Here is a 72,089-nt window from a genome sequence, read left to right as displayed (position 1 = left end):
TATCGCGATGATACCGAAGACTTTTTCCCTCAATTGGAATATAATATATAGCTAGAGCTCTAGTTGTAAAGATTAGTATTTAGTAATGAAGTTTTTGCAATATAGAGCTTCAACTGAAATTTAGTTTGGCAAATTATTGTGAACAATAAATTGTAAATCTTTTTCGTGATATTTTTTATTACAAAAATTGTAAATATTTTTCTTGAAAAATTCTCAATATTTCAATTTTTCCCCAAAAAATTACAAAATAAATTTAACGAAATTTATTTATTACAATTATTATTTTTATTAATAAAAAAATGAAAACTATCAATCTAGAATTGGGTCTATCTTGACAGCCAAAAAATAAAGTTGGGTACAAGAAAAATTAATACAAGAAATGTCATTAATTAAGAACAAAGCCAAGAAAGACTACATTGAGAATAAATGAGTTAGAAAAATATATACTTATTCTGAGAGAGAGAGAGAGAGAGAGAGAGAGATTGCTTCGTAGGGAAGAGTAGGGACTTTACTTAAATTTATATAAGTTAATGAATAACAATTACATCCCTTTTATAAAAAAATAATTATTTTTTATTTTAAAGAGAGGGTCATTCTACTATACACCTCTGTTTTTTTGAGTACGATACCCACTCCAATCTTAGCCTTTCATATTACTTCCCTTTAATCCTGGTCGTTAATTAATTTTAGTGTGGATACAAGTTACCGGCTAATCTGGTTAGCGTATAAAAACAAAAAATAAAAAATCGAAGAGGTCTCAAGTTCTGTTGAGAGAGAACCTTGAGAGGCGATGTGCCATAGCTGATGCCTATCACTACTACACAGCAGCCGCCACCGCAAACCTTCCGCCGTTACTATCAGTAAGAATTTTTATGGGCAATTGAGAAATTGTGTTTCTTTTTATTTGATTTGGGTTTTACATTTGGTTAGATTTGATTCGGTATTTCATATTCTAGGTTTTGTTTAAGATTTGTGCGTTTATTTTTAATTTTTGGGCTAATTTGTTTTGGGTATTTCGCCTTTCAATTTCCTCGTATGCCCTCACTACCTATTCCTTCATCGAGCTTGCTGAAAATTTTGTTCCCAGAAACCATGTCTCAAGGAGAGAGACTTGAAAGGCGACTGTTTTGACAAATTAGTCTTATTCCTCTTGTACTGGTTTCGTATTTCGGTGCCAAATATGTAAGTATCATCAACTTAAAGCATTTTAGTTTCAAATTTCTAATTTTGGATTTGATTTTATTTTTTAAGGCACGCTTGGTGAGAAATTCGTCCTGAAGGTATGTTTCACCATTGCTAGTTATCTTGTCTATCTGTCCTATCTTTTGTTTTCCTCTCATATATGTGGTTTCAACATCTTGTACTGTAATCTATATAATATTAAATCTTCAAGCTATAAATTACATACAATGATGAGTCTTTATAATAACTTGGGGCTCTATTCAATAGATTAAGAGCTTCTAATATGAGAGATAAGCAAATCTAAAATATAATTCAAGTTCTTCTTTCTACCTATCAAAAATTAAATGCTTCTTTCTATGACAATGTGGCAACTATGTTTTAGCTTGGACATGCCATACACAATTACAAATTAAGCATACAGTTCAACTTGCTCTTAAGCAAATTTGAAAGATGCCCACCTTTATAGTTTGTACATTTATCCCTGCACACACAAATGTAATAGCCCGCAAATCAAATACTTTGGAAGTCCGGGAGAGTCAAACTTAAGTTTTGGTTTTTAAGCAAAGTCACCCAACAGTTCTACCTTTGTGGGCTTTTAAATGGAGCATAATCATGATCTTGTACCTCATGAACAAGCTCACATGTTGCCCTCACAAAGAAAAGTAACTGCTACCCAAGCCATTGAAGTGGATATGGCCTATAAGTATGGGATTCAACAGAAACTTTATGAGTAGTCAAGTAGAGGTTCGTGAAAATTTGGGTTATCTTTTATTAGATTATAACAACTATTTGTGTTCAAGGAGGAGAAATGCTATGACAGAGGAAAATGCAGGAGGCTTGCTGATTTATTTTCAGAAGCAACAAGCTAAGAACCCTTCATTCCTTTATTCGATGGAAAGGATATTGAAGATGCAAATGTACTTAAAGATAAAGATGGCAATAATGAATTAATTATTGTAGATAATTTGAACAACCTAATTTAAATGGGCTGAAGAAAAAGGATTATGATCCTGGTGGTAAACATCAGATCAAGAGTTGTCATGAGAAAAGTTCAAAGAAAGAAAAAGGTGGAAGTAACCAGTTGTCTACCCCAAATACTGTTCCTGGCAGCTAGGTTTTGCTTTAGCCATCCCTAAATACCTTTCCTCTTGCCTATATAGTTAGTTGTTCATGTAGTGGCTGCATTAATTTTTTTTTTTTTTTTTTACTTTAACGTGCAGAGTTCAAGTTCCCAGCCATCAAACTTGGTTCATTCCTTGTCATATCAGCATCCACTATATGACCATTGGCAAGCACCCTTCCTTAACCCACAAATGGAAGTATGGTAGAAAGGATTTAGTCCCATTATGGTTATTTTAAATTATATCCGAAATTCACTTGCTTTGTTTCTCTTTTGACATAATGTTTACAAGTTCTCGAGAGAGTACTAACTTACTAATGCTAGTTATTCATTAGCACCTGGCCTAATTATAGGTCCAAAAACAATTTTCCATGCCAAAACAATCATCAAGCTTTTGTATGAGCAACAGATCCAACCAATTTTTTTCCTTTTAGGTTTGCATTATTAGTTTACTCTGTTCGTATTTATTATTTATTTTTATTTATTTCCTCTCAATGTTATAATTTATAATTTCTTGTGATTTCTACATTCTTGTCGTAGTTCTGTGTATATATATGGTTAAATTAGAGGAAATTAGTTAAGTTTGTTCCCATGGAATGCAAATAGAGGATTAAAATGTCTTGGTGCTTGATTTTGATGCACAGGGTTATGTGTCATTGGCAGTTGTAAGATGAGACATTGTAGGCTATTTTATTTTTTATTGTAGAAATTGTGTAATGTGGGAAGTAGATTAGGTATATTCTGCGAATTTCAAAGAATCATCCCAAAGGAGTAGGAACTCACTTTCCATTTTGTAGGAATGCATTTTTTTGGCAAAGAATGTATGCCCTTGTGGTGACATATATAATTGAAGTCATCAAATTCCATTTCATTGAATTTAATTTCCAAAAACCAAACCATTCTTGGACCTAAAAATTTGAACAATCTTCATTTCATCACATTATTGCTGTTATTTTTTAATAAATTTCCTTCCTAGACTTCCAGGTTGGCTTCTCAAAAAAAAGAAGTTTGCAACGTTATAGTTCTGTCAACTTTAGGATCCCAATTATGATCTGTCTTCCCATAGATATGTGTGTGTATATTTATATATTCTCAAGCTTTGTGTCTAAGTTTCCCCAACTTGGCAGGTAGTTTGACAGTAAATTGTGCTTTAGTCGTTGAAGTTTTGATTCAAAGTTTAATAACTTGGGTTTTGCTTTGTGAAGGATCTTCTTTGTCATCATATTCCTGGTGATAACCAATTGATTTTCTTAGTGTGAAAATTGATTTGTTAATATGTTCCTTGGTTTAAACTTGGAGTGTGTATAATCTTAACATTGATCTATACATATTAGATTTTTAAATATATTTTATTTTAGTTTTAATTTTGGAAATGCATAGGAGATATTTCTAAATTATCTGTTAGAAACTTTAAAGTGATGTTAAGCTATTTTATATGCATGTTATGCAGTCTTGAAGGTGATTCCTCAGATTGAGAAATGCACCAGATTGCAGGAGCTCTCAAAAGTTTACTATGCTCCTATTAGACCCTTGGAATGGTAAGTCAGGGAAATCTTGGACTGCCCTGCCAAAACCTCGTACACCATGTCTAATTAATAACTCTTTTTTTATTCCAACTAGTCAATTGCAGTTTTGGCCTTAGGGAATGCAAGAATTAGGTTTGGCCGCCTTAGGGAATGCAAGAATTAGGTTTGGCCCTAGGAAAAAAAATGTTGAAGTATGGACTATGGAATAGACTTGTCATGAGTCATGACTATGACATTATTTTTGCCTTATATTGTTGCTATTGTATAATCAAATCACAGAGCAAGTTGTTGCATCTTTATGTCGGAGTTAATCTTGTCTTGATGAATATATAAAATGTATTTGTTTTTTTTGTTTTTTTTTTTTTTTTTGCAGATAACATATTGTGAATAAGTTCTATATATGAATCACTAGAACTCGATCCTGTACTCAAGTCTTAAAGGCTTGAGTTCCTTAAGCAATCTCGAGTCTTTAAGACTCAGACTTGGAATGCTAGTTTGCAAATATGTTTTGAAAACATGCCAACTAAAAAAATTGTTTCAAAAATCATGTTAAATGGAAAAAAAAATTGTACATCAAAACATGCAGGGTTATTTGATCTAGTTTTATAAGATGATACAGATGCAAAAGAAGTGTCATTGAAACCATCAGTAGGGAAAATTGTTGTTCCCAACAATTTTGTTAAAGATGGTATAAATATAATCTTAGTGCTTAACAAACATGTATCTATTTGAACATTGAAATTTCTTTTTGTGCAATGCAAGTCTGATTGGAGTTCAAATTGGCAAATTCAATGGTTGTGAACATGGGATTTAATGTTGGCTTCAAAATAATTTCGTTTATTACATTAAATATTAGGGGTGTCAAAAGTTGTTGATGGAGTTAGTAGAAGAGTGAAAAAAAAAATTTAATTAGTAGAAGTAAATAATCAAACTTTTATTAGATATTTTAAAAAATTTATTAATACTGTTAACTGAAAGATAATTTTTAATTAAGTGAAAAGTTTAGTATTGATGTTTCATTTAAAGCTAACTATCTTAGTAATTTCATTTAGCGTTAAAAAAAACAAGAAGAAGAAAGGGAAACCATCAATGTAACATTGAACTTTTACATAAAATTATTTTGAAATTATGAGCTCACACCAAACTTATTGAAAACCGTACATGCTAGATAGCTTTTTTAGATAACTTATCATCTTTTAAGTTTCAATAAGTATACAAAAAGTACAACTTATTCTGGTAATTTTAGAGAGTTTTTTGGGGTAATTTTGGTTGTATTCAAGTTTTAGGGGAGTATTTTTGGTCATTTTTTAAGTTTTGAGGGTATTTTTGTCATTTTTATGGTTTTATGGTTTTAGGGGTATTTTGTGTCACCAATAAGTCTTCAACAATGAAAACATTTCATTGCTATTAGGGTTCTCTCATACTTAGCTAGTGGAGGTTCTGCTGACTCAAATGAGGCTCACACCTATCATTGTGGTCAATATGCTAAACTCTCAATGACAAAATTATTTTGATAATTTTTTTACAAAGGACTAAGTTGTTTGTTTTTCATAAAATCGGTCAATTGTGCTTAATTGTTTTTAGCTTTTCTATTGGTATTTTTTATTATTGTGGACATTTTTTGGGATGTTTATTTTGTTTTAGATGGGTCTAAATGTAATAATAATTTTATGAAACAAAATTGCATAGACACTTTAGATGGGTGGTTATACCCGTGTCGGACACAGTCATTTGACACTTCTACACACGTGGATCTAATGAAAATGCCTAAAAAATATAAAACTGGTGAGTGGCCTTGATTGATGACTATTTTATACTGGATCTATATATATATATATATATATATATATATATATATATATATATATATATATATATATATATATATATACATATATATATATATATTTTTTTTTTTTTTTTGAGAATTGGATATGTAGTTTCAATTCAAATGTTTACTGAAAATTTTAAAATTGTTAACAATCTTTGTATTGGATTTTTTTTGCATAACTTGCTAATTGTATAGTCACCCTATTTCCAACCTTAGACACCACAATAAACACGCAACTGTGATTAAGTTGCAGATGTTGCATAAGAACAATTAGAGAGCACATAAGGTTATACATCTTCGGTTTTATAGTATATATTGATGATGCACAGAAAATTAGTAAGCTAAATGCTCCGGACTTCAATGGGCTTGAGATTAATTGGAATGTCTGAAAAGAAAGAAGCATAAGATCAAAGGTGATGACCGGGGTGAACTGGTCAAGAACGCTCCGATGCTTAAGTTAGTTTTCTCTCTTGAACTCAGGAATTCCAACTCTATAAGTGGTGAAAAACTTACTTTGATTTCATATGGCTGAGTCTTTTTATAGTGAGCTTTGGAGTGGTTACTTGTTTAGTAACTTCTTTAACATGGATGGAAGTTAGAAGGTTTAGACTTAATTTCTACAACTGCCATCAGAAGTTATGAACTTAGTGGGAAGTTAGAGCGATGAATAAGGATTTTGCTCCTACTTCAGAATAGTAGAACGTGGTTTAAATCATAAGCTTTTGGATATAGATTTACTCTGAAAATTTCTAAGTGTTTGGCGGTCGTCCAAGTGACTCCATGCTGGACGACCTTCTTGCACATGGATGACCTTAATGGTCTTAGAGTTGGACAACACTATGGACGAATTGGAGATAGTCAAATTTTTGGTTCACCATCATATAAAAATAATAAAAATAATAAAAATATAAACATCAAGAAAGTAACCTCAACTATGTTATTTTATAGGGAGGTATGCCCCTGAATGTGATGGAAGTTACCAAGAGAGATATGTAAGAAGTTAATTGGTATATTCAAATATTTGTGGAAGAAACCAAGATAATTCCAGTTGATTTTTTTTTTTTTTTTTTGTGAACAAGAGTAATTATTGTGGTTGGGCTAATTTCATGGGATGCTTTTTTTTTTTTGGTTTTCGATTTAAGATCTAAAATTTTTAATAACTTTTAAAAAATTACTATTGTGAAGAGCAATTATTAGTAACTGTCACATGTGATATTGGAACTGTACAATGTGAGGATGAAACTGTCAAATATGAGAAAAAAATAAGGAAACCACCAAATGTAAGAAAAGAATTGTCACATGTGACAAAAATAGAATAGAAGCAATGTTGGTACTACTTAATATTACAATGAAACCATCAAATTTGGGGGAAAAAAAAAGAAACCACTATATGCGACAAAAGAATTATCAAATATGATATTAGAACTACACAATATGATAATTGAACCGTTAAATGTGAGAAAAAAAATAAGGAAACCACCAAATGTCAAAAAAGAACTGTCAAATGTGATGTTGGAACTACACAATGTGTGGATAGAACCGTCAAATGTGAGGAAAAAAAAAAAGAGAACCACTAAATGTGACCAAAGAACTGTCAAATGTGATGTTGGAACTGCACAATGTGAGGATGAAACCGTCAAATGTAAGAAAAAAAAAAGGGAACCACCAAATGTGAGAAAAGAACTGACACGTGTGACGTTAGAACTGCACAATATGAGGATGAAACCATCAAATGTGAGAAAAAAAGTAAGAGAACCATCAAATGTGAGACAAGAACTGTCACATGTGATGTTGGAACTGCACAATGTGTGGATGGAATCATCAAGTGTGAGAAAAAAGTAAGGGAACCACCCAATGTGACAAAAGAATTGTCATATGTGATGTTGGAACCGCACAATGTGAGGATGAAACCATCAAATGTGGAAAAAAAAAAAAAAGTAAGGGAACCACCAAATATGAGAAAAGAACTGTCACATATGATGTTAGAACTGCACAATATGAGGATGGAACCGTTAAATGTGAGAAAAAAACTGTCACATGTGATGTTGGAACTGCGTAAGGGAACCACTAAATGTGAAAAAAGAACTGTCACATGTGATGTTGGAACTGCACAATGTAAGGATGGAACCATTAAATGTGAGAAAAAAAAGTAAGGGAATCACTAAATGTGAGAAAAACAAGGTCACATGTGATATTGGAGCTGCACAATGTGAGGATGGAACCGTCAAATGTGAGAAAAAAAAAGAACCACTAAATGTGACAAAAGAACTGACACATGATGTTGGAACTGCACAATGTGAGGATGGAACCGTCAAATGTAAGAAAAAAAAAGGGAACCACCAAATGTGACAAAAAGAACTGACACGTATGACGTTAGAACTGCACAATATGAGGATGAAACCATCAAATGTGAGAAAAAAAGTAAGAGAACCATCAAATTTGAGACAAGAACTGTCACATGTGATGTTAGAACTGCACAATGTGTGGATGGAATCATCAAGTGTGAGAAAAAAGTAAGGGAACCACCCAATGTGACAAAAGAATTGTCATATGTGATGTTGGAACCGCACAATGTGAGGATGAAACCATCAAATGTGGAAAAAAAAAGTAAGGGAACTACCAAATGTGAGAAAAGAACTGTCACATATGATATTAGAACTGCACAATATGAGGATGGAACCATCAAATGTGAGAAAAAAAAAGTAAGCGAACCACCAAATGTGAGAAAAAAACTGTCACATGTGATGTTGGAACTGCGTAAGGGAACCACTAAATATGAAAAAAGAACTGTCACATGTGATGTTGGAACTGCACAATGTAAGGATTGAACCATTAAATGTGAGAAAAAAAAAGTAAGGGAATCACCAAATGTGAGAAAAACAAGGTCACATGTGATGTTGGAGCTGTACAATGTGAGGATGGAACCGTCAAATGTGAGAAAAAAAAACCACTAAATGTGACAAAAGAACTGACACGTGATGTTGGAACTGCACAATGTGAGGATGAAAGTAAGGGAACTACCAAATGTGAGAAAAGAACTATCACATGTGATGTTGGAACTGCACAATGTGAGAATGGAACCGTCAAATGTGAGAAAAAAGTAAGGGAACCACCAAATGTGAGAAAAGAACTGTCACATGTGATGTTGAAACTGCACAATGTGATGATGGAACTGTCAAATGTGAGAAAAAAAGTAAGGGAACTATCAAATGTGAGAAAAGAACTGTCATATGTGATGTTGAAACTACACAATGTGAGGATGAAACCCTCAAATATGAGAAAAAAGTAAGGGAAACATCCAATGTGACAAAAGAACTGTCATATGTGATGTTGGAACCGCATAATGTGAGGATGAAACCATCAAGTGTGAGAAAAAAAAAAGGGAACCACAAAATGTGAGAAAAGAACTATCACATGTGATGTTAGAACTGCACAATGTGAGGATGGAACCATCAAGTGTGAGAAAAAAGTAAGAAAACCACCTAATGTGACAAAAGAACTGTCATATGTGATGTTGGAACCGCATAATGTGAGGACAAAATCGTCAATTGTGAGAAAAAAGTAAGGGAACCACCAAATAAGAAAAGAACTGTCATATGTAATGTTGGAATTGCACAATGTAAGGATGGAACCATCAAATATGAGGAAAAAAAAAAGTAAGGAAACCACCAAATGTGAGAAAAAATGGTCACATGTAATGTTGGAACTGCACAATGTAAGGATGGAACCGTCAAATGTTAGAAAAAAAAATAAGGGAGCTACTAAATATGACAAAAGAACTGACACGTGATGTTAGAACAACACAATGTGAGGATGAAACCGTCAAATGTGAGAAAAAAGTAAGGGAACCACCAAATGTGAGAAAAGAACTATCACATGTGATTTTGGAACTGCACAATGTGAGGATGAAATCGTCAAATGTGAGAAAAAAGTAAGGGAACCACCAAATGTGAGAAAATAATTGTCATATGTAATGTTGGAACTGCATAATATGAGGATGAAACCGTGAAATATGAGAAAAAAGTAAGGGAACCATCCAATGTGACAAAAGAACTGTCATATATGATGTTGGAACTGCACAATGTGAGGATGGAACCATCAAATGTGAGAAAAAATAAGGGAATCACCAAATGTGAGAAAAGAATTGTCACATGTGATATTGGAACTACACAATGTGAGGATGGAACCGTCAAGTGTGAGAAAAAAGTAAGGGAACCACCCAATGTGACAAAAGAACTGTCATATGTGATGTTGGAACCGCATAATGTGAGAATGGAATCGTCAAATGTGAGAAAAAAAAAAGTAAGAAAACTACCAAATGTGAGAAAAGAACTGTCACATGTGATGTTGAAACTGCACAATGTGATGATGGAATCGTCAAATGTGAGAAAAAAGTAAGGGAACCACCAAATGTAAGAAAAGAACTGTCACATGTGATATTAGAACTACACAATGTGAAGATGGAACCGTCAAATGTGAGAAAAATGTAACCTGGTGTAGCAGGTTACCTATTAGTGGGTACCGTACCCTCCCTTTTTTTGGGGGGTACTGTAGAATTACTCTTTTAAAGAATAGTTATTCCAATGTATTAGAACTCCTTTAACTTTCCATTGTGTGTGTGTGTGTATTTGTTTCTAAAAAAAAATATATATTCCTAATCATTGGAATAAAAAAAAAAATCAAACAATTGAACAACTATTCTTAAGGAATAGCCACTCTATTACGGTATCTATTACAAGTTACCAAATATACCTTTAATGTGACCGATTTGATTATAGATATTATAAATACATACCTAATTTTCATATTTACTTAGATTTATTAAATATTTTTGCATAAATGATGATAAAACAAATTAGTATTATTAACTGAAAATTTTACAAGTTTGTAACAAACATTCCTTATATATGCTTTTGAACTCTTTCGTTAAATAAAAATAAAAAAAATATTAAGGATGTACCCAAATATATGATACATAAAATAAAAAATCAATTCACAATACGATTTAGATTTTGACAATTTTATTTTTAATGAATACTTTAAACATTCTATTAATTTAATTGTAATTTGTGGAAATTAAATTCTTTGACTTGAATGGTTGTCACTTATCGTGGTTGTCACTTGTCACCGTTGTCAGTTATATTGAGCTTACAATTCGTTTTTTTTCTTTTCCTTTTTTTCTTTTTTTTTTTGAAAATATCTTACAGTAGTTTCTCTAAAAAAAATTCTTACAATAAACCACCTATTAATTTGGATGCTTAATTTTTTTTTTTTTATCACTTTCATTTTATTTGTTTTAATATTTTTGACTTGGTTCATCACAAGTCCAAAGGTATTAACCCTATTTCCGGGTAATTTCGATTAGAACCCAATTATAGCCCGAACCTAAGTGGATTAGTGGATCAAAATCAAACTTGAACATAATCTTTTTTTCTTTTTCTTTTTTTCTTTTTTGAGAAGATGATCTAAATAACCAATTGCCAAGTTTACAAAATTAAGTTCATACTCACTGCACCATTATCCTCATCTTCCCTCATATCTAAATGACAAAGTTATCAAGTAGCGATTGAGATTCTTTGACGACTTCTGTTGCCTTTCTTTTTTCTTTTTCGTTTTCATTTTATTTTACTTGTTTCAGATGTGTTTTGGTTTCAAAGGATATTTAGATGTCTTTACGGTTTGGTATGTTTATCTAGCTAAGCTGTAAGGGCGTGGTTTGTTTTTGGTGGATGAGGTTGCAATTTATTGCCTATTGAGTAGTTTGAAGTGGTAATGCATCAAATTCTATCATTTTTTCTATAAAAAGAAAAAGAAAAAGAAAAGGTAATAGTGAATTACTAATTATTGAATAATAATTATATTAATCTCATCAATGTACAGTTCAAATTCTCAACACACTCAATTATGTTCTCATGCATTAGTCAAAAGTTAATCTTTCAACACTAGCAACACTAAATTCTTCTCTGACTTTTCGTTTTACCTTTAAAATAGTCAAAATAAAAATCAAACTTTTTCCCCCTCCCAGTCTCATTCATCTTTAGTTGTTTACAAAATTAAATATAAACCTGAGTCCACCAGTACATCATGAGTAGTTAAATTTTTAGAGGTTTCTCTATTAATTTTAGAATGTTTTACTATTTACTAGAAGAATAATAAGAAGTTACAGTAATTTATATTTTAAAATGGTAATGCCATGGGAATCCAATATATATATTGTGTGAGCTTTTTTTGCAAATGTTGGGTTGGGCCGCCTGCTGCTACACTAGGCCTAAAGATTTCTGGATCTGGAAGTTGGGACTGGTCCAAGAGCAACCCTCCTTGGTCCGGCTTATGCGCAAACGATGTCCCTATTAATTAGGCTTTTATTACATGCCCATGGCAAGCAAAACTGTTAAATTAATTACGGCAGGCAAATACAATAAAAACAATAATGAAAATTCCTTTACAATTCAGACAGAAGTGAGTAATGGGCTTTGATAAGGGATGCCCGCTTTATGAAATAATAACAAAAGGGTAGGTATTGAATGAAAAAAAAATAAGCTTTAAAAGAAACAAATGTCAGACTGCCGCATAAGCCACATTGCTAAGTCTAAGTCAAGAAGGGGAATCACCTCTTCAACGTGATTAACCTCTCTAATAGAGAAATTAACTGCTTTAAAGGGGCGGGCCTGAATGACTTATGTTTAGTGAGGTCCTTCTCTGTTACTAGAGAACATGGGTTGGAGAGGGAGATCGACCCATTCGGTGCATGCCTACCATTCTGTTCTCTCTGTATTTTTACTCTTCTTTCTATTCCTTAATTCTTTCCTTTCTTTTTCTTCGTTTACTCTTTTTACTATTCTCTCCAATTCTTTCTTTCTTTTTCCATTGGCCTTTACTCTTACTGTCTTTTTAACTCTAGCGATTATTCTCCCAGAGGTTGCTCTCCCCCGCTGTGCACAACAAAGGCTCCTTATAAAGTGCCAGCCGTGCTTGGCTTTTACCATCTTAGCCTTTAACCATTTTTGTCTAGTGTGGATGTCCTTGCTGGCCATTACTGACTGGTCAGTCACCCGGCCAGCGCCACTTACCTATGCTGGCCGCGCCACTCCACCTCACTAGACAAAGAAGGCTATTTTGTTTGTTTGCTTGTCGTGGCATTCTTACCTACCACGGTGTTACTCTCATTCTCTCCATCTCTCATGGCATGCACCTAGTGGTTCCAACTCAGCTTTGCCTCTTTTGGGTGATATGTCATCCCAGTAGGACATTACCTCCAAAAGAGCTTGAGCGGGAAACACGAAAATGAGTTTTCCCTCCTCCCTACCGTCAGACCATGCCCTCTTACCTCTGACCCATGACCTCACCACTTCCCGTATTGGCTAGGTACAGGCTGGTGGTGTCCGCTGCTCATGTGTTTACCACGGTCTGAAAGTCCATCTGCCTAGTCTGCCGTTCATCTTTGACTTCTTATGGCGTGGGCTGCTTTCCCTAACTGCCCATTTATGGCTTGCTTCTTTAGGGGCTGGGCCTTGCCTAATTATGGGCTGTTCTGTGCTTTTATTCTTGGCCCTTGTTATTTGTTTCATGCCGCATCATTCTGTTATGCCTGCCGTGAGGTTTACTTAACCTAGGGCCGTTAGGCCTCTTTGGGCTTTACTGTTCATTCCTTCTCTGATGGCCCAATAAACTCATTGGGCCCTTTACCACTTGCGGGCTCCCTTGTCCCACCTACTTTCCTTTGGGCATCCTTGGCCCGTTCACTTTTCTTGGGGCATCCTCAGCTCTTTCCAATTCTATGCTTCCCATGGGCTTTTACTAACTCCTTGGGCTTCCTTGGCCCAAATACTTCATACTTCATCTTTGGGGCTTATGGATTCTGCATTGCCACTTACTCTTTTTACTTACATTGCTTTGGGCCTGCTGTGACAACTGTGGCCCATTCTCAGTTTTCTACATCTACACTGCCCATGGGTTTGTTATTTCTTTCTTCCACACCGTCTTAGGCCCATTTACTTCTTCAGGGTCCATTTGCTTGCTTTATGAACCCATAATTCATTATTCCTTCCACTTAGGCTTTAATGGTACTTCCATCCCACTCTATTCTGCCCATGTCTTTGGGCTTTTCCTCCTATTGGGCTTCTAAAAATGAGCATCTACATTTAGCCCCCTGAGTATATGAAATGCTTCTGTAGTTCATATGCAAATAAAGACTTTCCTATCCCTTCCGTTTTCTTCTTTATCTTTTCCTTCGCAGGCTTTTTCGAAAAATAGATCCCAACTCATACACTTTTTTTTTTCTTTTCCTGCCGTGAATAATGTTGTCTCTTCGAATTTCCCAGTTTAGCGGTTATTCTGAAACACAACCTCCACTTCATTAACTTCTTCCCTTATCCGCTGACTGACCCATCACATCCCTTCACACCTTTCCCCATGGTGCGGATATTTAAGACTGAGTCCCTTCAGATTTTGGGCACAAACACCCTTTCTCTTCTCTTTTTTTCTCTGCGTTTTCCTTCCCAATCACCACAAATTGTCTTCCCCAACCAACCGATATACCATGACATCGGTGAAAGGTTAAACCTCTTCCCATCGTAAGGGAAAAGAGGTCGTTCACGATCCTGCTGCGCGTGAGGTAGTTGAAGAGGTCGCCTATTCCGAGTCAGATCATTCTGATGAGGAAGTAGAATGGTGCGAGCCTAACAGCAAGTGTGCCCCTCTCATAGATCCTTGGTGTGATGTTCACGGCCACTTCCTTAAGGTTCCCGGTGACTATGTATCGCCGCTGCTGGGCCACGTATGGCTCGCACTTTGCCGGCGCAACCTCGACATTTCTTGGGCCGCATTGGCCTCTTCAATTTCAGATCTTACCATCCGCCAGGGCACCGTACTCCCTGTACCCATCCATTTCTAATTTGGGTCCGGCGCCACCTTGGGTTGGAAGGAATAGGTAGACAGAGAGTTGTCTGATACGGGTTTCATGGGATTACTGCAGCGGGCCGGTGTATTGAAGGTCATTGTTCTATCTCGCCGTTTGGCCAATTTTAGGGACTTATTCAATCTCCGCCACTTAGTCCGTCGATGGTGCACCACTACCCACACCTTCTTTCTCTCTTGCGGTGGGATCACCGTAAACTCGGAGGACGTGGCGAATCAGTTGCTTCTACCCATCCTTGGAGATGTCGATCCCGCCACTCTTGAGCTTTCTTTGGAAGAAGAGGCCATAGAGGCTGAATTGAAGAAAATGATGAGTGGTAACGCCAAGCTGTCATTTTGGATTAGCTCTCCTTCAAAGCTTTCCACCGCTGCTAGCTGTGCAGCCTTTGTCACATTCTGGTTATGTAAGTTTGTTTTTGGTTCTCACCCCTAGCATGCTATGAAGCTTCTGTACTTTCGATTGGCCATTAAGATCTCTGCTAGGGTGAGTCAGGCAGGTTCTTGTCACTTGATCATCACCTCTGTTCACAGTACCATCTTGCAGCACATGTTGTATGAACGTTGTGCCAAGCATCTGACAAAGTGTAGGCTCGTCCAATTTGCCAAAGAGAAGTACAATTCATGTTTGAAGGTTGTCACGGACTTTTGTGGCAAGTTTGATTCCGATTTTCCCTTGGCTTTTCGTTGGGCTGGTTTAAAACCGATTGAGCATCCTATTGTTGAATTCTTCAATAAAGGAGTTGGATTTTCTTGGAGGGCGTATAGGAATTTAGGTACAGGTTATACGTGTATGGATTCTGTTATGGGTACATTTGTGGATGTTGTTGGCACTACCACCCCACTGACTAGCTTTGAGGAGAGGGGTATAATGTATTTGGCAGCCACCAACGCTGGGTGATTGCCTTATTTGGCTGATGAAGGCGTCAGACATGTACATTATCTTGCTAACCGAGTAAGGAGGCAATTTGGACTTGATTAGGACATTCCTGATGATATTTCTTTTCTTGCGGAGTCTCCCACTTCTGTCCGACCTTTCCTGCGGCATACTGCTTTTAAGTTTTGGAGCCGGAACTTCACCTCAGTTACTATTCTAGGCTCTCAGAGGGAAGGCATTTGCATTGCTGCTATGCACGGGTATTGGCAAGCAGTGATGACTTCTTTTGAGAAGGAGTTATTGGGTAGCCGTGGATTTTTCCTCATCCCTCTTGATGGTCTTGGTGCGGTTGTCTTTGCCAATCCCCGCCTGCTTTTACCTTCTACATCTGTGCGAGCTTATGTTAGAAAACAAAGTCGTTCTGCCATATTCGAGTGGGTCGAGGAGGAGAAAGGGCAGTACTGGCATGCTGGCGATTACCCCGTAGGCTGGGAGAAAAGAGTGAAAGTGACTAATGTCCCTATGCCAGCGAAGAAAAGTTCTACCAAGTCCAAGCCTGCAAAGAAGAAGGCAGGTGATGACTCTTCTGAAACTTGCTCAGATATTGTTCCTTTTGAAAGTGATCTGCCTCCTATGAGTAACATAGTATTAGAGAGCACTATTCCTCTTTCCGTTTGCACCCGCTCCAGTAAGCGTTCCATCGTAGGAAAGACCAGGCCTACCATTCCTCGGCCATCCACTGATGGTCCTCCCTCCAGCAAAACATGGGGCAGTAAAAGGAAAACTTCTCCTCCCAAAGCGCCTACCACTACCGAGCGAAAGGTATGTCATCTCTAACTTTTTCTTTGCCATTCTTGTTTAGGATTCTTCTTATGGCTAACCCCATGCTTCTGCTGGCTTGTCCCCTTCTTCTCATTTTCCTCTTGTAGTCGAAGAACAAGGAAGACTCGTCTGCTACCCATCATATTCTGCATGATGAGCCCGAGTTTGAAGTATGCCTTCTTCTTCCCTTTTTTTTTTTTTTTGTTGCTATATTCGTGTCTCTAACCTTTATCTTTTGTTTTCTCAGGCCGATCTTGAACCTATCTCTGTATATCGTCTTACGGCTGAAGAGATTTCTGCTTCCAAAGGCACCCTTATGAAGGGTTTCTTCGATAGGGCGAATGTGGTGTTTCCTGCTACGACCCCTACTACTCCTGCTGCTCCACAGGGAGTTCTTGCTGAGGGGTTCAGTGAGACCATTCCCATTCCTGCCTCGACACCTACTTCCCAAGAAAGGGCTATTCCTGCTGCTGCTATTTAGGCCGGGGCTATTTCTCCTGTCGTGCCTCTTATTATCTCCACCGGTGATCCTTTCGCATCTCTATCCCAAGCAATGAAGGATGGCCCCTCTTTAGTGGTCACCCCTTCCTCCATTCCTATTTCTGCCACATGCGGTCCTGACGTGGACTTGTCCTTTGAAGAGTTTGAGGATGTTCTTGAGGACTCTGATGATGAACCTGCCAAGAAAAAAAGGGTTTCCAAGTCTAAAGGAGAAGAAGAAAGTTCTGGGCACGGAGTTGAATTCATGGGTACGTATCTCTATGTGTTGCCAAATTTCCTTTCCCCTTTTCTTTTGCTATCTCTTCTTTATATATATATATATCAGTGACACTCCTCTTGCTGAGGTCTCCGATTGTTTTACATGTCCATTCTTTCTTATTGCAGACACCTCCAAAGAGCTAGAAGTTGCAGCAGACAAAGATATGCTTACAGTTACTTCCTCAGCCGCACCTGTAGCACCTGTTTCTACCGTTCCTACAGCTCCCACTCTCGCAGGCCCTGGTAAGCTCCTCTTTTCCTCTTCTCTTCATTCTCCATTCATTGTGCGTTTCAATTTGCTTGCCTTGCGTATTCTTATTCCACTTCTTACACCTTCTGCCAGGTTTGCTTCCCACTGTTCCCTCTCAGTTTGAGGTGGATAGCAGTTCTACCGCAGCGTCGGATCCGGCAAGTAAGGTTGTAGCCTTCTTCACCCGCTTCGACCAGCACGAGGTTAACGACCTCGATCCTGCAAATTTCTAGGGTTTCGGGCCTCCCTATGTCAACTTCCATGGCTTTAGGATTCTTGCGGATTGCGCTTCCCATCTCGTGGCGATTTACACTAGCTGCGGTGACTTTATGCGAGAGTTCAGGTACGGCCGTTCTACTAGGGAGCATTTTCTGAAGCTGCTAGGGAGTGTGATGAATGACATCGAGCATAACTTCATTGACACTGTTTCAACTGAGAGGATCCTGCTGTGGAGGGTAGCGATTTAGGAGCTTGTCAGTGTGGGATTTGCTGTAGAGTTCATCTTGGACCATCTCTGTGAGATTGCTCGTGCCTTTTTTATGAGGAAGGTTTAGCCTACCATTGATGCCATTGACACATGCCATGAGGTCCTGAAGAAGGAGGTGGCAGACTTGGAGGGTCGTCGTGAGTGCCTTGTTTCTAGCATTGGTGGTGCTAGCCGTTTTGGCGACCAGACTCTTATCTCCGGACTTCTTTGATGATGATGTGATTCATTTCCTTTTCTATTTAGTACCTCTTATGTTTCCCTTCTTTCTTTTTTAGCACTTATTTGGCGGGTTTGCCACAATTTAGGTTTTGTAACTATAAAATGCTACACTTGGTAACTGCTTCCTTTTCTTGCTACTATTATGACATGGCATGTTTTATAATGCTTCATAACTTTTCATTGCATATTTAATGAAAGCATGTTACAATTCCTTGTTTTGTGACATAGCCACTTGAAAGATAAGAGAAGATAAGTGAAAACAAAAGGGAAACATAAGACTCTTCAAAAGGAAAGAAGGGTGATTTCATGACCTCTCGTTCTTCTTCCTTCTACGCATAATAACATTTCAGCCACTTCCCATTGATGGGGTCCATCAAGTACTTGCCATCCGTCTGGGTTAGGTGGTAATACCCAATGGGATGCGCCTCTCTTATCACAAAGGGTCATTCCCATTTAATTGCGAACTTAAACGGTCCTACCATGCCTCTCCTGACATAATTTGCCACCTTTAACACAAGTTGCCCTTCTGCGAATACCCTTTCTTTAGTCATCCTACCGTAAGCTTTTGTCATCCTCCGTCAGTATCTGCGGCTGCGTTCTTAAGCTTCTTCTCTCTTCTCTCTTCTCATCAAGCCCTTCTAAGTCTTCATATCTTTCTGCCACAAAGACCTCCTTCTCCTTTTCTTTTTCCTTCATTTGTATAACTCGTAGGGAAGGGGTCATTATTTCTATTAGGCTCATCACTTCTGTTCCGTAGACTAGAGAGAAGGGTGAGAATCCCGTGGCTAACTTCGGCAAATTTCTATAGGCCCAAAGGGCATCTAACAGATGCGTTGCCCATCCTTCTGTATACTCTTGACTCCTTTTACTAATGATTTTTATGAGGATTTTGTTCGTCGCCTCTGCTTGCCCATTTCCTTGCAGATAATAGGGTGATGATCGATGGTGTTTAACTTGGTAGAATTCCAGCATCCTCCTTACATCACTATTGACAAACGGCATGTCATTGTCGCTGATGATTCTATGGGACACCTTAAACCTTACGATTATATTTTCCTTAATGAAGTTTGCCACCTCTCCTCCCGTGGCTATGCGAAGTGGCACTGCCTCTGCCCACTTGGTGAAGTATTCCGTAGCCACCAGGATCCATATGTATCTACGAGATGGTGGGTTAACTGGCCCCACCAGATCAAGCCCCCAGGTATGGAATGGCCATGGGGTAACCATACTGTGCAATTGTTGCAGGTGGGTGTAAATCAAGTTGGCCTGTATCTGGCAGCTGTGACATCTTTTTACAAATTCTGTCATGTCTTTTTTCATGGCATGCTAGTAGTAGCCCATCTGTAGTAGACATCTGTATAACTTCTTCTTTCCTTGGTGCTTTCCACATTCTCCCGTGCGTACCTTCTTTATCATACTTTTCGCTTCCTCGGGGCCCAGACAGCATAATGGGTCTCCATCATACCCTTTTTTGAAGAAGACTCCGTTGTGCAGAAAGTAACATGTTGCTAGCCTTTTAAGCTTGTATCGTTCACTGTGCTTTTGTGGCAGGACACCTTCTGCTAAGTACTAGGTGAATGGCTTTCTCCAATCCTCGCTGACGAACACAGCATAGCTTTCTTCTCCGTCAGCCGCAAGCTGGCAAGTCTCACATTGGACTTGAACTTGGTCCACGTCTTTTCCCATACTCGCCCAGTAAAAGCCTGCCTTTTGGAGTATGCGGTAAAGGTTGATCTCTCCGCAGGATTCGCAGGCCTTGTCGTGTACCTCCTTCAACTTTCTCTGGGCCTCTTCTTGCCCCACACATCTAGACAGGACCCCTCCTAGCATCCTGCGATATAGTTCTCCTCCTACCAGAGTATAATCTTTAAGTACCTTTAACTCCGTAGGCTCACCTCCTTTCATCAAGACCTCCCTTATGGGATTCCGCCAATCCTCTTCACATTGTTCCTCCTGGAACTTTTCCTTCAATATTTCGATAATAGATTCTTTTCTCTTACTGACTTCTATCTTGGCACTATCCCCTTCAAATACTATTTGTGAGCCTAATGCAACCAGCACATCTACGAACTGATTTTCACTTCTTGGCGTGTGCTCTATTTCAAAGGTTGAAAACCTTTCTTCCATCTTCTAGGCCATTACCTGGTAAAGGGTTAGGCTGGGTTCCTTTAAAGAGAAACTTCCTTTGATCTGGCAGACCACTAGGTTCGAGTCCGCTATCACTTTCAAGTGTTTGACCCCCATTTCAAAGGTCGTGGCTAACCCGGTTAGGTAGGCTTCATATTTTACCGTGTTATTTGAACAGGGGAATTCCAATTTGAATGATAGTGCTACAGCCTTGTTTTCTTCGTGATACAGAACCACTCCCACTCCCCCTAATTGGGTAGTAGAAAACCCATCAAATTTCATCAACCATCGTTCTCCGACTTCTTCTGCCGCAACTACTTCTCTTGGGACTTCATCATCGAATGAGAATTCTTCTTCTCTTGGGAATTGTGCCAACAGATCCGCTATAGCCTAGCTCTTTACCGCTTTGGGCGTTCCTGCCTTTAGGTCGTATTGTGACAATTGCAACAACTAGTGGGATATTTTGCCGGAGAGAATTGGCTGCTCCAATAAGGCTTTGATGGTGTGAGACTTAGTCATTAGTCACACCTTATAGGCCAAGAAATAATGACGTAACCTCTGCGAGGCATACACGATAGCCAAGCATGCCCTTTTTGCCCTTAGGTAGTAAGTTTCTGAGTCTTTTAGAGCTCAGCTGATGTAATAAACTGGCTGTTCCACACCATCTCCATCCTCATAAGCAATCAATGCGCCCACGTCGTATTGTTGGTAGCTAAGTATAACAACAGTGGCTTCTTGCGAACTGGAGCTTGCACAGTAGGGAGGTTCATCATAATTTGTCGTAGTCTTTTAAAGGATGTCTGCTATACCTCCCCCCATTCAAAGCTTTGCCCCTTTTTTAGTTGTTTCCCGAAAGCAGAGGTGATGGTGCTAGTCCGGGGATGAATCTTCGAATATATGAGACCTTCCCAAAAAACTTTTCAACTCCTTTACTGTGGCTGAAGGCTTTATAGTGGCTATGTTCGTAGCCTTGGCTGGGTCTACGTCTATTCCTCTGCTGTGAACCAGAAAACCCAAAAATTTCCCTAAAGATACTCTGAATGCGCATTTGAGAGGGTTCATTCTAAGCTTGAAAGTTTTGCACCTTTCGAATACCCTCCTTAACACTTGAATGTGTTCTTCCCGCTTCTTTGACTTCACCACTATGTCATCCACATAGTCCTCTAATTCTCGATGCATCATGTCATGGAATATTGCCGTCATTGTCCTTTGATAAGTTGCACCTGCGTTCTTTAACCCAAATGGCATTACTGTATAGTAAAAGTTGCCTATAGGTGTTCTGAAAGTAGTCTTTTCTGCATCCTTTGGCGCCATTCTAATTTGACTGTACCCACTGAATCTGTCCATGAAGGAAAACATGGCGCTTTCCGCTGCAGAATCTATTAGTAAGTCCATGTTTAGCAGTGGGAATTCATCTTTTGGGCAAACCCTATTGAGATTTCTGAAATCTACGCAGCACCTTACCTACCCGTTCTTCTTCTTCACTAGCATTATGTTGGATAACCAACGTGGATGTTGAATGGGTTTAATTAATCCTGCAATCAACAGCTTCTATACCTCCTTGACTATTTGTTCTTCTATTTCAGTGTGGAAAATTTTGGTACGCTGGGCAACCGGCCTAGCCTCTAGGTCCACATTCAGCGTATGCACCACTAGCCCAGGATCCAATCCTGGCATTTCACTATAATCCCACGCAAAGACGTCTTTGTATTCCTTCAATAGTAATATGAACTCCGATTTTTCCTTTTCTGACAACTTTGAACTAAGTGAGATGGGCCTTGGTTCCTGTTAGTCGGATCCCAAGTTGACTTCCTTCATCTTCTCTTCTGGCGTAACCTGTACATCCTCATCTGCTGTAACCTCCTCGTCTCTTTCTCCATGGTTTCCTTCTTCTAAGCCTTCTACCAGGCTTTTGTGTTGCCATTCTTGTCTAGGGCCCGCTTGTGTTTCACTCATGGGCCCCACGCACCTTCATAGTTTATACACGATCTTGTCGTCGGGTCCTCGAACCCTGACACATTGTGGCATGTCGCCTGGTTCTGCAGCAGGTTTTTCTTTTCTCTTCTTCTTCTAAGAGAGTAATTCTCTTAGCTTAGGTTCTGGGTCACCTTGAACGTCCTCCTACCTAGGGATGAAGGTGCCTTTTGGTTTCGATACTAAGCTTTCCCCAGATGGTGCCCACTGGTCATAAAACATGGTCTCAACTAAATGAGCCTCCGCTTGCTCAAATGGTGATGGGTTTGATGTTATACGTACCATCCTGCCATTTAACCTCCCTTTCACGCAGTGGTGGTAAGTGGATGGTACCAGCCGGTGCTTATGCAGCCACGGCCTCCCTATGAGCACATGGTATGAAACCTCCATCTTTACCACATGGAACCGGGCTAGAGAGGCTAAGTAAAGGGCCTCTTGTGGTCAGGGCATCCCATTTCGATATCCTCATCACTAAAGGTGATTTCAGTTGATTCCTGTAAGAGAGTTCTATCATCTGCAACTTCTGTTGATAAGCATTCTATTCCTGCCCCGGAAGTAATGCTTACCAGGGCCTCTGTAGCTGTCTTCCGCTCTTTCGCTGTAAGGCCTAGCTAGTCAAATAGATTTTTGAACTTGGAGCTCTTCTGCAAGGTGGTGATGGCCGTGGCAGGCAGGGTTGGATTCTCCTCCTCATCTTCCCCTGGGTCTGCACAGATTACCACAGCTGCTACACCCTTCCCTTTGTGGTTTGGAAATGGGTTCCTCTAAACTTCTTGTTGCAACAGCTCTAGGGTTCCTTCTTTAATCCTGAGTGGACCAGTCTGCGGAGCGCCCAACATTTTGCAGTAGGATGTTGCACATAATTATGCAAGCGGTAGAAGCGTGGGTCCCTCCGCTTTTCTTCTATGGGTTCCCGAGCAACTTGATTGGGTTTAAAAACTCCGTCTGCTATCCACCAGTCTAGGAGCACATCTAGCTCCTTTGGGGCGCATGGTATTGGTGGAGGGGTATCATACTCCCTGCCGGGCGTTCCTTTTATCAGAACTCGGCTTCACCGATTGAGCGGTCTTTTTGGCTTTCTGTAACAACTGCGCAAACTGGGAGATCTCCAAGTTTTCCAGCACAACTCTGTATTCTTTGATCATATTCGTCATACACATCTCCACCATTGTTTTTTCCTCACAATGGTCATAGCAATCAAGGATTATGTCTCTGAATCTCTTGATGTACTCCATTAAATCTTCTCTGTTTCTTTGCTTGGTAGCTTGGAAAGTAGCAAGCATCACTGTTTCCTCTCCGTGGAAGTACTTAGTGCAAAATATGTCCACCATGTCATCCCAGGTTGGGATGGATCCTAGTTTTAGGCCTATGTACCAGGTGTAGGCACGGTCGCATAGTGATTTGGAGAACTCCCGCAGACATAAGTCCTCATCTGCCACGAAAGGGCCAAGAGTATTGATGAATTTGCTCATGTGCTCAACAGCACTACCCTCCTGCCGTCATATTGCGCAAAAGCGCGTGGTTCATACCTTTCAGGGTATGGCTTGCTAAGCACCCTTAAGGGATAAGGAGGTCTCCGTGCGTAGAATCTTTCCTTGGGTGCTCTGGCCCTCTCCTGCTCTAAGAGAGCTGCCACCTCAGCCATGGTGATGTAGCGTTGTCCTTCAGTCTGCCGGGAGCCTTTAACTAGCATCTTCTCTTTGTCAGCCGCATGCTCTAGGACATGCTGGCTTCCTTTTTCCTTGGTCTTTTTAGTCTTCAATTAACAGATTTCCTCCATCATCTGCTATTGTGAGTGTTGCAGTGCTTGTATCACCTTAACAAAAGCATTGATACTGTCAGCGGGATTACTTGCCTGCAGTTGGGGTTTAGCCCCCAATTCGTTGATGTTTTCTGCCTGGTTGGGTTGATGGGGCATTGTTGGCCTCGACTCAGTCTGCGAGGGGACAACACTCATATTACCCGTTGTCCTGGATTTTGGCGACATTTGTTTACGAGGATCTCTGTCCTTGTCTGTTTCTCAACTCCCCAGATAGTCGCCAATTTAAATGTGTGGGCCTTTTCTGCAAATGTTGGGCTGGGCCGCCTACTGCTACACTAGGCCCAAAGATTTCTAGATCAGGGAGTTGGAATCAGTTCAAGAACAATCCTCCTTGGTTCGGCTTATGCGCAAATGATGCCCCTGTTAATCAGGCTTTGATCACATGCCCATGGCAGGCAAAACTATTACATTAACTATGGCAGGCAGATACAATAAAGACAATAATGAAAATTCCTTTACAATTCAAACAAAAGTGAGTAATGGGCTTTGATAAGGGATGCCCACTTTATGAAATAATAACAAAATGGTAGGTATTGAATGAACAACAATAAGTTTAAAAGAAACATATGTTAGTCTGCCTCATAAGCCACGTTGCTAAGTCTAAGTCAAGAAGGGGAATCATCTCTTCAACGCGATTAGCCTCTCTAATGGAGAAATTAACTCCTTTGAAGGGGCGGGCCTGAATGACTTGTGTTCAGTGAGGTCCTTCTCTGTTACCAGAGAACATGGGTTGGAGAGGGAGAGGGAGATCAACCCATTCGGTGCATGCCTACCATTCTGTTCTCTCTGTTTTTTTACTCTTCTTTCTATTCCTTAATTCTTTCCTTTCTTTTTCTTCGTTTACTATTTTTTTCTATTCTCTCCAATTATTTCTTTCTTTTTCCCTTGGCCTTTACTTTTACTGTCTTTTTAACTCTAGCGATTATCCTCCCGGAGGTTGCTCTCTCCCGCCGTGCACAACAAAGGCTCCTTATATAGTGCCAGCCATGCTTGGCTTTTACCATTTTTGCCCTTAATCATTTTTGTCTGGTGTGGATGTCCTTGCCGACCATTACTGACTAGTCAGTCACCCGGCCAGCGCCACTTACCTGTGCTGCCCGCGCCACTCCACCTCACCAAACAAAGAAGGCTCTTTTGTTTGGTTACTTACCGTGGCGTTCTTACCTGCCACTGTGTAAGTACTCTCCTTCTCTCCGTCTCTCATGGCATGCACCTAGTGGTTCCAACTCAGCTTTGCCTCTTTTGGGTGATATGTCATCCAAGCAGGACATTGCTTCCAAAAGAGCTTGAGCATGACATGCCCTCTTACCTCTGACCCATGACCTCACCACTTCTCGTATTGGCTGGGTACAAGCTGGTGGTGTTTAGGCCTTGCGCGTACCTTACCTCCATGCTTGTCCAAATTTTGCCCGCTGCTCTTGTGTTTGCCGCGGTCTAAAAGTCATCAGCCTAGTCTGCCGTTCATCTTTGACTTCTTATGGTGTGGGCTGCTTTCCCTGACTGCTCATTTATGGCTTGCTTTTTTAGGGGCTGGGCCTTGCTCGATTGTGGGCTGTTCTGTACTTTTATTCTCAACTCTTGTTATTTGTTTCCTGGCGCATCATCTGTTATGCCTGCCATGAGGTTTGCTAGACCCAAGGCCGCTGGGCCTCTTTGGGCTTTACTGTTCATTCCTTCTATGATGGCCCAATAAACTCGTTGGGCCCTTTACCACTTGCGGACTCCCTCATCCCGTCTACTTTCCTTTGGGCATCCTTGGCCCGTTTACTTTTCTTGGGGCTTCCTTGGCCCTTTCCAATTCTATGCTTCCCACGGGCTTTTGCTAACTTCTTGGGCTTCCTTAGCCCAAGTACTTCATACTTCATCTTTGGGGCTTATAGATTCTCCATTGCCCCTTACTCTCTGTACTTACATTGTTTTGGACCAGCTGTGACAGTTGTAGCCCATTCTCACTTTTCTACATCTACACTGCCCATGAGTTTGCTATTTCTCTCTTCCGGGTCGTCTTAGGCCCATTTACTTCTTCAGGGTCCCTTTGCTTGCTTATGGACCCATGATTTATTATTCCTGCCACTTGGGCTTTAATGGTATTTCCATCCCACTCTATTATGCCCATGTCTTTGGGCTTTTCCTCCTGTTGGGCTTCTAAAAATGAGCATCTACATATATGATAATGAGATGCAAGTGATATGTGAGGTAAATGATAATGCATTACATGTGAATTTCGATAATGCATAACATGTGAAATGTGTCAAGGACAACTTTAACCGTAATGTTTGGTTCATTCTGTAACATTCTTCACTTGTTTCTTGCAAGTTCTAATGCAGCCGGCTTTTCTTTTCAATTTAAAGTCTTCACGGAAAGTGTACTCTGAAAAATTACACTTTACCACCCTAAACCATACCCTAAATTATATTTTGCACCCTAAGTTTTCTAATGCATGGTTTGCACTCTCAACTATGACCTTTGTTACACTTTGCGTATAAAGTGTAATCAAAAGTATAGTATAGGGTGATTCTTAAAAATATATATAGTTTAAGGTGGTAAAATGTAATTTTTCCATTGTTTTTAAGGAATTGAGAAGAGGAACAATTCAGTCTTTTCAAGTAATGTCATACTTTTCCATCCAAGTTGTTAAGGACATATTTTATGAAATTGGCTAATCCTTTGACAAAACGCACTTTATTTGTATTTAGGTAAATCTATGATGTTTTTAATACTTCATAAAACAAGGTTTCAAGTCTAGTATTAAAGCCATGAAGTTGGACGAAGAAACAAGTGAAGAAAAGCTGTTCACTAAAGCTAGATAGATAGCTCTACACCTACGGACAGATAACTCGACAGCTGCTCGACAGATAGCTATCTATCGAGGTTTAATGAGGTTCGACAGATAATATCTATCGAGGTATCTATCGAGGTTACGGAAATCAGAATTTTCAGATCTAATTTTCGGCCTATGCTTATGTATTTGTGTAGGGTTTCTTTTCTCATAACCCTAGACATATATAAGGCTTATTTTAGAGGCCGTCACATATGAGAATACAAGGAGAATACATGCAAAAAGTGACCGAGTGCTTATTCTCTCTGAAAGAAGCTACTGCGTCTTTATGCCTTAGAATTTTGTAACCAAGTGCTTCTTCATCTTTATTATTGATGAAGTGAAGAACTTTGCAGCCAACATTTTTCTTCCTCGAGTTGGTGAGTGAGTCACGTACTGTGATTCGTGCAAAGGAGTTAGTCACGTAATGGGATCCGTGCATCAAAGGGTGGCGTTCATATATTGAAGAGTTCAGAGGTTCTGAAGCGGTAGAAGGTTTCTACTGTGAGTTCATCTACGGGGATTGTAGAGTTTAGGGACAAAAGTTTTGTACTAGATTTGAAACTTCTCTTTACTATAGTGAATTGCTTTTCTGGTAGGTTTCCCTCCAGGTTTTTTACTGTGAAACTAGTTTGTTTCATTGGTTTTCCTGGGTCATCATATCTTGTCTTATTTACTTTTTCGCTGCATTATTTGTGACATGATACTGATGTTTGTTTGTTTTAACAAGTTTTATTCATAATAAATCTAATTAACAACTTTGGTTTAAAACTTGTTATTTCTATCAACCGAGGTCTAAATTTCCCAACACAAGTTAATTGTAAACTTGAAGTCAGGGTGCAAAGTGTAGCAAGGATTCTAGTTTAGGGTGCAAAAAGCGCATTCGAAAAGTTTAAGGTGTAAAGTGTAATCAAGATATAGTTTAGGGTGGTAGAATATAATTTCTCTCTGCAAATTTATGAGACACAAGTCTTGTTCAGCCGGAACAAGTAACAATATATATATATATATATATATATATATATATATATATATATATATATATATATATATTTAAGTAGAATATGATTCTGTACACTTTTCTTGTAAATACTCCTTTGGTCTTCTTTGAGTTCTTTCTCTTCATCCTTTTTATTTGATTATCTTCAATCAACTTTTTTTTTAGAAGTACTACATTCAAAATATTTTTACAATAAATTAAATGTGGTTAGTTGTTATTGATTCTAATTTGAACTTATCAGTGAAATTACTTTTTTAACCCACTAATAATGAAAGCTCAATTAGTGTGAAAACACTAATGCTTGTTTAGACCCCCAATTTTAAATTACAGTTTAATTGCTTTTACTCTAACTTATCTAAGTGCAGAACAAGAGTAAAACAAGCACAATAAATCAGAACACTACTTTAAGCCATAAGCAAGAACAATAAGCAATAAATGTAAGGCTTAAAGAGTAGGGAAGAGAGATGCAAACACAAAGATAACACCGAGACGTGTTATCGAAGAGGAAACCGAATTACTAGGGGAAAAACCTCTCCCCGGCTCTCCAAGACGAAATTGATCTACTAGTGAATAAATTGGAGTACACAAATATCAAAAAGACCCTCCAAGCCTAATCTACCCAATGTACTTGAGCCTTCCAAACTCCTACTACCAATGGACTCCTTGGAGCCTTGTCTTCACTAGCTACCCGGATCGCGCAATTTTGCCTGATTGCATCCGCCACTCAATGGCTTCTTCTAATTTGAACTTACTGTGCCACTTTGGGCCTTGGTACAATATTATAATTTTTCAGACCTCAACAACAAGCATGTCTAATTTTGCTCAAATTGAATATTATTGTTCAATCAATAAACTTATTTTTTATGCATAATTTATACCACAAAAATAAGAAATCAAATTTAAACATTTGATTGAAAAGCATGACTATTGATATTTGATCTTCTTGAAATTTTGCAAGTATGGAGAATATGATAAAAACATGCAATCCAACCATTAAATTTTCAAAATTCACATCCAATAAAAAGATATAAATGGAATTTAAAAGATTTCTCCCTAAACAAATTTCGAGAGAAAATTGTTCCTTTAAAATATAATACACATGAATAACCTTATAGATTACAACATAATGGGTTATAAAAGATAGTTCCAAACTAATTTGGAGCTATATTGTCCCAGTTCAGAGTCAAACTTTGTCTTGTTTGAATGGCACCTAATGTTTACATGGCATACATTATTGGAGGTTGAAACTTTTATTTGCTACTTCTTTTTGCTTTAAAAAGAAAAACATTTCCATTTAGAAGAATTATTTGTACATTTTATGGTATTCATTCAAAAATATTCATTATTTATTTTTAAGTAGCCTTATGCCATGCCAGCATGACCACCAGATGATGCCTTATGCCATGTGATTACGGATGGCAACAGGATTGGTTGAGGTCAAATTATGGGTCCCCATTCTCAACTTTTTCCCTCTTTGAGACAAGGAAAATCAGTGCATGGTAGGTAGGGACAAATCTAGGATTTTAAGCTAGCAGGGGCCGAAGTATAAAGGAAAAAAAAAATTTTTAAAAAAAAACTTCAAATAGACATCCATATAGTATTAAAAAAAAGTATAAATACAAAAAATCATCATTTCTAAATACATTAAGATGCAATCATCTACCTATTGTAAGTGCACAATTGCACCTGGACCCAAAGACAATTATGGGCTCAGGCCCAATGAGCCTTAAACAATGAAATTTGTAGAGCGTGGGCTCAAAATCTAGATTAGAGGTACTGAGAACTTAATAACAGGCTATGGTGTGCAAACACTTGTAAATAATGAATGATAATTGCCGATGGACCTCCTCGGACGTGAGCCGAGGACCACTTCTATATTATTTCTCTTTCTATCTTAAAGATTACAATTCTTAATTTCTTTCTTGGTTACAGACTGACCCCTTTTCTTTGGCATTTTCCCCCCTTAAATACTTCTTTTCCTGATATTTTATCCACGTGTTGCTCAAACCCCCTCCCCTCTAGATATTTCTTCTCTTAGTGCCTTTGAATAGTGACCAGAAGTTTCAGTTCTACTGTTCAGGGGTCACTTCCCCATTAATGCGGCCAGGGAGGTAGGTGCAGAGTCTTTAATGTGGAGGTGGCAGCCTTTGCTCATGATATTTTCCTTACACCGGTGTATCTAGAAAGTTCAGGGTTTCCCCCTTTTAACCAACAGTCTTTCCAGAATTCTGCCTTGACCTTCGTAGTGAATCTTCGAGTTCTCTTAGGTCTGTCCGAGGAGAAACTCACCCTCGGCTGTATCCTCAGACCCTCGGCGTATGGGCCGATTCACAGTACTAACAAATTCTTAACTCAAGAACAGATCGGCCCTCCTTGCTAGAGCCCAAAGGCCCAAATGCCCGCTTGGATCCTTTTACTCCCCACACCTATAAAGATAAAAACAAAACAAAATAATGTTTTTTTTTCAATACTAGGTTGGCTAGGATTTTTTTTTTTTTTTTAAGTTAGAGCATTCACAGTTTTGATGTTAAAAATTTTAGTTTTAAGTACTTCAAAAAACTACTTTATCTATTTTATCAGCTTACTTTACAATACACCCAATATCAAATCTTCTATTTTTTTTATCACTTCATTTAAATAATATAAACAACTCATTAAAATAATAAGAGAGAGAATTCGAGTTTTTTAATTGAAGGAAGAGATATAATCTTAATAAAATATTGTATTTTATTTTTAACAACTTACTACAGTCAACTAATATTTATACCAATTTACTATAATTGTAAAAAATGTAGCTTTAGCTTCTTTAAAACCACATGATTTTTTTGTTCTTTGGTGGTAAAATAGTTTTTTTTTTTTTTTTTGTCTGGCTAAAATACAATTATCATTGTGAATATTTTTGTTATTTTTATTAAATTTTTGGATTGGATAGTTGCTATTTGAGTTAAGCTAACTAGACTGATTGGAAAGAAAGTGGCGAAATACAAAAATGAAATATAGAATGACTAAAGAAAAAATATTTTGGACCCAAGGGGGGTCCGGGCCCTTGGGCCCTCAGCTGGGTCGTCTTCAAGTATGGAATAAGTTAGAGATGCTTTATAAAGCTTGACAGTTGAGATAAAGATGAAAAATAAAAAAGAAAGGGTGGTTATAGTAAGAGTACTAAGAGATAATAAGAGACAACTACTTTGAAAACGGTAATAGAATATTTTCTATATATATATATATATATATATATATATATATATATATATATATATATATTATAGAAAGAGCAAATGATGAAAATGACAAAATTAGATATATCACCTGTAGTGGATGACAAGTTTACTTGTGTGAAACATGAATTGCAAAAAGTGCTTTACGAGTTGGAAAAGAAAGATTTTAATATTTCATTAAGAAATCAAGCAGTAGTACAAAACTCTATCTTTGCTCTAATTCTCACATAGTATACCACTAAAGTCTCACATAGGGGTGAGTTTAGTGATTATTACAATGAAAAGATTAACTTATGAAAGGGTTTCATGGAGCGCCCTCTCAAAACATATGAAGCCCACAAGTGTGTGAGGCTCATCAAAATATGAGGACACCTCATGAGATTGTTTTAATGGATACTTTCTTGATGTTAGTCGATTGTATTGGTGGCTTTAAGAAAGGACACAAACTTACAGCGTCATATTTGCTTCCATAGTTGTGATGTTTTAAAGGGAAGAGATAATGTGTGATCATGGGCAATGCTCAATTTGTGAGCACTAGGCAAAGAATTCTGGCTCAAGAAGTCTGAATTGCTAGCTTGTGGAATTCTCTTAGGAGCATTTGGAGGATTGTAGCAAGCAATGAGGGGCTTAATAGACAAGGCCACAGAGAATGAGTATCACAAGTAAATGGGAGAGAGGAGTGGGAGAAAAGATTTTCTTATGGACAAAGCCATGCGTTGATAAGTATTACATGAACTCAATGAAAACATAATTGTTTGTTTGCGGTCATTAACTCATAAATCTGGATCCTGAATTGCAATGCAATAGTTATTGGCCCAACCCAAGTTGGGAATTTTTTTTTTTTTTTTTAGAAGAAAGTTGGAAAGTTATATTCTTTTAAAATATTACTTTTTCAATATTATTACTGTTTCTTTGCTTTGGACCCTTCATCAGACAGCACTACACTTATTTGTACTTAGGGTATATGATAGAATTGCGTATCCCGAATAGGCATAGTGACATAGTCGCATAGCCTCGTCACTTGGAACTTCAGAAACCATCGAAAAATGATGCAGTTTTGAAGTTTGAATTTAGGTTGCATTTGGTTGGACATAAAATATTTTTAATTGAAAATATTTTTAGGTAAAAGTATTTTTAAATAAAAATATTTTTAAGTAAAAATATTTTTTTTTAAATTAATTATTTCAAGTGTTTAATTGTGTACCTAAATATTTTTAAGTATTTAGTTACGTTCCTGAAAATGCTATATATAGAAAACATATTTTTTATTATTGTCTCATCTTTCAAGTACATAAATAATAAACAATGCAAATTTTAGATTAAAAAATAAATCATGGTTCGAGACCAGTGGCGAAGGTTAGCCACCAGAGACCAGGGATGTTAGTGTGGTGTGTTGGTTTGGTAGAAGTGGGGAAAATGGTCTTATGTTTGCTAAATCTCTTATTCTCAAAAAATAATAATAATAACAGTAGTAATAAATAAAATTCCTTCAATTTCTTTTGTAATTTTTTGGGAAAAGTTTTGAAATATGGAGGTTTTTTTAAGAAAAATATTTACCATTGGATTAATTTTTTATAGTGTTGCTTTGAACTTTGTTTTTAACGTTGTCTTAATTGTAAAAACTGATGAGATAGAATTTTTTGTTTAAGTAGATAATATTTATAATTTATATGACAATATGTATGTAGCTGATGTTGTAGACTAGTATACTATCTATTTTATGCTAAATCAATTTATAAAGTTTTTTTTTTTTAAGGAAAAAACAGAGCTACTATATGTAATCATCACCCATGCCCCCATGAAATTTATAAAGTTCTTGAGTAAAATTGCAATACATTAACATCATTATTTCATGAGTTCTTATCGCAACTATCTCTCTCTGTCTCTTTAAAAAAAAAAAAAACAAATAAGATGAAAATAAAAACACGATAGGTTGAAACTTAGAGCATTAGCAGCAGTTGTGCTAAAAAGCTATTTTTAGCACCACTATACATAAAAAGGAGGGTTGCAATATTGGAGCTAATGGTAAAATTTTTACTTTCATTGCTATAGTGCACAGTTATATATGGCTATGCACCGTAACTAAGAGCTAAAAAAATTAATTTTTTATTCTCCAGTAGGATTAAAATAATATTTGTTTGTTTATGTTTTTTATATTCTTTTATTCTCCAAACCATGCCTCTCTCAAACTCACTCTCAACTCACTCTCTCAAGCTCTCTCCTCTCTATCTCACCTTCTCTCAAAACTTTCTCTCAAGCTCACTCTCTCAAACTCTCACTTCTCTGTCTCACCGCCGCCGACCCGACTCGATCCTCAACGTCACCGCCCATCAAAGCTCGACGTCACCGACCCACCAGCCGACCCACTTCGTCGAACTCCCAAGCTGCTGATCTGCCTCAGACCCACGCTGCCAATCCACTTCTTTGATGCTCTCAACTCTCTCAAACTCTCACCTCTCTATCCCACCACCGCCGCCGATCCACGCCTTCGACCCGACTCACCTTCAGGTGAGTTGTCTCTGTCTTCTTCATCTACATGCTTGGGATTTTTGATTTGGGTATGTGTGTGTATCTATAAATATAGAATAAATAAATTTTAGATGCAATAATTTTTTTGCTGTTCTTGTTCAATGAAAATTTCTGTCATTTGATCTCAACAAACTTATCCATACTTTTGTAAGTTGAGCTGATGAATGGACATAATAGAGCAGTAAATTCAGAACATCCATTCATTTTGATTTGGATTTGAAACTTGCTTACTACCTTTTTTTTTTTTTTTTGCTTCATGCCTTATTTCAATGAGTTGTGAGTTACTCAATTTTGATTCATATAATATTTGTTGTGAGTTGAGGATTGGAATGTATTGGGAATTTTTTGTTTGCAGGAATTTATGTTTTTGTTTTTAAATGTTAGTTTGGGAATTTTCTGTTTGCAGGGAAGGCTACAATTTTTTTTGTTTCTATTTTTGCTTCTTGCTGATTTTCTATTTGTTGATTTTATTTTATTGATATGAGTATCACTATGATTTTATTTATTGATATGTGTATCACTATTAGTGTGGAGTACCAGACTCAATCAACTATAGTATGCCCCTTGTTTCAAGCAGGTTGTAAGTTCTTTGAAGCTGGGTACTTTTTCTAGCCAAATTCACTATATTTTGTTCTTAAATATAAATTCCTTTAAAACTCTAGTTTGTAAATTCCTTTACAAACAAACTTGAATCGTGAATTCTAGTTTTAATGAGAAATTGTTAGTTTGGTTTTGAGATGCTCAAAAATGAATTTGTTGTTTTCTTATCAATGGGATTAAACTACATGTCAAATTAAGTATTTATGCATAATCATGTTCTATTGTTATACTTCAAAGTATTTTAAGTTTTGATATAAATGTTAGTTTGGGAATTTTCTGTGTGCAGTGAAGTTTACATTTTTTTTTTCTAATTTTATGGAGTCACGTAGAGACCTAACATATTACACGGGTATCATGATTGGGGATGTAGATATTGACTCACAACTTTTGGGAACATCTCAAAATACTCCTATGTCAGTTTCTGATTCTCCAGCTCAAGTGGAAAATGCCTCTTCTACAAAAGGAAAAAAAAGGCTCTAACTTTAGTGTAGAGGAAGATCAACTCCTAATGTTAGCATGGCTCAATACTAGTGTTGATGCCATACACAGTAATGAACAAACACAAAATACGTTTCATCAAAAAGTTTGGGAATACATCACGCAATACAATACATCCGGTACCACACGTACTGCTATCTCCTTGATAAGTTGTTGGGGAATGATTAATGAAAAGACAAATAATTTTTCTGGGTACATGGCTAAAGTTAACGCACATCATCAAAGTGGTATAACCGAACAAAATACGGTATAAATTATATTGCAATAGTGTTAACATATGTTAGAGGAGGAGAGAATAATGATGAAAGATACAAGTGCCTTGACCGAAGCACAAAAAGCTTTTTATGAAAAACTCCTAAAGGAAATCATGGCAAGAAGAAGTTCACGTAATTAATGGGTTTGATTGAGAAGGAAATAGTCATGATTGAGAAGAAAAAATTTTAGATGCAATATATGTTAGAGAAGGAGAGAATAATGATGAAAGATACAAGTGCCTTGACCGAAGCACAAAAAGCTTTTTATGAAAAACTCCAAGAGGAAATCATGGCAAGAAGAAGTTCGCGTAATTAATGGGTTTGATTGCATTTTGGATGTAGCTTAGGTCTTTATGTATTTTGTAGTGGCTTATGTAGGCCTTTATATATTTTGGTAGTAACTTATGTATTTTGTAGTGGCTTATATCACCTGACTTTAATCTTAGACTAGATGTATGTATAAACCTTTAAATTTATTGATTATCTTGTTTGTGTTTTGACTTGTGCATGTGTGCTTGTGGGTATAACGATTGCATCTATAGTAATAAGAAGATGAGAGAAATGATAGGATATCATTGTTTGGTTGATGTGGAGGAAAGAAAAAGGAGGGATTAATTTCCTCTTGTTCTGCTTTAATCTTTTTGTTTGGTTAATGTCTGGTCTACATTATCTCAAATTTGAATGTCATGTGGAAAACTTTCTTATTTGTTCAAGTCAGGATGAGCCTAAAAGTTTATTGTTCATTTACAATGATTATGTATAAACAATAATAGAAAGTGGTTTATGGGTATAATGATTATGTATAAACCTTTAAATTTATTGTTCATCTTGTTTGTGTTATGACTTGATGGATGAATATGTGCGAATTAGAGAAACTATTGCATTAGAAAGTTTAAAAAAATTTGTTACTGCGGTAATTGATGTTTTCTCTGAGGAATACTTGAGAAAGCCAAACAATGAAGACATTGCTAGACTGTTAGTTCATGGTGAATGCCAAGGTTTTCTAGGTATGTTAGGTTCAATTGATTGCATGCATTGGAAGTAAAAAATTGTCCAGCTGCATGGAAAGGTCAATACTGTGGTCATATTCGTGGGCCTACTATTATTTTGGAGGCAGTAGCATTATATGATCTTTGGATATGACATGCATTTTTTGGGTTACCTGGGTTAAATAATGACATTAATGTGTTAAAGCAATCTCATATATTTAATGATCTTGCTGAAGGACATGCTCTTGCATTACATTAATCAATCAATGGTTATGACTACACAATAGGATATTACCTTGCTGATGGCATATATCCAAAGTGGGCAACATTTGTGAAAACAATCCTAACTCCACAAAGACAAAAGGGAAAATTATTTGCAGTAGCCCAAGAGGCGTATAGGAAGGATGTTGAGCATACATTTGGAGTGCTTTAAGCATGTTTCGCAATTGTCTGTGGACCTGCATAGTTTTTCCATCTAGAAACACTCCAAAAGATCATGAAAGCGTGGATAATTCTCCATAACATGATTGTTGAAGATGAGCGGGATGATAATGAAGTGTTAAACTTGGATTATAAACAAATTGATGGAGTGGATAATCCTCCTATACAAGTGTCACATGAACAAAGTGATGGATTTATGTCATACATTGAGAGTTATGGACGCATTAGAGACCGAGAAATTCATTCTCAACTCCAGTTGGACCTCATTGAACATTTATGGCAATTGCAAGGCGAGTCGTAGGAACTTCCTTTTATATGTTGAGAAGCATGAGTCATAGGAACTTGTGCGAGTGTGTAAGTTTTATTGTAATTTGGTTTGATTATGTGTGTGAGTAATCTATGGCAAGAGAGTCAATCTCGTATCGGAGGTTGTACCGGTTTAACCAGTGGAACGATATATTTTGATACCGGTCAATACCCGTGTACCGTTTCGGGTTTATTGTTATTTTATATATATATATATATATATATATATATATATATATATATATGTATGTATGTATGTATGTGTGTGTGTGTATTATAATAAATATAAAAATTTACCATAAAACATTACCTCAATTCAAAACAAATTATTCATAGTTTTAGACTTTAGCATCAATTATAAGAAAAAAAAAACACAATATAAAAAATAGAAAGCTTAATTGTTCATTGCATACTAAGAAAATAAATAATACTAATACGTTAATTCAAATAAGTTACCATTCTGCCCTTACAAAAATTCAAAAATTAGAAAACTAAAAAAAAAAAAAAAAACTTTTTTCTATACTGGCCGGTACACCCGGTATCGGCCGGTATTGCCCGAAATTGGCCGGTATGGTCGATGCGGCTAATATTTAAACGAGTACGAAATGTTGGTATTTCGATACCGGTATGTGTACTGATACGGTACATACCGGCCATACCGATATGATATCGACTACACTGATCTATGGACTACATTGTTCAAATTATAATATGTGTTCTATTTTATATGTTCTCTTATAAAGTTCCTCCATTTCATAGTTCACATTGTTCCAAGATTGCTTCCGGACAATTGAGACGATTGTTTTAGTCAAAGATAAATTTGTCTATATATAATTTGGTTTTGAAAAAAATAATGTTGTTATACTAGACGATAATAGGCTATCATGACGATTGAGAAATATTTTTTAGTCAAAAGATAAATTTGTATATATATAATTTGGGGTTAAAACAAAATATTATTGTTACACTAGATGATTATTTGCTATCATGATGATTGAGAAATTGTTTTAGTGAAAAAAAAAATGTATAAGTATAATTTGGGGTTAAAAAAATCACTTGTTAACACTAGATGATTATTTGCTATCATGTGGCGGCGGTGGTGGAAGAGTTGGTGGCGGCGGTAGTAGCAACGGTAGCGATTTCGGTGGAGGTGGCGGTGGAAGAGTCAGTGGCGGTAGCGGTGAAAGAGTCGGTGGCAGCGGCGGTGGCGGTAGCGATAGTGGTAGCGGTGGCGGTAGCGGTAGCGATGGAAGAGTTGATGGTGGCAACGGTAGCGGTTGCGGGTGATTGTAATTGTTGTTTATTGCAGTGGATATATAATTTTATTGTAGTAAATATATTATTTTATTGTGTTAAAAGCTAAAATAGTCCACAACTGCTAGATGTTTTGTAAAGTGAGTAGATAAAATAGATAAAGTAACTTTTTGTGGTACAAAATAGCTAAATTTTTAACTCAACTGCTGTGGATGCTCATATGACACCTGAAAAAGCAAAGATATGAAAAGAAAAGAAAATCTCAAAAATATGTGTGCTGCGGTGTGGCCTTCGAAACTGTCAACTTCTTTCATTTTAAAGATTAAAATAAGGTTTACTTGGAAATCATCCTAAATATGTAATATTAATTACATTTATTAAGAATAGATTAAATAAACGATAAATTTAGCTTAGTGTATTTGAAGTAAAAATAATAATTTGTTTAGCTACAAATTTGGCTATAGTTTAAGGTTATAACTCTATTTAATATATTTTTATTAAATATGAATTTTGACAAATCTATTATTAGATTACATTTTCTTCTTATATCATTCATACTTGCAAAAAATTTTAAAAATAAAATATCAATAGTTATGTTATTAATTTAAATATTTAAGGAGTATCAAATATTTGTAGTCTAAAATTATGCATAAAATTAGTTTATAGATCAAATAGAAAATTATATTTGATTGACATGAAATTTGACTCATGTGTTAAAAAATATATTGAACATACAATTTAACAGTTAAATTTAAAAAATGTGACCATGTTAATTTTTTCAATGGGAGTCATAGACAAACTTTGTAAAAAAAAAATGTATGAAATCAAATGTGAATGAGAAATATGAGTTTGATTTTTTTCCCTAAACCAAAGAAAATTAATTAACAGTTTACTCAATAAGGATATAAAATTTTTTTGAAGAAAAGATGGGCCATTACGGAAGTGCTATTGGAGCATGAAAGATGTATGACAAGGCCAAAACAAATGATGTATGACAAGGCTTGTCCATTAATCACAACTTGAAAGAATAAAGTGTAAAAGAAAAGTGAAATATCTTGTGGATTTCTTAAACGCAATGTAAAAGAAAAAAAAAGTAGATTTCTTTTACTTTTTTCTTAAATCACAATAAAACCAATTTAAGATCCGATTGGAGATAGTTTATTTAGCTGAAACTGAAAATTATTTGTTGAAAGTTAATACTATAGATAAAGCTAAAAACTAGTTGAAATAGTACAATGAAACCCATTAATAGTACTAAAAAGTGCAATAAAACTCATGAATAATAGCAAAAATAAGATATATAGTAAAAAAAAAATTGCATTTATTAGCCAACACCAAATGCAACCTTACTCTAGAATTTTAGTACTTTATTGGATAGAAAGTTAGAAGCTGGAATAAAATTACAGTGCACCATAATAATAATAACTAGCCTCTGAACACATGCATGGGGTTTTTCTCTTCTTTTTTTTTTTTTTTTTTTTTTTGTAAAAGTTAGTAATTTGGATTCATTATAATTTTTTTTGTAGGTAACATTTTTTTTTTTGAGAAATACACACACGCACATATATATATATATATATATATATATATATATAGGGAAAGGGGATGAGATAAAGGAATACACTCACACGCCAACACCAAAACTGCATGCGGCAATTAGTGTTGCGGAACAAGTGATAAACTCTTTCTCAGTATCACACCTTACCGATGTGGAACGACTTGACAACATTGAGTATCTTTGTAAGTAAAATTTTAATGGGAGTTAAAATGTATCTACTTATAAAAAAAAAATTATAAAAAAAAAAGTCTATGTATCTATTTAGTTTAGTTTTTTTTTTTTTTGGATAAACATGGGATGTTTTTTTTAAGGAAAAAAAACATCGTGGGTTATTTAACTTATTTTTCTATTTAAGAAAAAATAATAAACGTATAGCTACTTTGAAAAAGTGGGTTAGTGGAATAGTATTCTTATTTGTAGGGAATATTTTAGTGCAAGTTAGACACATTTTTACCAAATTATCCTTTAGTTTTGTCTCTACTTAAACCTAGGGGTGTAAGGATATTTTGGAACAAAAAAAAACTGGTTCAAACAAGGAAAGTCCCTTAAATAGTAGTATAGATAATAATAATAATAATAATAATAATAATAAAGTAGTACACATACTTGCAAGTTGCAACATGTGTACACCTTTTCTATAAATTCTCTCCTTCATCTTCTGTCCCGTCATCCCTTTTGTTTGATTATTTTCCCTCTCTCATTTCCATTTGTTTTTACTGCTTTTATTCATGAGAGTCGTGAAACATAACACAACACTACGAAAAAAAAATTTCTTAGGTCACATATGGTCCACTATAAAGATAATTACAGTAAAATAAGAACAAGTATATAAGGGACAAAAGATGCTGAATTAGAATAATAATTCTATACAATCATTTGGTGATAACAGATGAATATAGTGAAATGACATCATATTTAGTCAAATTTCACAAAACACCATTTTTACAATGATAAGGGTATTTTCGGCAGGAGTGTTTCCTTCTAAAGGATGAAGGACCCTCGCCTGACAGCTTGTTAGGACAAGCCCTACCTCTCCTCCACAGGACCCGTCAGCCTCATGGAGATTTGTCAACTTCATTGGATTCGTTGGGTACTCAGCAAATAATCCTAACGGGTGGCAAGCACTTAAGAGCCAACAGATGGATAAGACGCACAGCATGACCAAAGAATAACACCTAGGCCGATAGATGAGTATGCATGAACCTGAAAACCGGATGTGTTGGGCCCCACAGAGGTTTGCATATTCTCCACACATAAGCCCCGCACTCCCCTATTTTACGCTTGTGCCTTCCCAAAATGGGAAGTAAGGTTTTGAGATCTTGGAGCATTAACTTTGTATCCTCCACACAAGGAAAATACCTACACTCATGGGTTCTTCATTAACCCTCCACTGCTATAAAAGTGCCAAGCCTCCTTATACCCAAGGTATGCAAAAAAGCACTAACTCTCACACTATTGAGTTCTTGGTGATTATTTCACTGACTTAACTTTTAGACGGCCTTTGGCCGGCACCCCAACAGTGCTCTCTATTGGTTCATTGTCCTCTTGTTCTTCAAGTACCCTAATTGGCGCATATGTGGACAATCAGCTCACTGACGATTTTTATACATCATCAGTTGGCACCATCTGTGGGAACTAGTGATTAGCCATCTCACTGAAGGAAAAATTCTGGTTTTGTATCTCATACAAAACACATAGCGGAAGCAACAAACAAGGATCTATTTCATTCATGATTGATAACGTGCACTATGTAAATTTCTGAAATTAAGAACAAGATGGCGTACCTTGGTGTGGGGAAATTCAAAACAAAGATTAGAAGCACTTGGGAACACTTTTAATCTTCACTCCAATTCCACTTTATGCCCAAGATGTGTGGTCTCTCAATTAGTTTTCAAAGGGAGAATGAAAGTGTGACTCACACTCTCTCACACATCGTTTCTTATTTCTCTTATAAAAATTCTGTATGTTTCTCCCTTTATAGCTAACTGATTATCTAATTGGGCTAGCCTATTGGGCCTTTCTAATTGGGCTTTAGTGTGTGGCTTGGAGTGGGACCAAAAGGGACCAATAAGACACTAGCTTCAATGGGCCTTGGGCTTTTCCGTGAACTCTTGACAAGTCCAAAGTTACCATTAATTATATTTAATACTACTATATAAATATAATTGCACTCTAGGCCTTATAATAAATTATATCTCAAGCCTTTATTATACATGCAACCCTTTCATAAAATATTCCTAGTAACACAAAGTCATAAATATAGACTGTCACTTTGTAAATTACTACATCTTATCCTTGAGTATCCGGTTTAATTCTTTAAAGTTATTCATTATATATTTATGAAATCCAATTTCATAAATATATACTTTAGTAATTTCTTACTAAAGTGGTTAGGCCTAATTCTCTGAATAGCTGAACCCATTAAACTTATCTTAAGGGAATATTTTATATCTCCATCAAGAGACTATGAATTTCATCTTGAGAATATATGTTTCATCAACACTAAATGTGGCTGCCCAGCATACTGAGGTTTTGACCGTCACTTTAGATCTCACTCCTGATATATTAAAGTAACCCACACCTCATGATCAGGTTCATTATTCTCTCAGCATTAAGAGTTCATGCAAATTGAAGTCATGAGATTTATTATTCATTTGACAGTCGTTAGGAGAATAATAAATCTCACAGCGGTCCTGTTCAATATGTCTTAACTCTTAAAACATATCAACATATCAACTAGAAGTCTCTACTTCCATGATCAAGACAAATCATCTTAGTTGATACGTTATAGTCTTTGCAGATGAAATGCCCAATTTCATCACCGACTACGAACTATAAATTCTGAGTTTACAAAGAACTTGTGATTTACATCTTCTGTGATTTTTCACATAAATCACATACAATGCATCTCATGGACTATATGATAATGTCCCATATTCATGTTACCATTATTTTAGATAATAATAAAATAACTTTATCAATCACAATATTAAGTCATACATCATGTCATACATAATGTCATACATAATATCATACATAACATCATACAATAAGATTTAAGAGCACTAATCCTAACACTCACCACTTCTAAGACAAAGAGTTGCATGGTCCAAATGCGATCGATGACCACAATCAACCAAGAGATAGAGAGCCCCTCCAACGACTTGGAAAGACAAATGCAAACCCTAGCCGCAACAATTGAACAGCTCACCTAGTGCAACCAAGAATTGGAGCAACAATTGAATTAAAGGAATGAACAACGTCTTGACAACCAGCATGATGAATGGGATAACGAAGAGTAGAACAATAGTCACTTCCCGACAGGAGATCGATTGGAAAGGAAGGATCAAGAAGAAAGCAACTTCTCCAGCAGGCGGGATCGACAAGAAGACATTGACTGCCCATCTGAATCGGAGAATGTTGTAATATGCATGGCACAAGACATAAAGATGATAAAAGAGAAGATCGACATGATGATGAACGGCATGAGGGGACAGATATCCACCAACCTGGAAGAACAAGTCCAGCGGACTGGCTCACCCTTCACGTCACAAATCACTTCCTTCCCCCTTCCAACCAAGTTCCGGATGCCGTAGGTAGAAGTATACGACAGGTCAAAAGACCCACTCAACCATTTAGAAATGTTCAAAACCCTAATGCACCTACAAGGGTTTCCAGATGAAATTATGTGCAAGCATTCCCCACCACGCTCAAGGGACCTGCAAGAGTGTGGTTCAGCAACTTGATTCCCAACACTGTCTCCACCTTTAAGGAACTAAGTGATCACTTTTTCACCCACTTCATTGGTGGGCAGAGGTACAAAAGGTCGTTGGCAGGCCTACTAAATATCAAGCAACTGGAAGACGAAAGCTTAAGGTCTTTTGTGACTCAATTTAACATGAAGGCCCTACAAATTGATGAAGCTGATGACAAGGTTCTAGTTATGGCTCTTACCAATGGACTCCAATCCAGGGAGTTTCTCTTCTTCATCTACATGAATGACTCGAAGATGATGGCTGACATGCTATACAAGACCACGAAGTATATGAACGCGGAGGATGAAATGAAGACCTGAGCGAGTAGACTTAAAAAGAGAAAAAGGCAGGATGACCCCCGCCAAAATGAAAGAAGAAATTCTACTCAAACGAACGAACAAAGGGATGAAAGAAGGCCTAAACCTCTGACTGGCAGGATGGCTGATATCACCCCACTGGATGCAACGATTGATCAAGTTTTCATGTAGATAAGGAACGACGCAATACTGTTATGACCAAAAAAACTAAAGAGTAACCCTAATAAGAGGCCAAGGAACAAGTATTACCGCTTCCATCAGGACCATGGGCATGACACTTTTGAATGCTACGACTTGAAACAACATATAGAAGCCCTCATTTAGCAATGGAAACTGCAAAGATTCGTCAAGAGAGAGGAAGGCAGTAATCTACCAAGGAATCCAGAACCCAAACAACAAGTTAAAGAGCGGCCAAGAGCTCCCTTTGAAAAGATACGAGTAATCGTGGGAGGAAGCACTATGGCTGGTACTTCCAAGAAAGCAAGAAAGACTTGCCTACGAATGGTGCAAAGTGTGCAAATCATTGGGTGTCTGCCTAAGCTTGTAAGAATCAACAAACCAACCATTAGCTTCATAGAAGACGATGCCTAATGATTCCACCACCCTCATGACGATGCCTTAGTCATCAGCTTGTCAATAGCCGACTTCAATACTTGACGAGTCTTAATAGACAAGGTGCTTAATTGACATCCTTTATTACCCAACCTTCCAGCAAATAAGGATCGACAAAGAACGGCTTCTGAAGTCAAACATGCCACTCGTGGGGTTCAGGGGCACTAAAGTCTTCCCCATTGAGACCATCACCCTACCAGTAACCATTGGCACCTATCCTTAACAATTCACCAAGGAAAGCACCTTATTGGTTGTTGACTGCTCTTCTGCCTATAATGCCATCATCAAGCAGCCTACACTCAACGCATGGAGAGCATCCACCTCTACGCACCACTTGCTAATGAAATTCCCAATAGAGTACAGGATAGGAGAAGTGTGTGGAGACCAAATGATGGCTCGCGAGTGCTACATAGCTATGTTGGAAATGGACGATCATTTGTAGGCATTAAACATCGAAGAATAACGGGTCACCATGGAGCCAACAGAGGCACTAGAAGAAATCTCCCTAAATGACAACTACCTAGACCAAATCACCCATGTTGGTACACAGGCTAGCCCTTTGATCCGTAGGGAGCTCACCATCTTCCTAAAGAATAACCAAGACATCTTTGCTTTAAGCCACGAGGACATGTCAGGGATTAATCCTAGCGTTATGGTCCATCAGCTCAACGTCTCCCCGCCCTTGCCTTATGTACAAAAAAAGAAAAGGGTCTTTACCCAAGAGAGGGACAAAACCATAGCTGAAAATTTTTGCAAGCTGCTAGAAGCAGATTTCATCAGAGAGGTATATTATCCTAATTGGTTGGCCAACATGTTACTGGTCAAAAAGGCAAATGGGAAATGGAGGATATGTTTTGACTTCACCAACCTAAACAAAGTTTGCCCAAAGGATAGTTACCAACTCCCACAGATTGACCTTCTCGTGGACTCAACGACTAGACACCAATTGTTGAGCTTTATGGATGCTTTCTCTAGCTACAACTAGATCAAGTTGGACGAACCCGATCAAGAGAAGACTTCGTTTGTTACGAGCCAAGGACTAGACTGCTACAAAGCAATGCCGTTTAGGCTAAAGAACGCAGGAGCGATCTATCAAAGACTTATGAATAAGATGTTTGCCCCATAGATCGAGTGAAATGTGGAAGTATTCATGGACAACAAGTTGGTGAAAAGTAAGAGCGAAGATCACCACCTGGGCAACCTTCGGGAGACATTCGAGACCCTCTGTCTCTATGACATGAAGCTTAACCCCAGCAAGTGTGTGTTCAAGGTGTTGTTAGGAAAATTCCTTAGCTTCATGGTGTCCCAAAGGGGCGTCGAGACCAACCCTAACAAAATTTAGGTCATATTAAAGATGACACCCCCGAAGAACATTAAGAAAGTGCAAAGTTTAAATGGGACGGTTGCTGCCTTCAACTAGTTCATCTCTAGAGAAACGGATAAGTGTTTACCGCTCATCAAAACACTAAAGAAAGCCTTTGAATGGACCGATGAATGTTAGAAGGCCTTCAAAGAACTAAAAACATAACTAGCATCCCTGCCACTGCTCAGTCTGTCCCAACCTAATGAAGAGCTCTCCCTTTACCTGCCGTATCCCCTATAGCGGTTAGCTCAACTCTTATTCGAGAAAAGGACCATATGCAGTTACCCAATTACTACACTAGTTGAGCGCTCAGAGGAGTGGAAGAATGGTATCCTCCCATGGAGAAGTTGGTCTTTGCACTAATCACGGCTGCCCGCAAACTTAGGCCATACTTTCTAGCGCACAAAATAGTGGTCTTGATGGACAAACCTCTAAGGAAGACAATGAAAAAATTCGGAGGCAGCAAGACGATTGGTTCTTTGGGCTATTGAACTAAGTGAGTTCGACGTACAGTACCGACCAAGGGTCGCGATCAAAGCCTAAGCATTGGCCAACTTCATCGTGGAATTCACAATGAAGGACGAAGCCTAGGGGGCAGTACCATGGGTAGTTCGAACAGACGAATCGTTTAACCAACATGCTGGCGGGGTGGGAGTAGTCCTACAATCTTCACAAGGGGATGAGATAGAGTGTGTAGTTTGCCTCCAATTCCTGACAACCAACAACGAAGATGAGTATGAAGCTCTATTGACAAGCCTTGACTTGGCTAGAGTAACAAGGGCTTCATTAGTAGTCATCCATAGTGATTCACAAGTCATCATCGAACATGTTAATGGGGATTATGAGGCCAAAGGGGAATAGATGAAAAAGTACCTCAATCTTGTCAAAAGGTAGATGGATTAGAATTTCATAGAAAAATTTGTGCAAATCCTAAGGGAAGAGAACGAGCAGGTGGATCACTTAGCCAAAGTAACGTCTGTAAAACACATGACCGTCAGTAGTTAGGTACTATCCTTCACATAGCACTACCCTACTATTGTCTCTTACCTTAAAGGGTATTTTTGGTTTGAGTGTTTTCTTCTAAGGATGAAGGACCCTCGCCTGACAGCTTGTCAGGACAGGCCCTACCCCTTTTCCACAAGACTAGTCAGCCTCATGGAGATCTGTCAGCTTCATGGGATCGTTGGGTACTTAGCAAATGATCCTAATGGGTGGCAAGCACTTAAGAGCTGACAGGTGGATAAGACGTATAGCACAACCAAAGAATAACACTTAGGCCAACAGATGAGTTTGTGTGAACTCGAAGACCAGATGTGTTGGACCCCACAGGCCCTAGGACCCTATTCCACGTTTGTGCCTTCCCAATATGGGAACTAAGCCCCTGAGATCTCAGAGCATTAACTCCGTATCCTCCACACAAGGAAAATCCCTACATTTATGGGTTCTTAGTTAACCCTCCACCGCTATAAAAGTATCAAGCCTTCTCATACCTAAGGTATGCTGAAAATTCCTAACTCTCACATTATTGAGTTCTTGGCGATTATTTCACTGACTTAACCTTCAAAGGATTTTTTGGCCGGCACCCCACTGGTGCTCTCTGTTGACTCATTGTTCTCTTGTTCTTTAGGTGCCCTAATTGGTGCATGTGTGAACAATCAGCCCACTGATGATTTTTGTGCATCATCGTACAATATTATATATTTACACATATTGGACTAAGTTTTGAATTAATTTTTAATTTCTTATGACATATTGGAGTATCTCATTTTAAAAATATCAAACTTAAAAAAAAAAAAACCTATATTTTTGCGACGTGACTATGTTTTAATCTCATGTTTGCACTTTGCACCATAGAAAGAAAGTGATGCTGGGAATAGTTGAGTATTTTATCCTTCTGTATTTAGTTTAAAATGATAATTAGTAGTTAAAAAAATGAAAAATGAAAAATGAAAACTATCGATCTAGAATTGGGTCTATTAGCCAAAAAATAAAGTCAAGTCTCTTCCTTGTGGTACTAAAAGGAACAATAGAAAACTTAATACAAGCTCATCAATTAAGAACAAAGGCAAGAAAGACTACGTAATGGGTAGAGAATAAATGAGTTAAAAAAATATATTTTTATAAGAGAGAGAGAGAGAGAGAGAGAGAGAGAGAGAGAGAGAGAGAGAGAGAGAGAGAGAAAAGGTGTTTTTGGAAATTAAATTTGTATAAGTTAAGGAATATCAATTACACTTATTTTCATTAAAAAAATTACTTTTCATTTGTAAAGAAAAATATTCCTAAGAAATAACTATTCATTGTAGATTCTCAAAAAAAAAAAAAAAAAAATTATTGTAATAAAAGCACAATCAAACAATTGAATGGCTATTCTTAATGAATAGCCACTCTATTACGGGGTTTATTACAGTTTACTAAACCTACCCTTAGTGTGACTGATTTGAATGTAGATATTATAAATATATTCCTAATTTTCATATTTAGCTAGATTTATTAAAAAAAAAAATTGCATATGTGATGGTATAATAAATTAGTATTATTAATTTAAAATTTCACTAATTTGTAACAAAAATTCCTTATGTATGCTTTTAATCTTTTTCGTTAAACAAAAATAATATATAGATGATGTACCCAAATATAAGATACATAAGTAAAAATCAATTTATGATCCGAATCAGATATGACAACTTTATACTTATGAATACTTTAAACAATCTATTAATTTAATTGTAATTTGTGAAAATTAAATTCCTTGACTTAAATGGTTGTCACTTGTCATTTCTATTAGTCTGATAATAGTTTTTTTTTTTTTGGAGAAGATCTTACAATAGTTTCATTTTATTTATTTTAATATTTTTGACTTAGCTCATCACAAGTCCAAAATTAAGGGTTGTTATTGAGTAGTTTGAGAGGATATTTCATCCCTTTCACATAAAGGTAGGCCTCATGGTAGATGGAGGCCACCTTCGTGTAAGAGGGAGGAAGTATACTCCTAAATTGCCTAATAATTCTCTCAAAATTAATGACCCAATTTCCGGGTAATTTCTACTAGAACCCAATTATAGCCTGAATCTTAGTGGATCAGTGGAGATGATCTACTTCTTTTTTATTTTTAACTTGATCCAGATGCGTGTTTGGTTTTATTGGATGTCGTTACTCGTTACGGTTTGGTTTATCTAGGTAAGCTGTAAGGGCGTGGTTAGATTTTACTTTTTAGTGGATGTGGTTGCAATTTATTGCCGGTATTTTCAAGTAATTAACGCATAAAATTCTATGATTTTTTTTTTTTTAAAAAAGAAGAAAACTAAAAAGGTATTAGTGAATCATTGAATAATAATTTTATTAATCTCATCAATTCAGATAAAAATTTTGACAGTTGAAAATTTATATCAAAACTCAATAAATAAAAAATATATATATAAAAATAACTACTTACTAACACATCCACATTTTTCATTATTAAAAATGTACTTATTTTTGTTGCTATATATCTTACATTTATTGAATATTAATACCAACAGGTGCAATGTCCTCTCATGCAACGCAACACTGTTCTTCTCTGACTTTTTGTTTTACCTTTGAAATAGTCAAAATGGAACTCAAACTTTTTGTTCCCCTTCCCAGTCTCCAAAGCTTAAAGTTTTTTTTTTTTTTTTGGTAAAGAACCGAAGCTTAAAGTTAAACATAGATGAAATGGTCCATTCAATCACAAAATTATTTTATTAAATTCATCTTCAATTCATAACAAAATTAAATATAAAATTATTTTTTAGAAAGAAATTAAATATAAACCTGAGTCCACCAGGAATTGACAAGTTAAATTTTTATCTATTAATTTTAGAATGTTTTACTATTTACTGGAAGAACAATATATAAGAAGTTACAATAATTTATATTTTAATTAAAATGGTAATGCCACGGGAATCCTATATATATATAATGAGATGCATGTGATATGTCAGGTAAACGAAGAAGACGTGTCAAGATCACAACTTTAAACGTAGTGTTTGGTTCATTAATATTCTTGACTTTCTTCTTGGAACTTGTAGTGCAAACAGCTGGTCTTTTCGATTCAAAGTCTGCAGGCAGGGAAATTGTCCTCTGGGTTCTGAGTTATATAATCAGCTACTGGTAGATGCCTTTCTGATTCAGATTTGGTTTGAAACGTTAGAAGTTAAAAGCTGTACGATTACAATTCTTTTACTTATGCAGAGGTCAAGAGTCTCAGCCATCAATTTGTTGTATTTATTTCTTTCAACTAACAAGAAGACCCTTCAAGCTTCTTCATTTGCGGCAGCATCCCTTCCGCTTCCAAAGAGGCCTTTTCTTGGTATGTCATATTATCTTCCTTGTCCTTATAATACTGTGTCTTTATACTGTTGCATTCATGGTTGGGTTGGGTGGTATCCAAAATACTACTCAAGCTACGGTTTAAAAAAAAAAAAAAAAAAAAAAATAGTTACGACAATGAGAGGAAATGATTCGTAATTACAACCAGTTCTCCTTAAAATGAGAACTCTTGCCTAGTTAGAGTTTGGTCATAGTTTGGGCCTTCAAGGCTTAACATGAAAACTTTAACACTAAAGAATATAATGTATAGAATATAATTAATAGAAGTAAATATTGATCTCTTTATTGTTTCTATGTTTGAAAGGATGCAATAGAAAGTAATTTTGTCTGGAGTTGGATGGAAAGTAATGGAAATATCTTTATAAAAACATATTACGCCATTTCTATTCATATCTATACTCTATATATAAAGTCTAAATGATAAGCAGTTTTGTTGAGTTAATTGAATAAGTAATTACTCTCGGAATATAGAAAATGATATTTTTTCATCTCATATTTATATAGGAGTTTACTCATTAAATTTATAACGAAGTCTATCATGAATATGAAAAGAGAAAATATCATTTTTTGGTACTGCAGAAGTACCTATAAATTTTCGTAATTGGATAGCTGTTTCGTGGAGCAAGGCAGTTTTGTCCATAAACTAAAATCAAGTTCGACTGTTTTTGTAATGGTTTTGTCATTTTATGAGCACCCAGGGGTTGTTTTATTTAGGATTGGTAAGAATACTATTCTGTCTATTGATAAAATTAAGCTTTACAAAACATGTTAGGAGTATTTGGTCTTTTCAGTTGTTTTGTAAGGTCAACTACAATAAATTTTTTTTTTTGAAACAGAAGCATATCATTCAATTAATCAGAAAAATTAGCATCTTGGTACAAAGCTTCTCTAGCTATTGGAGGAACATCTTCCATCCAATACATATCCTCAATAATATTCCTAGCAAATTGAGCTAATACATGAGCTACCCGATTCCCTCCTCTCCTAATACAATCAATCCTTACCAAATGTAAATTTCTAATCAAGTGTTGAATATCCCCAACCACATTCCCAAGCATTGACCGATCAATCTTCAGAGTTGAAATAGCTTTCATGGCAGAACTGTTATCTCCTTCAATAACTAATTCAGAGAAGCCCGCATCCACCGCAAACTCAATAGCTTTTCTACATGCAAGTAGTTTAGCTTCCTCGCTGCAAAACACTTCCGGACCCTTAGCTGCCGTGGCTGCCATAACCTCACCTTTCTCATTTCATATAATTGCACCATATCCGGATCTGTTGAGGCTTGAGAACACCACTGCATCAAAATTAAGCTTGAAGACCGACTGTGGAGGAGGCTGCCAGGTATCTCGAGCCGGCTGCATCACTTATTCAGTTCCCATATGTTGTTGTGCAGTCTGAAACTTCTTTATTAGCTCTCTTGCTCAATTGATCAACCATCCCGGATCATGGAACTTCCCTCCATGTACAACCCGGTTTCTTTGATTCCAAATCAGCCAAGCTTGGACCAACACATCCTCCATGTCTTGTAACTTAACCCGATCCATCAAGTATTCCATTAAGTGAATCAAATCAGCCAAACCTGAGACCCCTTTTTGCAGAATTTTCAAGCTACCAGACCACACATCCTTGGCCGCCTCACATTCCCACAGAGCATGGATAGTTGACTCCGAAAATCTCATACATATAGGACACATCGCATCATCAATTATTTTTCGCTTTGACAAATTAAGTTTTGTTGGCAAGGTATCATTGCAAGCTCTCCACCCAAACACTTTAATCTTATTTGGAATCCAAAGCTTCCATAGGGCAGCCCAAACTCGTCTCCCACGCAGCCCCTTGAGCTCTCAGCTATATTTCCTCCTTGCAATACTTCCCTTTCCACCTTATATGCGGACTTGACAGTAAACAGCCCCTTTTTATGATGCAACCAGATTATAGTGTCTTCCACATCTCTTCGGCTTAGCTAGATTCTACAAATGGCTTCAGCATCCACTTGCTCAGACATGTCCATGATAAATTCAGCCCTCCAAGCATTCAACTCTTGATCAATTATTTCAGCCACAGTCACCTCTCGAACCTCACCCCTAACTGGAAACAAAGGCGCATTTGTTAGATAATTCGGTATCCATTTATCCCTTGAAACCCGAATGGAAAAGCCATTCCCAACTCTCCAACAACATCCTAATTTCAAAATAGGTAAAGCAGCTACAATACTCTTCCACACAAAAGAACAATTTGGGGACTCCTTGGCATCAAATAAATGAGTTCTAGGAAAATATCCAGCCTTAAGGCATTGATATAAAAAATTATCATCATGCAGCAACCTTCACCCTTGTTTAGCTAACATAGCTAAATTAAATGCCCTTAAATCCCTAAAACCCATTCCTCCATCCTTCTTTAATCTTGTTAGCTTTTCCCACCTTTAGTTTCCAATGAATTTTTCATTCATCCCCCACTTGCCCCCTCCAAAATTTAGCACGCATCACATCTAGTTCATCACATAGTTTTAAAGCGAGTTGAAATACACTCATGGTATATGTGGGAATAGACTAAGCAACTACTTTAATAAGTATCTCCTTACCAGCCCTAAACAACATCTTCCCTTTTCCGCCCTGCAATTTTTTCCAAATCCTATCCTTCAAGTATGAAAACGTATGATATTTAGTTCTCTCTACTAAGGTAGGCAACCCCAAATATGAATCAAATTGGTTTACCTCCTGAACTCCCAAGACCTTTAGAATATCTTGCTTCTGACTAGCTGAAGTGTTACTGCTAAAAAAGACCGAAGACTTCTCCAAGTTTATGCATCTTCCCAAAGTATTAGCATAGGTCTGAAGCACCTCAGAAATTACCTCCACTTCATTTTGTGTTGCCCTACAGAACAAAAGGGAGTCATATGCAAACAATAAGTTAGAAACTTTTGGTGCCCCTCTACAAATAGAAGCTCCATGAATTTTACCATCATTCTCTGCTTTTGCCAATAAAGATGTGAAACCCTCTGCACACAACATAAACAAGTATGGGGAATCTGTCAAGGAGACCCTTTTTCCCCTAGATGAAAGCACATTTCCATAAGGTTTTCCATTGAGTAGAATAGAGAATGATGTGGTGGTGACACAAGTCATCACTCTCTCAATCCACTTTTCTGGAAAACCCAACTTCTGCATTACTCCTTGTAAAAACAGCCATCCTAATCGATCATAAGCTTTGCTGACATCTAGCTTCAAAGCCAAAGAACCTGTCTTGCCTTTCTTCTTAACATGCATAGAATGCAAAGCCTCATATGCCACAATAACATTATTTGGAATAAGTCTACCTGACACAAATGCACTTTGGGTGGGAGAAATAATATCAGGAAGCACTTGTTTTAGCCTATTTGCAAGAACTTTAGAAATAATCTTATAGACAACAATACAAAGGCTCTGGATTCTTCACTTTAGGGATGAGCACAATATTGGTATAATTTAAATCAAGTAACATGACTCCATTATTCAAAAAATATAACATAGCATTCACAACATCTTAACCCATTATATGCTAGAATTTTTGATAAAACAAGGCATTCATACCATCAGGCCCAGGTGCCTTTGTTGGTCCCATCTGAAATACAGCTTCCTTGATTTCATCAGCAGTAAAATCCCCAGACAGCATATCTTGCATGGCTGGACTGACTTTGGGCATTCCTCCATTTGATTGCATGAAGCTACACAAAAAAGATTGTCAAAATAATCAACCGCTACCCTAGCTACATCCTCCATCTCTTCCACCCAATGCTCTTGTGAATTCATGATACCCTTAATATGATTCCTTCTTCGCCTTTGTGATGCTTTTGAATGGAAAAATTTAATGTTTTTATCCCCATGTTTCAACCATGCAACCCTAGATCGTTGTGCCCAGTAAATCTCCTGCTTTAACAAAAGATCATCCAATTTTTTACTAACCAAATATTCCTCCTTACTTTCCTCAGTAGTGTTAGCTCTATTAATTTTATCAAGTTGGTTTTGAAGGATTTTAATCTCTTTCTTCTCGGGTTTAGCCCTTGTATCTCCCCATGCCTTCAAATCATCCCCACAAGCCCTTATTTTCCCATGGATAGCTGCTAGACCCGCCTCCCCACTGCCTGACAAGCTCCAAGCTTGTTGAATCCGTGTCTCACAATCATCCCATAAAAGCCAGCTCTCCTCAAACTTAAAACCCCGATCAGCTCTTCTATGTTTCTTCCTAAACTTTTGAACTTGGATAGTAATAGGGATATGGTCCGAAGCATGAGGAAGAAGATGCACCACATTGCTAATTGGAAAATTATCTATCCACCCCCTTTGTTGCCATAGCTCTATCAAGTCTCAACTTGGTTTTTGCATCACCAAGTCTCTTGTTAGTCCAAGTAAATGGGTAGCCTTTATAACCTAGATCCTCCAATTGACAATTTTCCAAAGCTTTCCTAAATGCATTAATCTGAGCAGTATGGGGCTGCCTTGTGCTTCGCTTTTCCGAGGAATGGAGAATAGCATTAAAATCTCCAAAACATAACCAAGGACCCTCCACATAAGTCTTCAAATGTTCCAATAGCTTCCAAGACTTGAATTTTTGTTATGTCTCCGGCCAGCCATAAAAACCTATCATGAACCACACAAAGCCATCTTCTTCTGTTACCCTAGCTAAAACATGATTTGCAGTATAGTTAACGACCTCTAGCTTTATATCATCCTTCCATAAAAAAGCCAACCCTCCACCAGCATCCAAATGCTTAACAATAATTTTATTCTGAAAGGGTAAATTACCATACAGAGTATTAAAACCCTCCGTATCTAAATGTGTCTCCTTAAGAAAACACATAGTGGGAGCTTGTTCCCTCACTAATTTGTGAAGGCAATGGCCTGTCCAAGGGTTCCCAAGCCCTTGGCAGTTCTAACTTAGGATCCTCATTGCTCCCGGCAAGGGTGGCTTTCCACCCTCGCTGATATAATATTGTCAAGATCATCCCTACTCCCTACCCTTACACGTTTAGTTTCCCTACTGTCAAGAACCTCACGCTGCCCATCCTCCAATTTTGAATCATTGCTTCTTTTCCCACGGGTTGGTAACATGAAAGCCTTAGACAACCTTCCAAGCCCAAAATCCATTCAGTTAATCCTGGTCCAAGTGGATTTGGGCTTTAGATTGTTAGCCATGGCCTGACCCTCTTCTTGATTCAATCTGTTGCAAGCAGACCCACTCACCTCATCAGCAAACTCACCTGTTGCCACCTTATTTAATTCCAATCCAGCTAGCTGCTCCACATCATTATCTTGCAAGGCCGAACCTGGTGCTTTCCTACTAGAATTTCATGCTGTACGTAATCTTGTCTTTCCTTTTCCACATTATCATCTTCCTGAAAATTAGGCACATCCCCTAAAATCTCAGAACAAATCTCAATCGGCCTGCTAAGGTTTGTGTTCTCTAATCCCACCGCCGGTGATGCCACCCCCCTTGGACTATTACTTTTAGACTCCCCTAACACTTGCTCCCTTGCAACTTCAGCACTATCACTTATGTTTCTTAGTGAGAAAGATCATGGGCGCCTTCCCATGGCACGTAAAAAGTTCACATATTGATAATCAACCTCGCCTCCATTCTGAATGATAGCAAAGTGTGATGCATAGTGCTTCACTTCATGCCCTAACATACCACAGTAATGACAAAACAAAGGTAAACGTTCATACTTAAATGACACCCAAGTATGAATACCATCTGACCTAGCAATAAAACTTCCTCTCCGCAGGGGCTTCCCAATCGATAGTGCAACTTTGACTCACATAAAAAAATTAGGATCATCTTGCCTTTACTTCCATTCTACTTCCTCAACAATACTAATGTGACTACCAACTTCCTTTGCGACTTGAGGGGAAACCATATCAAATGGTGCACCCCAAATTTGAAGCCAGAGAGAAGCATGCTCCTTCTTCTTTAGTACAGAATCGTCGTTGGTCCTTCTTTTTATTTTCGCTTCTCTTTCTTACGCAATAGTTTTATGTTCCCCATAGTCATCCCTTTCTGTCACCTTTAAAGCAACAACAACTGATTATCAAAAGACCACGGACCATCTTGTACAATTCGAGCCATATCAAACTCCGAGTGAAACTTGAATTGAAAGAGATTCGGGCCTACCTCAATGATCTACAAATGATTTTCCAATCCTCGTGCCCTTCTCAACGTATTCTTTGCTGCTCTTTTATTAAACGGTTTACATGTTAAGAACTTCCCTATAAGACTCAAACTACAACTCTCCAAAGCCTCCAATCTGCCTTCATCAGATATGGGAATCACCTCCTTTTCATCAGATGTCAACTTCATATTACCCAAGCCAGCAGCAATGTCATCAGCCATAGCGTCAAAAACCAGAAATAAAGAGAAGAAAAATGATACCCTTAGACCTAGGTCAAGGGAGGGAGACACTCGTTTCACGAGAGAGAGAGAGCTCCATGGCAGGGAGAGCCTAGAGATTCGTCAACTACAATAAATTTGAAAGAGACGCAACAAACTACCTCTTCGTCTCATATAAAGTTTTTATTTAACAACACGCATTCCTTTACTGGTGGGAAATCCTACAACTTATCTTCAAATATATATATATATATATATATATATATATATATATATATATGGTCTTTGAATTATATATACTCATTAAATTATGGTCATTGAATAAAAAGAGTCATATATTATGTAATATATTAAAGTGAATGCTAAGATAAAATTCAATTTAAAATATAATTTTTTTTTTTGGAATCAAATTAGATTTTAATTGAGCTCCAATTTTGTGCTAAGTGTCATTTGAATTGTCATATATTGATGCCATGTGTCCTTATAATTGCCTAATAATTTCATGTTAAAGTACTCTTAATAATACTCTAATTTTGTTTTAGTTATATTTACATACAAAATCATTCATCTAAATCTTGAAATAGAAAGGTTTAATTCAATTTTTTTTAATCTTTTATATAATAATATAAATATATACAGCCCGTTACTAGATAGAAACTTTTTTATATATAATTGTGATTGTGTTTAATTATACTTATGCATATGTATGGTATAAGCTAGTTCTTAATGAAAGTGGGAAACATGCATTTAAGAGGGGAAAAAAAACGAAAGGGTTATTGTGGGAATTTTAAAATAATAATTAAAATGCATCTCATTTCCTCCCTCTTTTGGAGGGGTTAAAAAATGAGTTTATAAAAATATTCTTTACTTTTCATTCAATTTTATCCTATTCTCTCGATCAAAAAAGTTGAGCTGACTCATTTGCTAAGGTTGGATAGCTGTAAAAAGCTGTATTTACACTAAAAAACTAAAAGAAAGAGAAGCTAATAATCTAAACTTACCTTGGATGGAACATTTCGTAATATTTAATTCAAATCATATTTATTTAACACTCTAAGACTGTCTAAATCATTTTTGCTAGTGGGGCATAAGGGGTGTTTGTTTTCACCCACAATTTTATACTTTTCCTATTTGTCAAAAGGGGGTGTTTGTTTTCAAGATTTGGTAATATTCTTAGAGTCGTGTTTCTGACAAGTTGTTACTGTTAGATGAAGTCTTGAACTGAACTCAATGCATGACTTTCTTTTTTCCTTTCTTTTTCTTTTTATTTGTTCAGGTGATAGATTTTCATTCATGATCAAAAACATGTCGATTTTGACAAGCTCCATGTCAGTAGAAAAGCAATTCATGCCTGAAAATAGAGTTCAACAAGTTGAGCTACTAAATTCAATTAATGATTTACATGGAGGAGTTGTTGTGAACATTGAGCAGCCTATGGACTCTAGGGTCTTTTCACCATTGCTTAGAGCTTCAATATCACAATGGAGGCAACAGGTATATATAGTATGTTTTAATCTTATCAGTTTATCTCCTCACGTCCAATATCCACTTGATGTAGAAATTTCTGCTACCTCCTATTATGTTAAAAACTTGGGATGTAATTTGCAGGGCAAGAGAGGTGTCTGGATCAAATTGCCTATCGAACATGCAAATCTTGTTGAAGCTGCAGTTAAGGTAAGCACATTTATCCAATGTAGATTATACACTGGGTTAGCCCAGGAACTTATTTTGAATGTAGAAGTAAATATATTTGTGAGTAAATTTACAAGAAATTCTAAATTAAAATAAAGCTGATTAGATTAATGACAAATATAACCTGTTTATTTGCACAATTTTCATGACCATTACTATGAGAGTGGGAGCTTTCTGTACAAACAAATTGAAACTCTCTTACCTTTTCATTTACCATTGACAATAGGTATATAATTTCTAATAATCTTGTTTGCTCATTTTACAGGAAGGATTTAGGTATCACCATGCTGAACCAGATTACTTAATGCTTGTATGTTGGCTTCCTGAAACCACTGATACTATTCCTCAAAATGCTTCACATCGAGTAGGTGTTGGTGCTTTTGTCATGAACAATCAAAGAGAGGTAATTTTTTAAAATTAATTTCTGGCTTTCCCTTTTCCCTAACCATGACATCGAAAAGAAGCAATGATTTGGGAATTCCAGTTTTGCTCTAGCTTTTCCAACAGTTTTCATATATCTATATATATATATATATATATATATAAAATTTGAAAATTCAAAAGTAATAATGTTAATGGTTATTAGAAAAGAATTCACTACATAATTAAATGATTAAAATTTACTTTTCACGACTTGAGGAAATGGCTAATCACATCTATGGTATACTCCAAAAGGGCTAATTAAGTTAAAATTAGAACTATTCCTAATCATTATAGCCCGTATCAGCATAGTACATGCCTGATGTAGGACTCAACACATGTTCCCAAAACACACTTATATCCAATCCAAAGAATTCGGTGTATCACATTATTTATGTTTGAACTTCTTATAATTTATAAGTTGCTTTGTTTATACTTTATATATGCAAAACAACTTGCTCTGGTGTCTTTGACTTACCTATTCCAATACTTAAGTACCATAAATTGAATGGCTGTTCTGTAATGGGTTTATATATATATCTGACTACATAAATCGAATTATCTTATGGTAGGTGCTTGTAGTTCAGGAGAATAGTGGCAAATTCAAAGGAACAGGCGTGTGGAAGCTTCCTACCGGGGTTGTTAATGAAGTGAGTACACCTTGAGTGCAATTCTATACATATTCTTTAGAAACTTTTAGAAAATGTTTCAATCTGTATTGAAATTTTCCATATGCAGGGCGAGGACCTTTGTACATCTGTAATTAGGGAAGTGAAAGAAGAGACAGGAGTAAGTGATAAAAACACAATTTGTGGACTTAAATGAGTATGATATTTACATGTGTAGGTTCAAACATGAAACAGTAAATCTAAGACTTTTGCTTTTATTTTGTTTCAGGTTGAAACAGAATTTGTTGAAGTTTTAGCATTCAGGTTAGAAAGTTTCCTGTTACTATCTAATTCACCTGCATTTGAAGATGTTATTGTTTAGATGTGTGAATAGTCTTCCCTGTAAAAGCAAGTCTACTGATATTGCATTCTGAAAAATTTATTGGAACTTGTTACACTAAAAGTTAATGTTATTATATGTTTAGCGAAAGGTTAATGTTATTATATTAATTGTTTTTAATAAAATTGCATTTTCCCTAATCTAATTTTTTAAGTTTTGGCTTCATTCTAATATCTCTCTCACACACAATACAGGCAAAGCCACAAGTCATTCTTTGGCAAATCAGATTTGCTTTTTATTTGCATGTTACAACCACGTACCTTTGACATTGAGAAGCAGGATTTAGAGATTGAAGCAGCACAGGTACTTTTTGATAGCAATACTTTTTGCTTGGCATCAACTTAAATTAGAGATTTGAGTATAAAATTGCATTAGTTTGTAACTTTTGTTAGGCAAAACAATGTTGGACAAGTTACATTGTGGAAATAGGCATTCAGAATAATATATTCTTTTCCAGCATATAGTGTAGTCAAGTTATAGTTGATAAGTCCTATAGGGAACTTTTTAATTGTGCTTATTCTTAATTCAAGATATTTTCTTAACTCTATTTATTTACGGCTGAGACTAGCATAAACTATTTCTCATCCCCCATTCTTGAAATCCTCCTCCCATTCATGTATCATTGAGGCAATTTTCCTTTTTAATTTAAACTTGAAACACATTTAGAGCCAATGTAAAACTATAAGAGATGAAAATACCTCCTTTTCTTGACCATTTGGTGGCGGAAGACATTACCTTGTCTTGTCTGTCTACTTTATTGCGCTTTTGATTTAGTAGGAATAAAGTGGCTTATCTCCTATTTTCCCATTTTGATTTGGAATGGCATAACTTAATATTGAGCAATGGAAATTAAAGAAAGTTTTGACTCCTATTAGGCCTTCTATAATCACTGAACTATGGCAAATGGCTTTTTATTTTTTATTTATTTATTTATTTTTTCCATTCTTTAGTGGATGCCGATTGAAGACTATGCAGCCCAACCTTTTATCCAAAAACAAGAGCTCTTCAATTTTGTTGCCAAAATATGCTTATCAAAGTCAGATAGGAACTATGTTGGTTTTTCTCCTCTGGCTACAACTACAGCCTCTGGCAAAACAAGTTACCTCTACTTCAACAATCAGAATATGAAACACCTTGTAACTTCTGATAATCAGCAGTAGAAATTCTGATGTGATGTGTACAAAAACACCATATAATATTTGCATGAGTTGTGACAATTACAACTCTAAGATAGAAACACCCCCCCCCCCCCCCCTTTTTTTTTTTTATAAACTAAATACTGTGACAATTACATTTCTTTGTAGTCTTATACCTCAAAAAGTAATTCTCTTTACATCATAGTGAGTCAGCAAAGATGTAATTTGATATATATTTATGCAAAGTGTGTTAATAAAGATTCAATTTATGTTCGTTTATGCCCTATATCTTGCAATGTGCAGTACACAATACATTCAATTTTATGCCACTAAAAAAATATTGTATAATTTTTTTTAGGACTCTATTTGACACATTGACAAGAAAACTAATAGAACTAGATGGAGGGACTAATTGCGGTCTTTTTTTTTTTTTTTTTTTATTAAATATTTTAAAGATTAGAAACGCTCATTTGAAACATAATAGGCTAACTTAATATATAAGGTTGAATCTCTCTCTCTCTCTCTCTCTCTCTCTCTCTCTCTCTATATATATATATATATATATATATATATATATATATATTTTTTTTTTTTATTTATACAAGATAGAATTCTACTCTAACCTAATTTAAGTGTATATGTGTGTGAAGCTCCCTCCTGGAGACTCCTGGAGACTTGAACCTTGGCCCTTGCTCCCCCACACCCCACAAACACTTATAATTGTGGAGTATCCATCGCACCAAGGGTGTGCGGTGGTAAAACATAAGGAGCATATAAACTTAGGAACCAATAGTTGCCTTCTCTCCCTCTCTTTGCCCACCCCTCTCTCTCTCTCTTTCAATTAGATTACCTTTTAGGCATTGTTCTAAAAAGTAGACAATTTAATATTACTTTGGTTTTAAAGTATTAGCTATAGAGTTTTTGTTACACAGAGCTTTAACTAAAATCCATTTAGTGTTTTAAATATTTAACAAATTATAGTTAACAGTGTTTTAAAACTCTAAATTTAAAGTATGAATTGTAATTATAGAGTTTTTCTTTAAAAAAAAAAAAAAACTTGTTATTAAAAAAGCTCCAAGAGTTTTATGAGGCTTAAATACCATTTTCCCCACTTTTACCAAACACCATTTTCTTTTCTTTTTTCCTAAAAGCACTTTAGTGCTCTTAAATCCCTGTTTTGCAAGCCATATCGTACACAATAGACCTAGCAATATTGGATTTACTACAAAAAATTGGGTATATAGTGGCGTTCATGAAATGCCATTAGAAGTTTTAAAAACGCCATTATAGGTCCTTTTGGGCTATAGTGGTGTTTTCTATAGTGGCGTTCATGAACGTCACTATTATATCGTGACTATAGATACATAGTGGCATTTATAAAACGCTGCTTTATGCCAATGTTTAAAAAAAAAAAAAAAAAAGAAGGCTATAGCAATGTTTTAAAACGCCACTATAGGCTGCTGTAGACCCTTTTTATATATATATATATATATATATATATATTTTTTTTTTTTTAAATTGTGCACCGTTTCAAAATGTCACTATAGCCAAAAACCATTAACAAAAAAAATTTTGATTACTAAAAATTAATTTTTGGTAATGAAAAGTTTTTTTTTTCTTTAAATTTGAAAGCATAAAATATTGATTATCCCTTTTTCATAATTTTCAAAATTTAATATAAATTAAATAAATTTTAAAATTTATGAAACATAAAATTAAATGCTTTAAAATTTTAAAAATTCCATAAACAAATAAAAATAAAAATAAAACAACAATAATAGATTTAAATAGACAAAAATTTGAAGAACTAGAAAAATCAAACACAGCATTGTTCCCTAGTAGCAAAGTAGTTGCCTTGAAGAAAGTTCATCACTTACAAGTTGAGGATCCAAATTTTGAAGGGATTGGTCCAATGAAGTTGTTATGGTAGTGTATACAAAGCATTAGCAACAAAGTAGTTGCCTTGAAGAAACTTCGTTGCTTAGAAGTTGAGGATCAAAATTTTGACAAGAGTTTCAAGAATGAGGTTAAAATGCAATAAAAATCCGACATCAAAACATTGTGAAGCTACATGACTATTGTTTGCATAAAAGATGCATGTTTTTGGTCTATGAGTTCATGGAAAGGGGAAGCCTATTTTGTGCCCTAAGCAATGATCTTGAGGCCGTGGAATTGGATTGGGCCAAGAGAGCAAACATCATCAAAGTCATAGCGCATGCCTTATCTTACATGCATCATGAATGCATCCCAATAATTGTTCATCAAGATATAAGTAGCAACAATATTTTGTTAAACTTTAAGTTAGAGGCGTTCGTTTATGATTTTGGCACGACTAGACTTCTTGATCTGAATTCTTTCAGTCAAACTTTAATTGCTGGGACTTATGGTTATATTGCTCCAAGTGAATTATATATAATTTTTGTAATACTCCTAGCTATAATTTTTGTAATACTCATGCTAGTTAATTAGAAACAATTACTTTTATGATCGAAGTTTTCTGCACTAGCAAGTTTTGTCCAAATGTCCATAAAGAAAAGTTTTAAAAAAAAAAAAATTTGATTAAAGATAAACAAACCATCTTACATTTTTTTCATACCTATTTTTTTTCCATTATTTGTAGAATTGGCCTATACTATGAACATGACTGGGGAAAAAAAAAAAAAGTGGTGTATAGCTGTGGAGTGGTGGCATTAGAAATATTAATGGGTAGACATCCAGCCAACTCTTGACATCATTATCATCATCTCAGAGTGTGATGCTAAATGAAATATTAGACAAGCGTCTCCCACCTTTGAATCGCTTGGTAGCGCAAGATGTTTTTCTTGTTGCTACAATTTCATTTGCTTGCTTATGAACTAAGCCAAAGTCTAGGCTAACAGTGAAATGGGTGTCCCAACAATTTCTTTCTCACAAGAAACCAATAATGAAGTCCTTACAAGAGTGGAAAATAAATTAATGCGGTGATTTATTGACAAGTGGAGAAAACCTCTCGCAAGGCAAAAATCCCACCGGGAGAATTTAAGGTCACCACTCCCAAGAATTCAATAATCAATAATCAAGTGGTTACAAGTATAAGAAATTTTACCACTACCATAGCCTATTTCAAAATACCAACCTACAATTGAACCTTTGCTCCAATACCCAATTGGACTTGATCTTGTAGTAGCTTTCTTTCCTTTGTTGCATAAATCTCCAATCTATAACTAACTCATTTACACGGATCTTAGTACGTGACTAACTCTAGCAATTTGAATGATTATTGTTGGCTACAAAGTTCTTCAGTTAATAAACGATGAAGATCAGGAAACACTTGGTTGCAAAATCCTACAGCGGCATAAACGCAGTTGTTTCACACAGAGTATATGAGTTTTAGGTATCTATTGTTTGTTAATTATGACTTTTAAAATAAGTCGTATTTATGACTAGAGTTGTAAGAAGAGAAACCCTAATCAATCAAGTCATCATGGGCCGAATTTCAAATCTGAAAATTCTGAAATTGTAGATCTCGATATATCAAGCTTGTGTCGAGCTTCTCCATTAATCTTCGATAGCAGCATCTGTCTTTATCCAGCTTTTGTTGAGACTTAATAAAATATCTTTACTTCATTTCTTTCTTGGATCAACTTTCATGTCTTTAATGATACCACTTGATATGTTTCAACTTCTTGCTACATTAAACCCAACTTAGATCTACCAAATTTCAAGTAAAGTACGTTTTGTCAAAAGATTAGCCAATTACATAGAAAATATGACCCTAACTATCTCCCCCTTTGGCATCAATGAAAAAACCACAATCATAATTATGAGAGATGTATAAAACAACAATCTCCATAACTATTACGCAAAAAGTACATAATTCTAACTACTACTATGAACTCTTGAAAAAAATTTGCAAGAAGAGAGATCATGACATGGAAAACTTGCAACCTGTCTTAGTTGAAACACTCAAACAAGATCCATCAAGGAATCAAGTGTGAAATATAGATAAGTTATATAAACTAAGAAACATGTGTATAAAGGAAGAAGAGAAACAACTGTAGAGAGGGAAAATTCCCGACCTATCACAAGCTGACACATCATACTACCAAGTCCACAAAATACAACCAATTACAAGGCGCCACATACTGCTGCTAGGTTTTGCCATCACTATTCAGATTCCAATAGAAATTTGCCAAGTGTCATTGAAATAAAGGCATGAAACTGCATCAGCATGCGTAAGCGATGATATAAGCAGCCCTGCACGTGTAAGCGGTGACACAAGCAATCCAGCACGTGTAAGCGATGACATAAGCAAACCAATCAGGCTGTGACAAGTGTCACCAATCAGACTCCACCACGTGTCGCTCACCCACCCCTAAACTCCTATAAATAGAAGCCTTCCTAAGACATTTAGGAGGATAGAGAAAAGGAAGAAGATATCTTGAGTTCAAAAATTCAGAAGCTCAGCCGGAATCAAACCCCAAAGCCTTCAAGAATTTCAAGAACTTTAATCTCAAATATAGACAACATTCGAAGCAAAATCATCCAAACTACTCGACCAGATCTCAAAGGTCGCTAGAATCAAGCTCAAAAGCCTCTAGAAACCTCAACAAACCACAAATTGGTGAAGCTTTATGGATTCAAACCTCCAAAGCCCCGAAGAATTTCTACCACAAACCTTCAAACACGAAGAACACAAAGAACACGAAGAACACAAAGAACACGAAGAACAAAGAATTTCTAACGAGCTCATAGCTAGAGATTCATTGTAATTCCATTTCAAAGATCTTCGATCCATTCCTCAGCCAAATTGAAGGATATCTTGTGTTCAAATCAAAATCACATTACCACAATTCCAATCAATAAATCTTTTAGGGAGATTGAATCAAAGGATCACTCTTTTGTAATTACAGAGAATTGTACCACATATTCATCCATACAAATTCGTATTTGTGAAACTATTTTTACTTGTTTGATTTATTTTGAACTAGAAATTTAGTCGTCTACAAATTCTAGCACGCCCGGTGGGACCTCTCTGCCTCTCATCTCTTTCTCCTTCAAAAGAAAAGAAATTCGATTTGCTGCTAGCTTCGATGGCTTCCAACAAGAATGCTCCAAAATCGGTGATGGATGCTTCCGTTGCGGATGATTATGTCGGCCCAATCACTCGTAGCTGATCCAAAGCTCTTGATCAACCGCAACCCCAATCAAACAAAGAAAGCAAGCTTCATAATATCATCTCTCTAGACTTTATTGCAAAAAGGAAAGCTACCGCTAAGGATTCATCTGTCTCGAAGGATTTTGAGATCAATGATGAATCATCCCCAACAAAGACCTTTTCTATCAACTCTTCACCCGTGATGAGAAGCCTAAGGAACAAAATGCCTTTGACTCATCCTGTCTCATCGTTTTCTCCATCATATCTAGAGGTCATGCCAGTAATGATGACCAACACCTCTACTGTGGAAGAAAAGATGGCGGAAATGGAACAAAGGGTCACCCTTCTCACAAAAGCACTTGAAGATAAGGATGTCTAAATTGCAACTCTGATGAACAAACTGGAAGTCCAAGATTCGGGTGAATCAAATCTAGACCTTGAGCACCCTCCTGGCTTTACCTTGAAGGGAGAAAACGCTAGAGGTGATAAGGGAAAAGGAGGTGAAGGCACTTCTCAACAAGGACATTCCACCTCAATGGCCTCGATATCTGTCCAACAACTGCAGGACATGATAACGAACACCATATGAGCACAATATGGAGGTTCAACTACACATTCTCTCATATATTCAAAACCTTATACGAAGCACATTGACAATATGAGAATGCCAAATGGGTATCAACCCCCCAAGTTCTTGCAATTCAATGGCAAGGGAAATCCTAAGCAACACGTTGTGCACTTTGTAGAAACCTGTGAGAACGCAGGGACTCAATGAGGCCTCTTTGTAAAGCAGTTTGTTCGTTCTCTGAAAGGGAATGCCTTCGATTGGTATACAGATTTGGAACCTGAGTCAATTGGTAGTTGGGATCAGTTGGAAAGGGAGTTCCTTAACCGGTTTTACAGCACGCACCGCACGGTAAGCATGATGGAGCTTACCAATACTAAGCAGTGGAAAGACGAATCCGTTGTTGACTACATTAGTTGGTGGCGTTCTTTGAGTTTAGATTGTAAGGATAGACTGTCTGAAATATCTGCTGTAGAAATGGGCATCCAAGGCATGCATTGGGGACTTCTGTACATCCTACAAGGGGTAAAGCCCCGAACATTCGAAGAATTGGTAACTCGTGCGCATGACATGGAATTGAGTATCTCTTGCCATGAAAATATGAAACCTTCCGTACTTGAAGAAAAAAAAAGAAAGGCGAGAAATAAGGAGAAATGACAGGAATACAAAAAGTAATGTCAAACACTCCATGAATGTCAACCCTGCCCTAGTCAAAATTTCAACGGGAAATGTAAAGGCTAACGAGAAGAGGCCTGAGGGAGGCCAACGACGCGAGACGCGTCGCTCATCACTCAAGGAATGGGAACAAAAGGTGCATCCTTTCCTTGACGCTGATATACCCGAAATGCTAGAACAACTGCTCAACTTGAAATTAATTGAATTGCCAGAATGCAAACGACCGGAAGAAATAGGAAAGGTTGATGACCCAAACTATTGTAAGTATCATCGCATCATAAGTCATCCGATCCAAAAATGCTTTGTTCTTAAAGAACTCATCATGAAGCTAGCCAAGGAAAGGAAAATCGACTTAGATGTTAATGATGTTGCTTAGTCAAACCTTGTAACATTTGCTTACAGGTCACCTAGTTGCAAGTCTCCGACTACTAAGCAGAGGGCGAATACCACGTTCATCCGATTTGGCTCTTTGGAACCTGTTCAAGTTCAGCTCTCACAAAAAGCATCTGATTATAACTCAAATGATGATAAAACGTCAACAATGGATGAGGAAGAGGGTTGGACGTTGGTTACTCGTAAGAGATGGAAGAAGAGACGAGTATTCCCTCTTCATTTGATCACCCAAGAGTCCAGAAGAGCACAAAACCAAATTCAGCCGTAGTCAAGAAGAAAGAATGATGAAAGAAAAGAAAGACTAAGAACGGAAATGTGTGATGATTCTGCACAAACCCAAAAATTTCGAAGTCTTGTCACATTGGAAGAATTTTTCCCCATAAAATTCTTTCAAAACAAGTCAGCGGAGGCTGTTCACACGGTCTCTCGTTGTGAGGTTGATGAAAAACAAAAAGTTGTTGACCATGGTAGTTCAAATGAGACTTTGTCGTCTTTAGAACAACTCAAATCTCAGGTTGATAAAGTGGAACCCTCGCAATCCTCCACCTCACCGAAAGAAGGGATCATCCAAGCTCTTGAAGAGCCAAAGATTTACACTCCTTGTACCAATACACTTCAACAAACACAAGAATGTTTCGTGTGCTCTCCAGACTTGACTTTCACTGACGAGGATCTATTGTTAGGCCCTAAGCCTCACAATCGTCCACTTTATGTCTCTGGTTATGCTCGTGAACAAAAGATTGATCGCATTTTCATTGATGGAGGTTCAGCTATTAATATACTACCGAAAATGACAATGAGACGACTTGGTCTTGCTATGGAGGAATTATCACACAGTCGCTTGGTCATACAAGGTTTTAACCAAGGAGGACAACGCGCCATCGGCATGATACACTTGGAGTTAATTATTGGAGAATTGACAAGCAATGTTTTGTTCCATGTCATTGATGCCAAGACAACCTACAATATGTTGTTAGGACGTCCATGGATCCATGGGAACGGAATAGTGCCGTCAACTTTGCACCAATGTTTCAAGTATCTTCAAGGTGGAATAAAGAAAGTAGATGCCGACTTGAAGCCTTTTTCTGAAACTGAAGCTCACTTTGCTGACGTGAAGTTTTATGTAGAAGATGATATCCCTAATGAAGTTCTTCCAGTTGAATTCCCGTCCATGAAAAGTAAGCAGGGTGAAAAGAAGCATGTTAAATTCATCACTAGAAAGGATATTCCTTCCCTAAAGGAAGATCCACGATATGGGAATAACCAGTCTAGTGAGTCTACTAGCAATTCAGAGAGAGTGGATGAAAGTTCTACGCCTTCCAATAACCATCCATTCCTCCGTTATGTACCATTGTCACGCCACAAAAACGGACAATCACCATTCACGGAATGCCTTCAATCTACAATGGATATGCGAAGACCTCCTACAAAGCTCACGATGAAGGATGTAGCCATGTTGAAAGAAAATCATGTAATGCCTTTAAATTCATCCACAAATCCTTTGCCCTCAAAGCCACTAAATGGATTCGTGAAGTCTTCACAAAGTCTGACAGAGCATGGTGTTCTACCAAGTAAACGGACCAAAGAATGGTTTGACCCAAAGGCATATAGGCTATTAGCCAAAGCAGGCTATGATTTCTCAAAACAAAGCGGCCTAGGGAAACTAATTCCAGGAGCTATCGGAGAAAAGATGCACGGTCTTAGTAAAACGCAAGGGAAAATGCGACTTGAAGGGCATGAAATTCCTATCCCAAAGACCGGAATAGGTTATACTCTAGAACCACCGGCTCAAATATGGATCAATAAAAGAAGCAATGCTTCTTGTTCCCAATACATAACAGTAGAGGTTGATGAAAGTCCGAATCAAAGAAAAGATCACTCTTCATCACGCATCTCAGTATTCGATCGCATTAAGGCTTCATCGTCACGAATTACAGTGTTCGACAGGTTGAATACGGCTTGTTTAATGCAAAGTCGGGACACTTTTGTGTGTGGATCAGTCTTTAATCGATTGGGGGCAACAAAAAGGCCCATTGATACTTGCTTTGAAAGTTCAATAAACTCTGAGGACCAAAAGGAGGAGAAAGCTAATGATGAGATACGTAGTAGTATTCCTTCACGCATGAAGCGTAACTTTATCTTGGATATCAACACTGAAGGAGCTCTCAAAGTCAAAAGGCGAATGATTGTACACACAAGTCAGTCACTCGTCCACAATGAGCAAAATGAAGAAGTATCATCCTCATTTCACATTACAGTAGAAGAAGATACACTGTCAGATGATGAAGCCGCAAAGAATGAGGTCGATGAAGCTCCCCTAGCCTTGGAAGATGGAGTACAGGCTACAGTTGATGAACTTAAAGAGATCAATTTAGGAACTACTGAAGAACCTCGACCAACTTTCATCAGTGCCATTCTCACTCCTGCAGAAGAAGAAGGATACCTTCAGCTCCTGGTAGAATATAAAGATGTGTTTGCTTAGACTTACAAAGAAATGCCTAGGCTCAATCCAAGTATTGCTTTACACCATTTGGTAGTAAAGAAGGGAGTGCACCTAGTAAAACAAGCTCAAAGACGCTTTCGGCCGGAGCTTATCCCTCAAATAGAAACTGAGGTCAATAAGCTAATTGAGGAAGGCTTCATCCGTGAAGTACAGTATCCGGAGTGGATCGCTAATATCATCCCTGTCAAAAAGAAGAATGGACAAATCTGGGTGTGCGTTGACTTCCGTGACCTGAACAATGCATGTCCAAAGGATGATTTTCCGTTGCCTATCACTGAGATCATGGTTGACGCCACTACTGGTCATGAAGCCTTATCTTTCATGGATGGCTCTTCTGGTTACAACCAAATTAGAATGAATCCTAAGGACGAAGAGTTCACAGCTTTTCGTACCCCTAAAGGTATTTACTGTTACAAAGTGATGCCTTTTGGATTAAAGAACGCTGGTGCCACTTATCAACGAGCCATGCAAAAGATCTTCGATAATGTACTTCATAAGTACGTGGAGTGTTATGTCGATGATCTGGTGGTTAAAACAAAAAGGAGGGAAAATCATCTGGTAGATTTGCGATCCATGTTCAACCGCTTAAGAAAGTATCAGCTTAAAATGAACCCTCGCAAATGCGCTTTCGGCGTAACATCCGAGAAATTTCTTGGTTTCATTGTGAGGCACCGTGGTATTGAAATTGACCAGTCCAAAATTGAAGCTATCCAGAAAATGCTAGAGTCTAAGAACCTATAGAACTTAGAGGCTTGCAAGGAAAACTAGCATACATACGACGATTCATTTCAAACCTGGCAGGTCGATGTCAACCTTTCAATAGATTAATGAAGAAGGATGCACACTTTCAATGGGATGAGGCTTGTAGCAATGCTTTTGCGCGCATCAAAAAATACTTGCTTAATCCTCCAGTTTTAGGTGCTCCTATCCCGGGAAAGCCTTTGGTGTTGTACATCGCGGCACAAGAAAGGTCTCTAGGTGCTCTTATGGCACAAGAAAATAAAGAAGGGAAAGAAAGAGCCCTTTATTATTTAAGTTAGACTCTCAATGGAGCTGAATTAAATTATTCTCCTATTGAAAAGATGTGCCTCGCTCTTTTCTTTGCCACAGACAAACTGGAGCACTACATGCAAGCACATACGGTCCGTTTGATAGCAAAGGTGGACCCGATTAAATATGTCCTCTCCAGGCCAGTGGTTTCAGGTCGCATAGCTCGATGGGCAGTCTTGCTGCAACAATATGACCTTGCATATGTTCCGCAAAAAGCTATCAAAGGACAAGTATTGGCAGATTTCTTAGCTGATCACCCAGTTCAATCTGATTGGGAGTTCTCTGATGATATCCCAGACGAAGATGTGTTTTACATTGAAGTAATACTACAATGGATGATGTTTTTCGATGGGGCTGCACGTCAAGAAGGAGCGGGGGCAGGGGTAGTTTTTGTTTCTCCACAACGACAAATACTTCTATATTTGTTCTCATTAAGCAAACTTTGCTCTAACAATGTAGCCGAATATCAAGCATTGATCATTGGTCTACAAATGGCCATTGACATCGGCATATCGCAACTCGAGATCTTTGGGGATTCCAAATTAATTATCAACCAAATCTTGGAGCAGTATGATGTCAAGAAAGAGGACCTTGTCCCTTATTGCAAATATGCGAAGAAGTTGCTCGCAAATTTTGAGGCAATTACATTGGAGCATATACCGAGGAAGGAGAATAGACAGACTGATGCTTTAGCTAATTTGGCTACCACCTTAGCATTATCCCAAGAAGAGACAACCAAAGTTGCTGTTTCCCAAAGGTGGGTGGTGCCTTCCGTGATTGAAGAAGAAAAAGAAGAAAAGCAAGCCAACGTCATCTCTGTATGCCTTGTCGAAAAGGAAGATTGGCAACAAACAATCATTGAGTACCTTCAACATGGAAGACTCCCAGATGATGTATGCCACAAGACCGAAGTTCGGCGAAGGGCTGCTTGATTCATTTACTATAAAGAAACTCTCTTCCGCCGTTCATTTGATGGTTTGTTTCTCCGTTGCTTAGGAAAGGAAGAGGCTAAACAAGCCTTAGAAGAAGCTCATTCTGGAATATGCGGTGCACACCAATCAAGTCCTAAGTTGCACTACAGGATCAAGCGAATGGGTTACTATTGGCCTACGATGGTGCAAGATTCCATGGAGTATGCTAAGAAGTGCGAAGCTTGTCAATATCATGCAAACTTCATCCATCAGCCACCAGAACCTCTACACCCAACTGTAGCTTCTTGGCCTTTTGATGCATGGGGGCTTGACGCAATAGGACCATTACCAAAATCATCTGGCAGCCATTTGTACATCTTGGCTGCAACTGATTACTTCTCGAAATGGGCAGAAGTTGTGCCTCTTAGGGAAGTAAAGAAAGAGACGGTGGTCAATTTTATCCGA

At 37.0% G+C, this 72,089-nt stretch overlaps 2 protein-coding genes and 1 long non-coding RNA gene across 3 annotated transcripts; 2 read left to right on the top strand and 1 right to left on the bottom strand.

The window, feature by feature from the left end:
- Positions 1 to 1,060: 1,060 nt before the first annotated feature.
- On the top strand, positions 1,061 to 4,125 carry LOC142614637 (uncharacterized). The gene is made up of 2 exons (XR_012840485.1): positions 1,061 to 1,182; positions 3,753 to 4,125. It is a non-coding gene; the product is annotated as an uncharacterized LOC142614637 (long non-coding RNA).
- Positions 4,126 to 19,555: 15,430 nt separating this feature from the next.
- On the bottom strand, positions 19,556 to 20,113 carry LOC142616203 (uncharacterized). The gene has a single exon (XM_075789087.1). The coding sequence runs from the start codon at positions 20,111 to 20,113 to the stop codon at positions 19,556 to 19,558; it is 558 nt and encodes a 185-aa protein (XP_075645202.1).
- Positions 20,114 to 49,565: 29,452 nt separating this feature from the next.
- LOC142617313 (nudix hydrolase 7-like) lies at positions 49,566 to 60,663 on the top strand. Its single transcript, XM_075790100.1, has 9 exons — positions 49,566 to 49,748; positions 57,411 to 57,628; positions 57,743 to 57,808; positions 58,092 to 58,229; positions 58,819 to 58,896; positions 58,985 to 59,035; positions 59,144 to 59,178; positions 59,449 to 59,557; positions 60,205 to 60,663. The coding sequence occupies exons 1-9, from the start codon at positions 49,625 to 49,627 to the stop codon at positions 60,412 to 60,414; spliced, it is 1,029 nt and encodes a 342-aa protein (XP_075646215.1). The 5' UTR covers positions 49,566 to 49,624; the 3' UTR covers positions 60,415 to 60,663.
- Positions 60,664 to 72,089: the final 11,426 nt, after the last annotated feature.

This window comes from Castanea sativa, chromosome 11 (genome assembly GCF_040712315.1).
Source record: "Castanea sativa cultivar Marrone di Chiusa Pesio chromosome 11, ASM4071231v1".
Classification (NCBI taxonomy): Eukaryota; Viridiplantae; Streptophyta; class Magnoliopsida; order Fagales; family Fagaceae; genus Castanea; species Castanea sativa.
Note: the sequence above shows the minus strand (reverse complement) of the source record. Positions and strands in the feature narration are given on the sequence as shown.

Coding starts and splice junctions, on each gene's coding strand:
- LOC142616203 (XM_075789087.1), bottom strand. CDS start 20,113: ATGGAAGAAAGGTTTTCAACCTTTGAAATAGAGCACACGCCAAGAAGT.
- LOC142617313 (XM_075790100.1), top strand. CDS start 49,625: ATGCAGAGGTCAAGAGTCTCAGCCATCAATTTGTTGTATTTATTTCTT. Junction 59,036..59,143: donor AAGTGAAAGAAGAGACAGGA/GTAAGTGATAAA, acceptor ATTTTGTTTCAG/GTTGAAACAGAATTTGTTGA. Junction 59,558..60,204: donor TAGAGATTGAAGCAGCACAG/GTACTTTTTGAT, acceptor TCCATTCTTTAG/TGGATGCCGATTGAAGACTA.